The following is a 71089-nucleotide window of genomic DNA, read 5'->3' on the forward strand; positions in this document are numbered from 1 at the left end:
AGGCTTAAATCTGAGAACTAGTGGTCCCGTTTTATGGTGCATGCTTGAGCATAAAATAGGAAGAGGACCTATTAAAATGCTGAGGAACCCCATTCTGCGGAGAATGGAAAGCAGCACATCATTATAATTGTACGCAGCATCAGCCAGCTGAATGTGTCGGCTGAGCCATCAATCTCAGAAGCTTAAAAATGAGATCTAGTGGTCCCATTTGTTGGTGCAGGCTCGAGCATAAAATAAGAAAAGGGCCTATTTAAATGCTGAGGAACCCAATTCTGCGGAGAATGGATAGCAGCACATCATTATAACTGTGCATGGCATCACCCAGCTGAATGTGTCGGGTGAGCCATCAATGACAGAGGCTTAAATCTGAAAGCTAATGGTTCTGCTTGATGGTGCACGCTCGAGCATAAAATAAGAAAAGTGACTATTTAATTGCTGAGGAACCCCATTCTGTGGAGCATGGATAGCAGCACATTATTATAATTGTGAACAGCATCAGCAAGCTGAAGGTGTCGGCTGAGCCATCAATGTCAGAGGCTTAAAGCTGAGAACTAGTGGTCTCGTTTGATGGTGCACGCTCGAGCATGAAGTAAGAAAAAGGACTATTGCATTGCTGAGGAACCCCATTCTGCGGAGAATGGAAAGCAGCACATCATTATAATTGTACGCAGCATCAGCCAGCTGAATGTGTCGGCTGAGCCATCAATCTCAGAAGCTTAAAAATGAGATCTAGTGGTCCCATTTGTTGGTGCAGGCTCGAGCATAAAATAAGAAAAGGGCCTATTTAAATGCTGAGGAACCCAATTCTGCGGAGAATGGATAGCAGCACATCATTATAACTGTGCATGGCATCACCCAGCTGAATGTGTCGGGTGAGCCATCAATGACAGAGGCTTAAATCTGAAAGCTAATGGTTCTGCTTGATGGTGCACGCTCGAGCATAAAATAAGAAAAGTGACTATTTAATTGCTGAGGAACCCCATTCTGTGGAGCATGGATAGCAGCACATTATTATAATTGTGAACAGCATCAGCAAGCTGAAGGTGTCGGCTGAGCCATCAATGTCAGAGGCTTAAAGCTGAGAACTAGTGGTCTCGTTTGATGGTGCACGCTCGAGCATGAAGTAAGAAAAAGGACTATTGCATTGCTGAGGAACCCCATTTTGCAGAGAATGGAAAGCAGCACATCATTATAATTGTGAACAGCATCAGCCAACTGAACCTGTCGGCTGAGCCATCAATGTGAGAGGCTTAAAGTTGAGAACTAGTGGTCCCGTTTGTTGTACGCTCAAACATAAAATAAGGAGAGGGCCTAGTTAAATGCAGAAGAACCCCATTCTGCGGAGAATGGATAGAAGCACATCATTATAATTGTGCACACCTCAGCCAGCTGAATGTGTCGGCTGAGCCATCAATGTCAGAGGCTTAATGCGGAGAAATAGTGGTCCCGTTTGATGGTGCACGCTAGAGGATAAAATACGATGACGGCCTATTTAAATGCTGAGGAACCCCATGCTCTGCAGAGGATGGAAAGCAGCACATAATTATAATTGTGAACTTCATCAACCAGCTGAATGCGTCGGCTGAGCCATCAATGTCAGAGGCTTAAAGTTAAGAACTAGTGGTCCCGTTTGTTGGTGCACGCTCGAGCATGAAATAGGAAGAGGGCCTATTTAAATGCTGAGGAACTCTATTCTGCGGAAAATGGAAAGCAGCACATCATTATAATTGTGCAAAACATCAGGCAGTTGAGTGTTTTGCCTGAGCCATCAATATCAGAGGCTTAAGGCTTAGAACCAGTGGTCCCGTTTGTTGGTGCACGCTCGAGCATAAAATAGGAAGAGGGCCTATTTAATTGCTGAGGAACCCCATTCTGCGGAGAATTGGAAAGCAGCACATCATTATAATTGTACACAGCATCGGCCGAGCCACCAATGTCAGAGGCTTAAAGTGGTTGTAAACCCTTACAAACCACTTTGACCTACAGGTAAGCCTAGATTAAGGCTTACCTGTAGGTCCAAGCAATATCTCCTAAACCTATATGGTTTAAGAGATATTTGCCCGAAAACGGGCACCGCTGTCTACGGCGCATGCGCCGTAGACAGCGGCGCGCAGGCGAGCAGGCGCGCAGGCGCACTAAGCGCACTAGGCGCACTAAGCGCACTAGGCGCGCAGGCGCACTAAGCGAGGCGCAGGCGCACTAAGCGAGGCATTCTCAGCGACGGAGCTGCCGCGTGCTTCGCCGAATGACAGCGGCGGAGCTGCAAGACCCCACCAACAAGATGGATGCGGCGGACTACAGGGGACAGCGGCGACTTTGCTGACTCCTGTGTCAGGTAAGTGACACATAATGGGCTACTATGCGATGCATAGTAGTCCATTATGCTTTGCCTTTGCAGGGAATGAAAGAGGAAGTAAACTCATCAGGGTTTACTTCCTCTTTAAAGCTGAGAACTAGTGGTTCTGTTTGATGGTGCACACTCAAGCATAAAATAAGGAGAGGGCCTATTTAAATGCTGAGGAATCCCATTCTGTGGAGAATGGAAAGCAGCACATCATTATAAATGTGAACAGCATCATGCAGCTGAACGTGTCTGCTGAGCCACCAATGTCAGAAGATTAAAGCGAAGAAATAGTGGTCCCGTTTGTTGGTGCACGCTCGAGCATAAACTATGAAGAGGGCCTATTTAAATGCTGAGGAACCCCAATATGCGAATAAAGGAAAACAGCACATCATTATAATTGTGAACAGCATCATCCAGCTGAACGTGTCGGCTGAGCCATCAATGTCAGAGGCTTAAAGCTGAGAACTAGTGGTCCCGTTTGTTGGTGCACGCTAGAGGATAAAATAAGATGACGGCCTATTTAAATGCTGGAGGAACCCCATTCTGCGGAGGATGGAAAGCAGCGCATCATAATTGTGCATAGCATCAGCCAGTTGAACGTTTCGTCTGAGCCATCAATGACAGAGGCTTAAAACTGAGAACTAGTGGTTCTGTTTGATGGTGCACGCTCGAGCATGAAATAAGAAAAGTGACTATTTAATTGCTGAGGAACCCCATTCTGTGGAGCATGGACAGCAGCACATTATCATAATTGTGAACAGCATCAGCCAGCTGAAGGTGTCGGCTGAGCCATCAATGTCAGAGGCTTAAAGCTGAGAACTAGTGGTCTCGTTTAATGGCGCACGCTCGAGCATGAAGTAAGAAAAAGGACTATTGCATTGCTGAGGAACCCCATTTTGCAGAGAATGGAAAGCAGCACATCATTATAATTGTGAACAGCATCAGCCAACTGAACCTGTCGGCTGAGCCATCAATGTGAGAGGCTTAAAGTTGAGAACTAGTGGTCCCGTTTGTTGTACGCTCAAACATAAAATAAGGAGAGGGCCTATTTAAATGCAGAAGAACCCCATTCTGCGGAGAATGGATAGAAGCACATCATTATAATTGTGCACACCTCAGCCAGCTGAACGTGTCGGCTGAGCCATCAATGTCAGAGGCTTATTTCGGAGAAATAGTGGTCCCGTTTGATGGTGCACGCTAGAGGATAAAATACGATGACGGCCTATTTAAATGCTGAGGAACCCCATGCTCTGCAGAGGATGGAAAGCAGCACATAATTATAATTGTGAACTTCATCAACCAGCTGAACGCGTCGGCTGAGCCATCAATGTCAGAGGCTTAAAGTTAAGAACTAGTGGTCCCGTTTGATGGTGCACGCTCGAGCATGAAATAGGAAGAGGGCCTATTTAAATGCTGAGGAACCCCATTCTGCAGAGAATAGAAAGCAGCACATCATTATAATTGTGAACAGCATCAGGCAGTTGAACGTTTTGCCTGAGCCATCAATATCAGAGGCTTAAGGCTTAGAACCATAATATAAGAAAAGGGACTATTTATTTGCTGAGGAACCCCATTCTGCGGAGAATTGGAAAGCAGCACATCATTAAAATTGTACACAGCATTGGCCGAGCCACCAATGTCAGAGGCTTAAAGTGGTTGTAAACCCTTACAAACCACTTCGACCTACAGGTAAGCCTAGATTAAGGCTTACCTGTAGGTCCAAGCAATATCTCCTAAACCTATATGGTTTAGGAGATATTTGCCCGAAAACGGGCACCGCTGTCTACGGCGCATGCGCCGTAGACAGCGGCGCGCAGGCGCACTGAGCGCGGCATTCTCAGCGACGGAGCTGCCGCGTGTGTCGGCTCCCGTTCACATGCGCGGGAGTGACGTCATCGCGGCTTTGCCGGATAACAGCGGCGGAGCTGCAAGACCCCACCAACAAGATGGATGCGGCGGACTACAGGGGACAGCGGCGACTTCGCTGGCTCCTGTGTCAGGTAAGTGACACATAATGGGCTACTATGCGATGCATAGTAGTCCATTATGCTTTGACTTTGCAGGGAATGAAAGAGGAAGTAAACTCATCAGGGTTTACGTCCTCTTTAAAGCTGAGAACTAGTGGTTCTGTTTGATGGTGCACACTCAAGCATAAAATAAGGAGAGGGCCTATTTAAATGCTGAGGAACCTCATTCTGTGGAGAATGGAAAGCAGCGCATCATTATAAATGTGAACAGCATCATGCAGCTGAACGTGTCTGCTGAGCCACCAATGTCAGAGGATTAAAGCGAAGAAATAGTGGTCCCGTTTGTTGGTGCACGCTCGAGCATAAACTATGAAGAGGGCCTATTTAAATGCTGAGGAACCCCAATATGCGAATAAAGGAAAACAGCACATCATTATAATTGTGAACAGCATCAGCCAGCTGAACGTGTCGGCTGAGCCATCAATGACAGAGGCTTAAATCTGAGAACTAGTGGTTCTGTTTGATGGTGCACGCGCGAGCATGAAGTAAGAAAAGGGACTATTGCATTGCTGAGGAACCCCATTTTTCAGAGAATGGAAAGCAGCACATCATTATAATTGTGAACAGCATCAGCAAACTGAACGCGTCGGCTGAGCACCAATGTGAGAGGCTTAAAGTTGAGAACTAGTGGTCCCGTTTGTTGTTGTACGCTCAAACATAAAATAAGGAGAGGGCCTATTTAAATGCAAAAGAACCCCATTCTGCGTGGAATGGATGGAAGCACATCATTATAATTGTGAACAGCATCAGCCAGCTGAACGTGTCGGCTGAGCCATCAATCTCAGAGGCTTAAAGCAGAGAAATAGTGGTCCCGTTGGATGGTGCATGCTCAAGCATAAAATAAGATGACGGCCTATTTAAATGCTGAGGTACCCCATTCTGCGGAGGATGGAAAGCAGTACATCATTATAATTGTGAACAGCATCAGTCGGTTGAGAACTAGTGGTCAAGTTTGATGGTGCACGCTCGAGCATAATATAAGAAAAGGGACTATTTAATTGCTGAGGAACCCCATTCTGCGAAGGATGGATAGCAGCACATCATTATAATTGTGAACAGCATCAGCCAGCTGAACGTATCGGCTGAGCCACCAATGTCAGAGGCTTAAAGCTCAGATCTTGTGGTCCCATTTGTTGGTGCACGCTCGAGTATAAAATAAGAAAAGTGAGGACTAATCTTTCAGGGATCATTTCTGTAGGATGCAAAGGGAGAAATGTGCTCGAAAGTGTCCATACTCATCTTCCACGATGATGAATTTTAGGGTTCTTGTCTCATTAGGACTCCTGTTGGCAGTGCTGCTCTCTGCAGATGCTGCCACCGTTTGATGACTTGGTCATCTTTCCAGATGGGAAGATGATAGGCAGGAACTCATTCAGAGTGGTTGTTTGAACGCCACCAATGTGAGAGGCTTAAGGTTGAGAACTAATGGTCCCGTTTGATGGTGCACACTCAAGCATAAATAAGAAAATTGACTATTTAAATGCTGAGGAACCCCATTCTGCGGAGAATGGAAAGTAGCACATCATTATAATTGTACGCAGCATCAGCAAGCTGAACATGTCGGCTGAGCCATCAATCTCAGAAGCTTAAAGCTGAGATCTAGTGGTCCCATTTGTTGGCGCAGGCTCAAGCATAAAATAAGAAAGGGGCCTATTTAAATGCTGAGGAACCCAATTCTGCGGAGAATGGATAGCAGCACATTATAACTGTGCATGGCATCAACCAGCTGAATGTGTCGGGTGAGCCATCAATGACAGAGGCTTAAAACTGAGAACTAGTGGTTCTGTTTGATGGTGCAGGCTCGAGTATAAAATAAGAAAAGTGACTATTTAATTGCTGAGGAACCCCATTCTGCGGAGAATGGACAGCAGCACATTATCATAAGTGTGAACAGCATCAGCCAACTGAAGGTGTCGGCTGAGCCATCAATGTCAGAGGCTTAAAGCTGAGAACTAGTGGTCCCGTTTGATGGTGCACGCTCAAGCATGAAGTAAGAAAAGGGACTATTGCATTGCTGAGGAACCCCATTTTGCAGAGAATGGAAAGCAGCACATCATTATAATTGTGAACAGCATCAGCCAACTGAACGTGTCGGCTGAGACACCAATGTGAGAGGCTTAAAGTTGAGAACTTGTGGTCCTGTTTGTTGTACGCTCAAACATAAAATAAGGAGAGGGCCTATTTAAATGCAGATGAACCCCATTCTGCGGAGAATGGATAGAAGCACATCATTATAATTGTGCACACCTCAGCCAGCTGAACGTGTTGGCTGAGCCATCAATGTCAGAGGCTTAATGCGGAGAAATAGTGTCCCGTTTGATGGTGCTCGCTAGATGATAAAATACGATGACGGCCTATTTAAATGCTGAGGAACCCCATGCTCTGCAGAGGATGGAAAGCAGCACATAATTATAATTGTGAACTTCATCAACCAGCTGAACGCGTCGGCTGAGCCATCAATGTCAGAGGCTTAAAGTTAAGAACTAGTGGTCCCGTTTGATGGTGCACGCTCGAGCATGAAATAGGAAGAGGGCCTATTTAAATGCTGAGGAACCCCATTCTGCAGAGAATAGAAAGCAGCACATCATTATAATTGTGAACAGCATCAGGCAGTTGAACGTTTTGCCTGAGCCATCAATATCAGAGGCTTAAGGCTTAGAACCAGTGGTCCCGTTTGATGGTGCACGCTCGAGCATAAAATAGGAAGAGGGCCTATTTAATTGCTGAGGAACCCCATTCTGCAGAGAATGGAAAGCAGCGCATCATTATAATTGTGAACAGCATCAGCCAGCTGAACGTGTCGGCCGAGCCACCAATGTGAGAGGCTAAAGGTTGGGAACTAGTGGTCCCGTTTGTTGGTGCACACTCGAGTATAAAATAAGGAGAGGGCCTATTAAAATGCTGAGGAACCCCATTCTGCAGAGAATGGAAAGCAGCACATCATTATAATTGTACGCAGCATCAGCCAGCTGAACATGTTGGCCGAGCCACCAATGTCAGAGGCTTAAATTTGAGAACTAGGGCTTCTGTTTGATGGTGCACACTCGAGCATAAAAAAAGATTACGGCCTATTTAAATGCTGAGGAACCCCATTCTGCGGAGGATGGATAGCAGCACATCATTATAATTGTTCATAGCATCAGCCAGTTGAACGTGTTGGCCAAGCCACCAATGTCAGAGGCTTATAGCTTAGAACTAGTGGTCCCATTTGATGGTGCACGCTCGAGCATAATGTAAGAAAAGGGACTATTTATTTGCTGAGGAACCCCATTCTGCGGAGAATTGGAAAGCAGCACATCATTATAATTGTACACAGCATCGGCCGAGCCACCAATGTCAGAGGCTTAAAGTGGTTGTAAACCCTTACAAACCACTTTGACCTACAGGTAAGCCTAGATTAAGGCTTACCTGTAGGTCCAAGCAATATCTCCTAAACCTATATGGTTTAGGAGATATTTGCCCGAAAACGGGCACCGCTGTCTACGGCGCATGCGCCGTAGACAGCGGCGCGCAGGCGCACTGAGCGCGGCATTCTCAGCGACGGAGCTGCCGCGCGTGTCGGCTCCCGTTCGCATGCGCAGGAGTGACGTCATCGCGGCTTCGCCGAATGAGAGCGGCGGAGCTGCAAGACCCCACCAACAAGATGGATGCGGCGGACTACAGGGGACAGCGGCGACTTCGCTGGCTCCTGTGTCAGGTAAGTGACACATAATGGGCTACTATGTGATGCATAGTAGTCCATTATGCTTTGCCTTTGCAGGGAATGAAAGAGGAAGTAAACTCATCAGGGTTTACTTCCTCTTTAAAGCTGAGAACTAGTGGTTCTGTTTGATGGTGCACACTCAAGCATAAAATAAGGAGAGGGCCTATTTAAATGCTGAGGAACCCCATTCTGTGGAGAATGGAAAGCAGCACATCATTATAAATGTGAACAACATCATGCAGCTGAACGTGTCTGCTGAGCCACCAATGTCAGAGGATTAAAGCGAAGAAATAGTGGTCCCGTTTGTTGGTGCACGCTCGAGCATAAACTATGAAGAGGGCCTATTTAAATGCTGAGGAACCCCAATATGCGAATAAAGGAAAACAGCACATCATTATAATTGTGAACAGCATCAGCCAGCTGAACGTGTCGGCTGAACCATCAATGACAGAGGCTTAAAGCTGAGAACTAGTGGTCCAGTTTGTTGGTGCACGCTAGAGGATAAAATAAGATGACGGCCTATTTAAATGCTGGAGGAACCCCATTCTGCGGAGGATGGAAAGCAGCGCATTATAATTGTGAATAGCATCAGCCAACTGAACCTGTCGGCTGAGCCACCAATGTGAGAGGCTTAAAGTTGAGAACTAGTGGTCCCCTTTGTTGTTGTACGCTCAAACATAAAATAAGGAGAGGGCCTATTTAAATGCAAAAGAACCCCATTCTGCGGAGAATGGATGGAAGCACATCATTATAATTGTGAACAGCATCAGCTAGCTGAACGTGTTGGCTGAGCCATCAATCTCAGAGGCTTAAAGCGGAGAAATAGTGGTCCCGTTGGATGGTGCATGCTCAAGCATAAAATAAGATGACGGCCTGTTTAAATGCTGAGGTTCCCCATTCTGTGGAGGATGGAAAGCAGTACATCATTATAATTGTAAAAAGTATCAGCCAGTTGAGATCTAGGTCAAGTTTGATGGTGCGCGCTCGAGCATAATATAAGAAAAGGGACTATTTATTTGCTGAGGAACCCCATTCTGCGGAGAATTGGAAAGCAGCACATCATTATAATTGTACACAGCATCGGCCGAGCCACCAATGTCAGAGGCTTAAAGTGGTTGTAAACCCTTACAAACCACTTTGACCTACAGGTAAGCCTAGATTAAGGCTTACCTGTAGGTCCAAGCAATATCTCCTAAACCTATATGGTTTAGGAGATATTTGCCCGAAAACGGGCACCGCTGTCTACGGCGCATGCGCCGTAGACAGCGGCGCGCAGGCGCACTGAGCGCGGCATTCTCAGCGACGGAGCTGCCGCGCGTGTCGGCTCCCGTTCGCATGCGCAGGAGTGACGTCATCGCGGCTTCGCCGAATGAGAGCGGCGGAGCTGCAAGACCCCACCAACAAGATGGATGCGGCGGACTACAGGGGACAGCGGCGACTTCGCTGGCTCCTGTGTCAGGTAAGTGACACATAATGGGCTACTATGCGATGCATAGTAGTCCATTATGCTTTGCCTTTGCAGGGAATGAAAGAGAAAGTAAACTCATCAGGGTTTACTTCCTCTTTAAAGCTGAGAACTAGTGGTTCTGTTTGATGGTGCACACTCAAGCATAAAATAAGGAGAGGGCCTATTTAAATGCTGAGGAACCCCATTCTGTGGAGAATGGAAAGCAGCACATCATTATAAATGTGAACAACATCATGCAGCTGAACGTGTCTGCTGAGCCACCAATGTCAGAGGATTAAAGCGAAGAAATAGTGGTCCCGTTTGTTGGTGCACGCTCGAGCAAAAACTATGAAGAGGGCCTATTTAAATGCTGAGGAACCCCAATATGCGAATAAAGGAAAACAGCACATCATTATAATTGTGAACAGCATCAGCCAGCTGAACGTGTCGGCTGAACCATCAATGTCAGAGGCTTAAAGCTGAGAACTAGTGGTCCCGTTTGTTGGTGCACGCTAGAGGATAAAATAAGATGACTGCCTATTTAAATGCTGGAGGAACCCCATTCTGCGGAGGATGGAAAGCAGCACATTATAATTGTGAATAGCATCAGCCAACTGAACCTGTCGGCTGAGCCACCAATGTGAGAGGCTTAAAGTTGAGAACTAGTGGTCCCGTTTGTTGTTGTACGCTCAAACATAAAATAAGGAGAGGGCCTATTTAAATGCAAAAGAACCCCATTCTGCGGAGAATGGATGGAAGCACATCATTATAATTGTGAACAGCATCAGCTAGCTGAACGTGTTGGCTGAGCCATCAATCTCAGAGGCTTAAAGCGGAGAAATAGTGGTCCCGTTGGATGGTGCATGCTCAAGCATAAAATAAGATGACGGCCTGTTTAAATGCTGAGGTACCCCATTCTGCGGAGGATGGAAAGCAGTACATCATTATAATTGTGAACAGCATCAGCCAGTTGAGATCTAGGTCAAGTTTGATGGTGCGCGCTCGAGCATAATATAAGAAAAGGGACTATTTAATTGCTGAGGAACCCCATTCTGTGAAGGATGGATAGCAGCACATCATTATAATTGTGAACAGCATCAGCCAGCTGAATGTGTCTGCTGAGCTACCAATGTTAGAGGCTTAAAGTTGAGAACTAGTGGTCACATTTGCTGGTGCGCGCTCGAGCATAAAATAAGATAACGGCCTATTTAAATGCTGAGGAACCCCATTCTGCGGAGGATGGAAAGCAGCGCATCATTATAATTGTGCATAGCATCAGCCAGTTGAACGTGTCGGCTGAGCCACCAATGATAGAGGCTTAAAGTTGAGAACTAGTTGTCCCGTTTCATGGTGCACGCTCAAGCATAAAATAAGATGACGGCCTATTTAAATACATAGGAACCCCATTCTGCGGAGAATAGAAAGCAGCACATCATCATAATTGTGAACACCATCAGCCAGCTGAATGTATCAGCTGAGCCATCAATGTCAGAGGCTTAAAGCTCAGATCTTGTGGTCCCATGTGTTGGTGCACGCTCGAGTATAAAATAAGAAAAGGGAGGACTATACTTTCAGGGATCATTTCTGTAGGATGCAAAGGGAGAAATGTGCTCGAAAGTGTCCATACTCATCTTCCACGATGATGAATTTTAGGGTTCTTGTCTCATTAGGACTCCTGTTGGCAGTGCTGCTCTCTGCAGATGCTGCCACCGTTTGATGACTTGGTCATCTTTCCAGATGGGAAGATAGTAGGCAGGAACTCATTCAGAGTGGTTGTTTGAACGCCACCAATGTGAGAGGCTTAAGGTTGAGAACTAGTGGTCCCGTTTGTTGGTGCACACTCGAGTATAAAATAAGGAGAGGGCCTATTTAATTGCTGAGGAACCCCATTCTGCAGAGAATGGAAAGCAGCACATTATCATAATTGTGCACAGCATCAGCCAGTTGAACATTTCGGCTGAGCCATCAGTGACAGAGGCTTAAATCTGAGAACTAGTGGTCCCGTTTTATGGTGCATGCTTGAGCATAAAATAGGAAGAGGACCTATTAAAATGCTGAGGAACCCCATTCTGCGGAGAATGGAAAGCAGCACATCATTATAATTGTACGCAGCATCAGCCAGCTGAATGTGTCGGCTGAGCCATCAATCTCAGAAGCTTAAAAATGAGATCTAGTGGTCCCATTTGTTGGTGCAGGCTCGAGCATAAAATAAGAAAAGGGCCTATTTAAATGCTGAGGAACCCAATTCTGCGGAGAATGGATAGCAGCACATCATTATAACTGTGCATGGCATCACCCAGCTGAATGTGTCGGGTGAGCCATCAATGACAGAGGCTTAAATCTGAAAGCTAATGGTTCTGCTTGATGGTGCACGCTCGAGCATAAAATAAGAAAAGTGACTATTTAATTGCTGAGGAACCCCATTCTGTGGAGCATGGATAGCAGCACATTATTATAATTGTGAACAGCATCAGCAAGCTGAAGGTGTCGGCTGAGCCATCAATGTCAGAGGCTTAAAGCTGAGAACTAGTGGTCTCGTTTGATGGTGCACGCTCGAGCATGAAGTAAGAAAAAGGACTATTGCATTGCTGAGGAACCCCATTCTGCGGAGAATGGAAAGCAGCACATCATTATAATTGTACGCAGCATCAGCCAGCTGAATGTGTCGGCTGAGCCATCAATCTCAGAAGCTTAAAAATGAGATCTAGTGGTCCCATTTGTTGGTGCAGGCTCGAGCATAAAATAAGAAAAGGGCCTATTTAAATGCTGAGGAACCCAATTCTGCGGAGAATGGATAGCAGCACATCATTATAACTGTGCATGGCATCACCCAGCTGAATGTGTCGGGTGAGCCATCAATGACAGAGGCTTAAATCTGAAAGCTAATGGTTCTGCTTGATGGTGCACGCTCGAGCATAAAATAAGAAAAGTGACTATTTAATTGCTGAGGAACCCCATTCTGTGGAGCATGGATAGCAGCACATTATTATAATTGTGAACAGCATCAGCAAGCTGAAGGTGTCGGCTGAGCCATCAATGTCAGAGGCTTAAAGCTGAGAACTAGTGGTCTCGTTTGATGGTGCACGCTCGAGCATGAAGTAAGAAAAAGGACTATTGCATTGCTGAGGAACCCCATTTTGCAGAGAATGGAAAGCAGCACATCATTATAATTGTGAACAGCATCAGCCAACTGAACCTGTCGGCTGAGCCATCAATGTGAGAGGCTTAAAGTTGAGAACTAGTGGTCCCGTTTGTTGTACGCTCAAACATAAAATAAGGAGAGGGCCTAGTTAAATGCAGAAGAACCCCATTCTGCGGAGAATGGATAGAAGCACATCATTATAATTGTGCACACCTCAGCCAGCTGAATGTGTCGGCTGAGCCATCAATGTCAGAGGCTTAATGCGGAGAAATAGTGGTCCCGTTTGATGGTGCACGCTAGAGGATAAAATACGATGACGGCCTATTTAAATGCTGAGGAACCCCATGCTCTGCAGAGGATGGAAAGCAGCACATAATTATAATTGTGAACTTCATCAACCAGCTGAATGCGTCGGCTGAGCCATCAATGTCAGAGGCTTAAAGTTAAGAACTAGTGGTCCCGTTTGTTGGTGCACGCTCGAGCATGAAATAGGAAGAGGGCCTATTTAAATGCTGAGGAACTCTATTCTGCGGAAAATGGAAAGCAGCACATCATTATAATTGTGCAAAACATCAGGCAGTTGAGTGTTTTGCCTGAGCCATCAATATCAGAGGCTTAAGGCTTAGAACCAGTGGTCCCGTTTGTTGGTGCACGCTCGAGCATAAAATAGGAAGAGGGCCTATTTAATTGCTGAGGAACCCCATTCTGCGGAGAATTGGAAAGCAGCACATCATTATAATTGTACACAGCATCGGCCGAGCCACCAATGTCAGAGGCTTAAAGTGGTTGTAAACCCTTACAAACCACTTTGACCTACAGGTAAGCCTAGATTAAGGCTTACCTGTAGGTCCAAGCAATATCTCCTAAACCTATATGGTTTAAGAGATATTTGCCCGAAAACGGGCACCGCTGTCTACGGCGCATGCGCCGTAGACAGCGGCGCGCAGGCGAGCAGGCGCGCAGGCGCACTAAGCGCACTAGGCGCACTAAGCGCACTAGGCGCGCAGGCGCACTAAGCGAGGCGCAGGCGCACTAAGCGAGGCATTCTCAGCGACGGAGCTGCCGCGTGCTTCGCCGAATGACAGCGGCGGAGCTGCAAGACCCCACCAACAAGATGGATGCGGCGGACTACAGGGGACAGCGGCGACTTTGCTGACTCCTGTGTCAGGTAAGTGACACATAATGGGCTACTATGCGATGCATAGTAGTCCATTATGCTTTGCCTTTGCAGGGAATGAAAGAGGAAGTAAACTCATCAGGGTTTACTTCCTCTTTAAAGCTGAGAACTAGTGGTTCTGTTTGATGGTGCACACTCAAGCATAAAATAAGGAGAGGGCCTATTTAAATGCTGAGGAATCCCATTCTGTGGAGAATGGAAAGCAGCACATCATTATAAATGTGAACAGCATCATGCAGCTGAACGTGTCTGCTGAGCCACCAATGTCAGAAGATTAAAGCGAAGAAATAGTGGTCCCGTTTGTTGGTGCACGCTCGAGCATAAACTATGAAGAGGGCCTATTTAAATGCTGAGGAACCCCAATATGCGAATAAAGGAAAACAGCACATCATTATAATTGTGAACAGCATCATCCAGCTGAACGTGTCGGCTGAGCCATCAATGTCAGAGGCTTAAAGCTGAGAACTAGTGGTCCCGTTTGTTGGTGCACGCTAGAGGATAAAATAAGATGACGGCCTATTTAAATGCTGGAGGAACCCCATTCTGCGGAGGATGGAAAGCAGCGCATCATAATTGTGCATAGCATCAGCCAGTTGAACGTTTCGTCTGAGCCATCAATGACAGAGGCTTAAAACTGAGAACTAGTGGTTCTGTTTGATGGTGCACGCTCGAGCATGAAATAAGAAAAGTGACTATTTAATTGCTGAGGAACCCCATTCTGTGGAGCATGGACAGCAGCACATTATCATAATTGTGAACAGCATCAGCCAGCTGAAGGTGTCGGCTGAGCCATCAATGTCAGAGGCTTAAAGCTGAGAACTAGTGGTCTCGTTTAATGGCGCACGCTCGAGCATGAAGTAAGAAAAAGGACTATTGCATTGCTGAGGAACCCCATTTTGCAGAGAATGGAAAGCAGCACATCATTATAATTGTGAACAGCATCAGCCAACTGAACCTGTCGGCTGAGCCATCAATGTGAGAGGCTTAAAGTTGAGAACTAGTGGTCCCGTTTGTTGTACGCTCAAACATAAAATAAGGAGAGGGCCTATTTAAATGCAGAAGAACCCCATTCTGCGGAGAATGGATAGAAGCACATCATTATAATTGTGCACACCTCAGCCAGCTGAACGTGTCGGCTGAGCCATCAATGTCAGAGGCTTATTTCGGAGAAATAGTGGTCCCGTTTGATGGTGCACGCTAGAGGATAAAATACGATGACGGCCTATTTAAATGCTGAGGAACCCCATGCTCTGCAGAGGATGGAAAGCAGCACATAATTATAATTGTGAACTTCATCAACCAGCTGAACGCGTCGGCTGAGCCATCAATGTCAGAGGCTTAAAGTTAAGAACTAGTGGTCCCGTTTGTTGGTGCACGCTCGAGCATGAAATAGGAAGAGGGCCTATTTAAATGCTGAGGAACCCTATTCTGCGGAAAATGTAAAGCAGCGCATCATTATAATTGTGCAAAACATCAGGCAGTTGAACGTTTTGCCTGAGCCATCAATATCAGAGGCTTAAGGCTTAGAACCAGTGGTCCCGTTTGTTGGTGCACGCTCGAGCATAAAATAGGAAGAGGGCCTATTTAATAAATAATTGTATATATAATTGTACACAGCATCGGCCGAGCCACCAATGTCAGAGGCTTAAAGTGGTTGTAAACCCTTACAAACCACTTTGACCTACAGGTAAGCCTAGATTAAGGCTTACCTGTAGGTCCAAGCAATATCTCCTAAACCTATATGGTTTAGGAGATATTTGCACGAAAACGGGCACCACTGTCTACGGCGCGTGCGCCGTAGACAGCGGCGCGCAGGCGCACTAAGCGAGGCATTCTCAGCGACGGAGCTGCCGCGTGTGTCGGCTCCCGTTCGCATGCGCGGGAGTGACGTCATCGCGGCTTCGCTGAATGACAGCGGCGGAGCTGCAAGACCCCACCAACAAGATGGATGCGGCGGACTACAGGGGACAGCGGCGACTTCGCTGGCTCCTGTGTCAGGTAAGTGACACATAATGGGCTACTATGCGATGCATAGTAGTCCATTATGCTTTGCCTTTGCAGGGAATGAAAGAGGAAGTAAACTCATCAGGGTTTACTTCCTCTTTAAAGCTGAGAACTAGTGGTTCTGTTTGATGGTGCACACTCAAGCATAAAATAAGGAGAGGGCCTAATAAATGCTGAGGAACCCCATTCTGTGGAGAATGGAAAGCAGCACATCATTATAAATGTGAACAGCATCATGCAGCTGAACGTGTCTGCTGAGCCACCAATGTCAGAGGATTAAAGCGAAGAAATAGTGGTCCTGTTTGTTGGTGCACGCTCGAGCATAAACTATGAAGAGGGCCTATTTAAATGCTGAGGAACACCAATATGTGAACAAAGGAAAACAGCACATCATTATAATTGTGAACAGCATCAGCCAGCTGAACGTGTCGGCGGAGCCATCAATGTCAGAGGCTTAAAGCTGAGAACTAGTGGTCCCGTTTGTTGGTGCACGCTAGAGGATAAAACAAGATGACGGCCTATTTAAATGCTGGAGGAACCCCATTCTGCGGAGGATGGAAAGCAGCGCATCATAATTGTGCATAGCATCAGCCAGTTGAACATTTCGTCTGAGCCATCAATGACAGAGGCTTAAATCTGAGAACTAGTGGTTCTGTTTGATGGTGCAGGCGCGAGCGCGAAGTAAGAAAAGGGACTATTGCATTGCTGAGGAACCCCATTTTGCAGAGAATGGAAAGCAGCACATCATTATAATTGTGAACAGCATCAGCAAACTGAACGCGTCGGCTGAGCACCAATGTGAGAGGCTTAAAGTTGAGAACTAGTGGTCCCGTTTGTTGTACACTCAAACATAAAATAAGGAGAGGGCCTATTTAAATGCAAAAGAACACCATTCTGCGTGGAATGGATGGAAGCACATAATTACAATTGTGAACAGCATCAGCCAGCTGAACGTGTCGGCTGAGCCATCAATCTCAGAGGCTTAAAGCAGAGAAATAGTGGTCCCGTTGGATGGTGCATGCTCAAGCATAAAATAAGATGACGGCCTATTTAAATGCTGAGGTACCCCATTCTGCGGAGGATGGAAAGCAGTAAATCATTATAACTGTGAACAGCATCAGTCGGTTGAGAACTAGTGGTCAAGTTTCATGGTGCACGCTCGAGCATAATATAAGAAAAGGGACTATTTAATTGCTGAGGAACCCCATTCTGCGAAGGATGGAAAGCAGCACATCATTATAATTGTGAACAGCATCAGCCAGCTGAACGTATCGGCTGAGCCACCAATGTCAGAGGCTTAAAGCTCAGATCTTGTGGTCCCATTTGTTGGTGCACGCTCGAGTATAAAATAAGAAAATGGAGGACTCAACTTTCAGGGATCATTTCTGTAGGATGCAAAGGGAGAAATGTGCTCAAAAGTGTCCATACTCATCTTCCACGATGATGAATTTTAGGGTTCTTGTCTCATTAGGACTCCTGTTGGCAGTGCTGCTCTCTGCAGATGCTGCCACCGTTTGATGACTTGGTCATCTTTCCAGATGGGAAGATGGTAGGCAGGAACTCATTCAGAGTGGTTGTTTGAACGCCACCAATGTGAGAGGCTTAAGGTTGAGAACTAGTGGTCCCGTTTGATGGTGCACACTCAAGCATAAAATAAGAAAATTGACTATTTAAATGCTGAGGAACCCCATTCTGCGGAGAATGGAAAGCAGCACATCATAATAATTGTACGCAGCATCAGCAAGCTGAACGTGTCGGCTGAGCCATCAATCTCAGAAGCTTAAAGCTGAGATCTAGTGGTCCCATTTGTTGGCGCAGGCTCAAGCATAAAATAAGAAAAGGGCCTATTTAAATGCTGAGGAACCCAATTCTGCGGAGAATGGACAGCAGCACATTATCATAAGTGTGAACAGCATCAGCCAACTGAAGGTGTCGGCTGAGCCATCAATGTCAGAGGCTTAAAGCTGAGAACTAGTGGTCCCGTTTGATGGTGCACGCTCGAGCATGAAGTAAAAAAAGGGACTATTGCATTGCTGAGGAACCTCATTTTGCAGAGAATGGAAAGCAGCACATCATTATAATTGTGAACAGCATCAGCCAACTGAACGTGTCGGCTGAGACACCAATGTGAGAGGCTTAAAGTTGAGAACTAGTGGTCCTGTTTGTTGTACGCTCAAACATAAAATAAGGAGAGGGCCTATTTAAATGCAGATGAACCCCATTCTGCGGAGAATGGATAGAAGCACATCATTATAATTGTGCACACCTCAGCCAGCTGAACGTGTCGGCTGAGCCATCAATGTCAGAGGCTTAATGCGGAGAAATAGTGTCCCGTTTGTTGGTGCACACTAGATGATAAAATACGATGACGGCCTATTTAAATGCTGAGGAACCCCATGCTCTGCAGAGGATGGAAAGCAGCACATAATTATAATTGTGAACTTCATCAACCATTTGAACGCGTCGGCTGAGCCATCAATGTCAGAGGCTTAAAGTTAAGAACTAGTGGTCCCGTTTGATGGTGCACGCTCAAGCATGAAATAGGAAGTGGGCCTATTTAAATGCTGAGGAACCCCATTCTGCAGAGAATAGAAAGCAGCACATCATTATAATTGTGAACAGCATCAGCCAGCTGAACGTGTCGGCTGAGCCACCAATGTGAGAGGCTTAAGGTTGAGAACTAGTGGTCCTGTTTGTTGGTGCACACTCGAGTATAAAATAAGGAGAGGGCCTATTTAATTGCTGAAGAACCCCATTCTGCGGAGGATGGAAAGCAGCGCATCATAATTGTGCATAGCATCAGCCAGTTGAACGTTTCGTCTGAGCCATCAATGACAGAGGCTTAAAGCGGTTCTTCACCCTAAAGGGGAAGTTCCGCTAGTATTATCCCTCCCCCCCTCCGGTGCCACAATCGGCACCTTTCGGGGGGGAGGGGGGTGCAGTTACCTGGATAATCCAGGTAACTGCACCCACTTCCGGCCAGACCGCCGCATGGCTCCGCCCACCGCCGCATGGCTCCGCCCCCCCCGTTGTGTTCTGGGAAACCCACAGTTCCCAGAGACACAGCGGGGAACCAGCGCAGCGCGACTCGCGCATGCGCAGTAGGGAACCGGGCAGTGAAGCCCTCTTGCTTCACTTCCCGATTCCCTGACAGAGGATGGCGGCAGTGGCTGCAGCGAGACGAGCGTTTGCTCGTCATCTGCCGCCGACATCGCTGGAACCTGGGACAGGTAAGTGTGATATTATTAAAAGTCAGCAGCTGCAATATTAGTAGCTGCTGGCTTTTAATATTTATTTTTTTGTGCAGCTCCTCTTTAAATCTGAGAACTAGTGGTTCTGTTTGATGGTGCACGCGCGAGCATGAAGTAAGAAAAGGGACTATTGCATTGCTGAGGAACCCCATTTTGCAGAGAATGGAAAGCAGCACATCATTATAATTGTGAACAGCATCAGCAAACTGAACGCGTCGGCTGAGCACCAATGTGAGAGGCTTAAAGTTGAGAACTAGTGGTCCCGTTTGTTGTACACTCAAACATAAAATAAGGAGAGGGCCTATTTAAATGCAAAAGAACCCCATTCTGCGTGGAATGGATGGAAGCACATCATTATAATTGTGAACAGCATCAGCCAGCTGAATGTGTCGGCTGAGCCATCAATCTCAGAGGCTTAAAGCAGAGAAATAGTGGTCCCGTTGGATGGTGCACGCTCAAGCATAAAATAAGATGACGGCCTATTTAAATGCTGAGGTACCCCATTCTGCGGAGGATGGAAAGCAGTACATCATTATAATTGTGAACAGCATCAGTTGGTTGAGAACTAGTGGTCAAGTTTGATGGTGCACGCTCGAGCATAATATAAGAAAAGGGACTATTTAATTGCTGAGGAACCCCATTCTGCGAAGGATGGATAGCAGCACATCATTATAATTGTGAACAGCATCAGCCAGCTGAACGTATCGGCTGAGCCACCAATGTCAGAGGCTTAAAGCTCAGATCTTGTGGTCCCATTTGTTGGTGCACGCTCGAGTATAAAATAAGAAAAGGGAGGACTATACTTTCAGGGATCATTTCTGTAGGATGCAAAGAGAGAAATGTGCTCGAAAGTGTCCATACTCATCTTCCACGATGATGAATTTTAGGGTTCTTGTCTCATTAGGACTCCTGTTGGCAGTGCTGCTCTCTGCAGATGCTGCCACCGTTTGATGACTTGGTCATCTTTCCAGATGGGAAGATGATAGGCAGGAACTCATTCAGAGTGGTTGTTTGAACGCCACCAATGTGAGAGGCTTAAGGTTGAGAACTAATGGTCCCGTTTGATGGTGCACACTCAAGCATAAATAAGAAAATTGACTATTTAAATGCTGAGGAACCCCATTCTGCGGAGAATGGAAAGTAGCACATCATTATAATTGTACGCAGCATCAGCAAGCTGAACATGTCGGCTGAGCAATCAATCTCAGAAGCTTAAAGCTGAGATCTAGTGGTCCCATTTGTTGGCGCAGGCTCAAGCATAAAATAAGAAAGGGGCCTATTTAAATGCTGAGGAACCCAATTCTGCGGAGAATGGATAGCAGCACATTATAACTGTGCATGGCATCAACCAGCTGAATGTGTCGGGTGAGCCATCAATGACAGAGGCTTAAAACTGAGAACTAGTGGTTCTGTTTGATGGTGCAGGCTCAAGTATAAAATAAGAAAAGTGACTATTTAATTGCTGAGGAACCCCATTCTGCGGAGAATGGACAGCAGCACATTATCATAAGTGTGAACAGCATCAGCCAACTGAAGGTGTCGGCTGAGCCATCAATGTCAGAGGCTTAAAGCTGAGAACTAGTGGTCCCGTTTGATGGTGCACGCTTGAGCATGAAGTAAGAAAAGGGACTATTGCATTGCTGAGGAACCCCATTTTGCAGAGAATGGAAAGCAGCACATCATTATAATTGTGAACAGCATCAGCCAACTGAACGTGTCGGCTGAGACACCAATGTGAGAGGCTTAAAGTTGAGAACTAGTGGTCCTGTTTGTTGTACGCTCAAACATAAAATAAGGAGAGGGCCTATTTAAATGCAGATGAACCCCATTCTGCGGAGAATGGATAGAAGCACATCATTATAATTGTGCACACCTCAGCCAGCTGAACATGTCGGCTGAGCCATCAATGTCAGAGGCTTAATGCGGAGAAATAGTGTCCCGTTTGATGGTGCACGCTAGATGATAAAATACGATGACGGCCTATTTAAATGCTGAGGAACCCCATGCTCTGCAGAGGATGGAAAGCAGCACATAATTATAATTGTGAACTTCATCAACCAGCTGAACGCGTCGGCTGAGCCATCAATGTCAGAGGCTTAAAGTTAAGAACTAGTGGTCCCGTTTGATGGTGCACGCTCGAGCATGAAATAGGAAGAGGGCCTATTTAAATGCTGAGGAACCCCATTCTGCAGAGAATAGAAAGCAGCACATCATTATAATTGTGAACAGCATCAGGCAGTTGAACGTTTTGCCTGAGCCATCAATATCAGAGGCTTAAGGCTTAGAACCATAATATAAGAAAAGGGACTATTTATTTGCTGAGGAACCCCATTCTGCAGAGAATTGGAAGGCAGCACATCATTATAATTGTACACAGCATCGGCCGAGCCACCAATGTCAGAGGCTTAAAGTGGTTGTAAACCCTTACAAACCACTTTGACCTACAGGTAAGCCTAGATTAAGGCTTACCTGTAGGTCCAAGCAATATCTCCTAAACCTATATGGTTTAGGAGATATTTGCCCGAAAACCGGCACCGCTGTCTACGGTGCATGCGCCGTAGACAGCGGCGCGCAGGCGCACTGAGCGCGGCATTCTCAGCGACAGAGCTGCCGCGCGTGTCGGCTCCCGTTCGCATGCGTGGGAGTGACGTCATCGCGGTTTCACCAAATGACAGCGGCGGAGCTGCAAGACCCCACCAACAAGATGGATGCGGCGGACTACAGGGGACAGCGGCGACTTCGCTGGCTCCTGTGTCAGGTAAGTGACACATAATGGGCTACTATGCGATGCATAGTAGTCCATTATGCTTTGCCTTTGCAGGGAATGAAAGAGGAAGTAAACTCATCAGGGTTTACTTCCTCTTTAAAGCTGAGAACTAGTGGTTCTGTTTGATGGTGCACACTCAAGCATAAAATAAGGAGAGGGCCTAATAAATGCTGAGGAACCCCATTCTGTGGAGAATGGAAAGCAGCACATCATTATAAATGTGAACAGCATCATGCAGCTGAACGTGTCTGCTGAGCCACCAATGTCAGAGGATTAAAGCGAAGAAATAGTGGTCCTGTTTGTTGGTGCACGCTCGAGCATAAACTATGAAGAGGGCCTATTTAAATGCTGAGGAACACCAATATGCGAATAAAGGAAAACAGCACATCATTATAATTGTGAACAGCATCAGCCAGCTGAACGTGTCGGCTGAACCATCAATGTCAGAGGCTTAAAGCTGAGAACTAGTGGTCCCGTTTGTTGGTGCACGCTAGAGGATAAAATAAGATGACGGCCTATTTAAATGCTGGAGGAACCCCATTCTGCGGAGGATGGAAAGCAGCGCATTATAATTGTGAATAGCATCAGCCAACTGAACCTGAACCTGTGAGTCACCAATGTGAGAGGCTTAAAGTTGAGAACTAGTGGTCCCGTTTGTTGTTGTACGCTCAAACATAAAATAAGGAGAGGGCCTATTTAAATGCAAAAGAACCCCATTCTGCGGAGAATGGATGGAAGCACATCATTATAATTGTGAACAGCATCAGCTAGCTGAACGTGTTGGCTGAGCCATCAATCTCAGAGGCTTAAAGCGGAGAAATAGTGGTCCCGTTGGAAGGTGCATGCTCAAGCATAAAATAAGATGACGGCCTGTTTAAATGCTGAGGTACCCCATTCTGCGGAGGATGGAAAGCAGTACATCATTATAATTGTGAACAGCATCAGCCAGTTGAGAACTAGTGGTCAAGTTTGATGGTGCGCGCTCGAGCATAATATAAGAAAAGGGACTATTTAATTGCTGAGGAACCCCATTCTGTGAAGGATGGATAGCAGCACATCATTATAATTGTGAACAGCATCAGCCAGCTGAATGTGTCTGCTGAGCTACCAATGTTAGAGGCTTAAAGTTGAGAACTAGTGGTCACATTTGATGGTGCGCGCTCGGGCATAAAATAAGATAACGGCCTATTTAAATGCTGAGGAACCCCATTCTGCAGAGGATGGAAAGCAGCGCATCATTATAATTGTGCATAGCATCAGCCAGTTGAACGTGTCGGCTGAGCCACCAATGATAGAGGCTTAAAGATGAGAACTAGTTGTCCCGTTTCATGGTGCACGTTCAAGCATAAAATAAGATGACGGCCTATTTAAATACATAGGAACCCCATTCTGCGAAGAATAGAAAGCAGCACATCATCATAATTGTGAACACCATCAGCCAGCTGAATGTATCAGCTGAGCCATCAATGTCAGAGGCTTAAAGCTCAGATCTTGTGGTCCCATTTGTTGGTGCACGCTCGAGTTTAAAATAAGAAAAGGGAGAACTATACTTTCAGGGATCATTTCTGTAGGATGCAAAGGGAGAAATGTGCTCGAAAGTGTCCATACTCATCTTCCACGATGATGAATTTTAGGGTTCTTGTCTCATTAGGACTCCTGTTGGCAGTGCTGCTCTCTGCAGATGCTGCCACCGTTTGATGACTTGGTCATCTTTCCAGATGGGAAGATAGTAGGCAGGAACTCATTCAGAGTGGTTGTTTGAACGCCACCAATGTGAGAGGCTTAAGGTTGAGAACTAGTGGTCCCGTTTGTTGGTGCACACTCGAGTATAAAATAAGGAGAGGGCCTATTTAATTTCTGAGGAACCCCATTCTGCAGAGAATGGAAAGCAGCACATTATCATAATTGTGCACAGCATCAGCCAGTTGAACATTTCGGCTGAGCCATCAGTGACAGAGGCTTAAATCTGAGAACTAGTGGTCCCGTTTTATGGTGCATGCTTGAGCATAAAATAGGAAGAGGACCTATTAAAATGCTGAGGAACCCCATTCTGCGGAGAATGGAAAGCAGCACATCATTATAATTGTACGCAGCATCAGCCAGCTGAATGTGTCGGCTGAGCCATCAATCTCAGAAGCTTAAAAATGAGATCTAGTGGTCCCATTTGTTGGTGCAGGCTCGAGCATAAAATAAGAAAAGGGCCTATTTAAATGCTGAGGAACCCAATTCTGCGGAGAATGGATAGCAGCACATCATTATAACTGTGCATGGCATCACCCAGCTGAATGTGTCAGGTGAGCCATCAATGACAGAGGCTTAAATCTGAAAGCTAATGGTTCTGCTTGATGGTGCACGCTCAAGCATAAAATAAGAAAAGTGACTATTTAATTGCTGAGGAACCCCATTCTGTGGAGCATGGATAGCAGCACATTATCATAATTGTGAACAGCATCAGCAAGCTGAAGGTGTCGGCTGAGCCATCAATGTCAGAGGCTTAAAGCTGAGAACTAGTGGTCTCGTTTGATGGCGCACGCTCGAGCATGAAGTAAGAAAAAGGACTATTGCATTGCTGAGGAACCCCATTTTGCAGAGAATGGAAAGCAGCACATCATTATAATTGTGAACAGCATCAGCCAACTGAACCTGTCGGCTGAGCCATCAATGTGAGAGGCTTAAAGTTGAGAACTAGTGGTCCCGTTTGTTGTACGCTCAAACATAAAATAAGGAGAGGGCCTAGTTAAATGCAGAAGAACCCCATTCTGCGGAGAATGGATAGAAGCACATCATTATAATTGTGCACACCTCAGCCAGCTGAATGTGTCGGCTGAGCCATCAATGTCAGAGGCTTAATGCGGAGAAATAGTGGTCCCGTTTGATGGTGCACGCTAAAGGATAAAATACGATGACGGCCTATTTAAATGCTGAGGAACCCCATGCTCTGCAGAGGATGGAAAGCAGCACATAATTATAATTGTGAACTTCATCAACCAGCTGAATGCGTCGGCTGAGCCATCAATGTCAGAGGCTTAAAGTTAAGAACTAGTGGTCCCGTTTGTTGGTGCACGCTCGAGCATGAAATAGGAAGAGGGCCTATTTAAATGCTGAGGAACTCTATTCTGCGGAAAATGGAAAGCAGCGCATCATTATAATTGTGCAAAACATCAGGCAGTTGAGTGTTTTGCCTGAGCCATCAATATCAGAGGCATAAGGCTTAGAACCAGTGGTCCCGTTTGTTGGTGCACGCTCGAGCATAAAATAGGAAGAGGGCCTATTTAATTGCTGAGGAACCCCATTCTGCGGAGAATTGGAAAGCAGCACATCATTATAATTGTACACAGCATCGGCCGAGCCACCAATGTCAGAGGCTTAAAGTGGTTGTAAACCCTTACAAACCACTTTGACCTACAGGTAAGCCTAGATTAAGGCTTACCTGTAGGTCCAAGCAATATCTCCTAAACCTATATGGTTTAAGAGATATTTGCCCGAAAACGGGCACCGCTGTCTACGGCGCATGCGCCGTAGACAGCGGCGAGCAGGCGCGCAGGCGCACTAAGCGCACTAGGCGCACTAAGCGCACTAGGCGCGCAGGCGAGCAGGCGCGCAGGCGCACTAAGCGAGGCGCAGGCGCACTAAGCGAGGCATTCTCAGCGACGGAGCTGCCGCGTGCTTCGCCGAATGACAGCGGCGGAGCTGCAAGACCCCACCAACAAGATGGATGCGGCGGACTACAGGGGACAGCGGCGACTTCGCTGACTCCTGTGTCAGGTAAGTGACACATAATGGGCTACTATGCGATGCATAGTAGTCCATTATGCTTTGCCTTTGCAGGGAATGAAAGAGGAAGTAAACTCATCAGGGTTTACTTCCTCTTTAAAGCTGAGAACTAGTGGTTCTGTTTGATGGTGCACACTCAAGCATAAAATAAGGAGAGGGCCTATTTAAATGCTGAGGAACCCCATTCTGTGGAGAATGGAAAGCAGCACATCATTATAAATGTGAACAGCATCATGCAGCTGAACGTGTCTGCTGAGCCACCAATGTCAGAAGATTAAAGCGAAGAAATAGTGGTCCCGTTTGTTGGTGCACGCTCGAGCATAAACTATGAAGAGGGCCTATTTAAATGCTGAGGAACCCCAATATGCGAATAAAGGAAAACAGCACATCATTATAATTGTGAACAGCATCAGCCAGCTGAACGTGTCGGCTGAGCCATCAATGTCAGAGGCTTAAAGCTGAGAACTAGTGGTCCCGTTTGTTGGTGCACGCTAGAGGATAAAATAAGATGACGGCCTATTTAAATGCTGGAGGAACCCCATTCTGCGGAGGATGGAAAGCAGCGCATCATAATTGTGCATAGCATCAGCCAGTTGAACGTTTCGTCTGAGCCATCAATGACAGAGGCTTAAATCTGAGAACTAGTGGTCCCGTTTGATGGTGCACGCGCGAGCATGAAGTAAGAAAAGGGACTATTGCATTGCTGAGGAACCCCATTTTGCAGAGAATGGAAAGCAGCACATCATTATAATTGTGAACAGCATCAGCAAACTGAACGCGCCGGCTGAGCACCAATGTGAGAGGCTTAAAGTTGAGAACTAGTGGTCCCGTTTGTTGTACGCTCAAACATAAAATAAGGAGAGGGCCTATTTAAATGCAAAAGAACCCCATTCTGCGTGGAATGGATGGAAGCACATAATTACAATTGTGAACAGCATCAGCCAGCTGAACGTGTCGGCTGAGCCATCAATCTCAGAGGCTTAAAGCAGAGAAATAGTGGTCCCGTTGGATGGTGCATGCTCAAGCATAAAATAAGATGACGGCCTATTTAATTGCTGAGGAACCCCATTCTGCGAAGGATGGATAGCAGCACATCATCATAATTGTGAACAGCATCAGCCAGCTGAACATATCGGCTGAGCCACCAATGTCAGAGGCTTAAAGCTCAGATCTTGTGGTCCCATTTGTTGGTGCACGCTCGAGTATAAAATAGGAAAAGGGAGGACTATACTTTCAGGGATCATTTCTGTAGGATGCAAAGGGAGAAATGTGCTCAAAAGTGTCCATACTCATCTTCCACGATGATGAATTTTAGAGTTCTTGTCTCATTAGGACTCCTGTTGGCAGTGCTGCTCTCTGCAGATGCTGCCACCGTTTGATGACTTGGTCATCTTTCCAGATGGGAAGATGATAGGCAGGAACTCATTCAGAGTGGTTGTTTGAAGGCCACCAATGTGAGAGGCTTAAGGTTGAGAACTAGTGGTCCCGTTTGATGGTGCACACTCAAGCGTAAAATAAGAAAATTGACTATTTAAATGCTGAGGAACCCCATTCTGCGGAGAATGGAAAGCAGCACATCATTATAATTGTACGCAGCATCAGCAAGCTGAACGTGTCGGCTGAGCCATCAATCTCAGAAGCTTAAAGCTAAATCTAGTGGTCCCATTTGTTGGCGCAGGCTCAAGCATAAAATAAGAAAAGGGCCTATTTAAATGCTGAGGAACCCAATTCTGCGGAGAATGGATAGCAGCACATTATAACTGTGCATGGCATCAACCAGCTGAATGTGTCGGGTGAGCCATCAATGACAGAGGCTTAAAACTGAGAACTAGTGGTTCTGTTTGATGGTGCAGGCTCGAGTATAAAATAAGAAAAGTGACTATTTAATTGCTGAGGAACCCCATTCTGCGGAGAATGGACAGCAGCACATTATCATAAGTGTGAACAGCATCAGCCAACTGAAGGTGTCAGCTGAGCCATCAATGTCAGAGGCTTAAAGCTGAGAACTAGTGGTCCCGTTTGATGGTGCACGCTCGAGCATGAAGTAAGAAAAGGGACTATTGCATTGCTGAGGAACCCCATTTTGCAGAGAATGGAAAGCAGCACATCATTATAATTGTGAACAGCATCAGCCAACTGAACGTGTCGGCTGAGACACCAATGTGAGAGGCTTAAAGTTGAGAACTAGTGGTCCCGTTTGTTGTACGCTCAAACATAAAATAAGGAGAGGGCCTATTTAAATGCAGATGAACCCCATTCTGCGGAGAATGGATAGAAGCACATCATTATAATTGTGCACACCTCAGCCAGCTGAACATGTCGGCTGAGCCATCAATGTCAGAGGCTTAATGCGGAGAAATAGTGTCCCGTTTGATGGTGCACGCTAGATGATAAAATACGATGACGGCCTATTTAAATGCTGAGGAACCCCATGCTCTGCAGAGGATGGAAAGCAGCACATAATTATAATTGTGAACTTCATCAACCAGCTGAACGCGTCGGCTGAGCCATCAATGTCAGAGGCTTAAAGTTAAGAACTAGTGGTCCCGTTTGATGGTGCACGCTCGAGCATGAAATAGGAAGAGGGCCTATTTAAATGCTGAGGAACCCCATTCTGCAGAGAATAGAAAGCAGCACATCATTATAATTGTGAACAGCATCAGGCAGTTGAACGTTTTGCCTGAGCCATCAATATCAGAGGCTTAAGGCTTAGAACCATAATATAAGAAAAGGGACTATTTATTTGCTGAGGAACCCCATTCTGCAGAGAATTGGAAGGCAGCACATCATTATAATTGTACACAGCATCGGCCGAGCCACCAATGTCAGAGGCTTAAAGTGGTTGTAAACCCTTACAAACCACTTTGACCTACAGGTAAGCCTAGATTAAGGCTTACCTGTAGGTCCAAGCAATATCTCCTAAACCTATATGGTTTAGGAGATATTTGCCCGAAAACCGGCACCGCTGTCTACGGTGCATGCGCCGTAGACAGCGGCGCGCAGGCGCACTGAGCGCGGCATTCTCAGCGACAGAGCTGCCGCGCGTGTCGGCTCCCGTTCGCATGCGTGGGAGTGACGTCATCGCGGTTTCGCCAAATGACAGCGGCGGAGCTGCAAGACCCCACCAACAAGATGGATGCGGCGGACTACAGGGGACAGCGGCGACTTCGCTGGCTCCTGTGTCAGGTAAGTGACACATAATGGGCTACTATGCGATGCATAGTAGTCCATTATGCTTTGCCTTTGCAGGGAATGAAAGAGGAAGTAAACTCATCAGGGTTTACTTCCTCTTTAAAGCTGAGAACTAGTGGTTCTGTTTGATGGTGCACACTCAAGCATAAAATAAGGAGAGGGCCTAATAAATGCTGAGGAACCCCATTCTGTGGAGAATGGAAAGCAGCACATCATTATAAATGTGAACAGCATCATGCAGCTGAACGTGTCTGCTGAGCCACCAATGTCAGAGGATTAAAGCGAAGAAATAGTGGTCCTGTTTGTTGGTGCACGCTCGAGCATAAACTATGAAGAGGGCCTATTTAAATGCTGAGGAACACCAATATGCGAATAAAGGAAAACAGCACATCATTATAATTGTGAACAGCATCAGCCAGCTGAACGTGTCGGCTGAACCATCAATGTCAGAGGCTTAAAGCTGAGAACTAGTGGTCCCGTTTGTTGGTGCACGCTAGAGGATAAAATAAGATGGCGGCCTATTTAAATGCTGGAGGAACCCCATTCTGCGGAGGATGGAAAGCAGCGCATTATAATTGTGAATAGCATCAGCCAACTGAACCTGAACCTGTGAGTCACCAATGTGAGAGGCTTAAAGTTGAGAACTAGTGGTCCCGTTTGTTGTTGTACGCTCAAACATAAAATAAGGAGAGGGCCTATTTAAATGCAAAAGAACCCCATTCTGCGGAGAATGGATGGAAGCACATCATTATAATTGTGAACAGCATCAGCTAGCTGAACGTGTTGGCTGAGCCATCAATCTCAGAGGCTTAAAGCGGAGAAATAGTGGTCCCGTTGGATGGTGCATGCTCAAGCATAAAATAAGATGACGGCTTGTGTAAAAGCTGAGGTACCCCATTCTGCGGAGGATGGAAAGCAGTACATCATTATAATTGTGAACAGCATCAGCCAGTTGAGAACTAGTGGTCAAGTTTGATGGTGCGCGCTCGAGCATAATATAAGAAAAGGGACTATTTAATTGCTGAGGAACCCCATTCTGTGAAGGATGGATAGCAGCACATCATTATAATTGTGAACAGCATCAGCCAGCTGAATGTGTCTGCTGAGCTACCAATGTTAGAGGCTTAAAGTTGAGAACTAGTGGTCACATTTGCTGGTGCGCGCTCGGGCATAAAATAAGATAACGGCCTATTTAAATGCTGAGGAACCCCATTCTGCAGAGGATGGAAAGCAGCGCATCATTATAATTGTGCATAGCATCAGCCAGTTGAACGTGTCGGCTGAGCCACCAATGATAGAGGCTTAAAGATGAGAACTAGTTGTCCCGTTTCATGGTGCACGCTCAAGCATAAAATAAGATGACGGCCTATTTAAATACATAGGAACCCCATTCAGCGAAGAATAGAAAGCAGCACATCATCATAATTGTGAACACCATCAGCCAGCTGAATGTATCAGCTGAGCCATCAATGTCAGAGGCTTAAAGCTCAGATCTTGTGGTCCCATGTGTTGGTGCACGCTCGAGTTTAAAATAAGAAAAGGGAGAACTATACTTTCAGGGATCATTTCTGTAGGATGCAAAGGGAGAAATGTGCTCGAAAGTGTCCATACTCATCTTCCACGATGATGAATTTTAGGGTTCTTGTCTCATTAGGACTCCTGTTGGCAGTGCTGCTCTCTGCAGATGCTGCCACCGTTTGATGACTTAGTCATCTTTCCAGATGGGAAGATAGTAGGCAGGAACTCATTCAGAGTGGTTGTTTGAACGCCACCAATGTGAGAGGCTTAAGGTTGAGAACTAGTGGTCCCGTTTGTTGGTGCACACTCGAGTATAAAATAAGGAGAGGGCCTATTTAATTTCTGAGGAACCCCATTCTGCAGAGAATGGAAAGCAGCACATTATCATAATTGTGCACAGCATCAGCCAGTTGAACATTTCGGCTGAGCCATCAGTGACAGAGGCTTAAATCTGAGAACTAGTGGTCCCGTTTTATGGTGCATGCTTGAGCATAAAATAGGAAGAGGACCTATTAAAATGCTGAGGAACCCCATTCTGCGGAGAATGGAAAGCAGCACATCATTATAATTGTACGCAGCATCAGCCAGCTGAATGTGTCGGCTGAGCCATCAATCTCAGAAGCTTAAAAATGAGATCTAGTGGTCCCATTTGTTGGTGCAGGCTCGAGCATAAAATAAGAAAAGGGCCTATTTAAATGCTGAGGAACCCAATTCTGCGGAGAATGGATAGCAGCACATCATTATAACTGTGCATGGCATCACCCAGCTGAATGTGTCGGGTGAGCCATCAATGACAGAGGCTTAAATCTGAAAGCTAATGGTTCTGCTTGATGGTGCACGCTCGAGCATAAAATAAGAAAAGTGACTATTTAATTGCTGAGGAACCCCATTCTGTGGAGCATGGATAGCAGCACATTATCATAATTGTGAACAGCATCAGCAAGCTGAAGGTGTCGGCTGAGCCATCAATGTCAGAGGCTTAAAGCTGAGAACTAGTGGTCTCGTTTGATGGCGCACGCTCGAGCATGAAGTAAGAAAAAGGACTATTGCATTGCTGAGGAACCCCATTTTGCAGAGAATGGAAAGCAGCACATCATTATAATTGTGAACAGCATCAGCCAACTGAACCTGTCGGCTGAGCCATCAATGTGAGAGGCTTAAAGTTGAGAACTAGTGGTCCCGTTTGTTGTACGCTCAAACATAAAATAAGGAGAGGGCCTAGTTAAATGCAGAAGAACCCCATTCTGCGGAGAATGGATAGAAGCACATCATTATAATTGTGCACACCTCAGCCAGCTGAATGTGTCGGCTGAGCCATCAATGTCAGAGGCTTAATGCGGAGAAATAGTGGTCCCGTTTGATGGTGCACGCTAGAGGATAAAATACGATGACGGCCTATTTAAATGCTTAGGAACCCCATGCTCTGCAGAGGATGGAAAGCAGCACATAATTATAATTGTGAACTTCATCAACCAGCTGAATGCGTCGGCTGAGCCATCAATGTCAGAGGCTTAAAGTTAAGAACTAGTGGTCCCGTTTGTTGGTGCACGCTCGAGCATGAAATAGGAAGAGGGCCTATTTAAATGCTGAGGAACTCTATTCTGCGGAAAATGGAAAGCAGCGCATCATTATAATTGTGCAAAACATCAGGCAGTTGAGTGTTTTGCCTGAGCCATCAATATCAGAGGCTTAAGGCTTAGAACCAGTGGTCCCGTTTGTTGGTGCACGCTCGAGCATAAAATAGGAAGAGGGCCTATTTAATTGCTGAGGAACCCCATTCTGCGGAGAATTGGAAAGCAGCACATCATTATAATTGTACACAGCATCGGCCGAGCCACCAATGTCAGAGGCTTAAAGTGGTTGTAAACCCTTACAAACCACTTTGACCTACAGGTAAGCCTAGATTAAGGCTTACCTGTAGGTCCAAGCAATATCTCCTAAACCTATATGGTTTAAGAGATATTTGCCCGAAAACGGGCACCGCTGTCTACGGCGCATGCGCCGTAGACAGCGGCGCGCAGGTGAGCAGGCGCGCAGGCGCACTAAGCGCACTAGGCGCGCAGGCGAGCAGGCGCGCAGGCGCACTAAGCGAGGCGCAGGCGCACTAAGCGAGGCATTCTCAGCGACGGAGCTGCCGCGTGCTTCGCCGAATGACAGCGGCGGAGCTGCAAGACCCCACCAACAAGATGGATGCGGCGGACTACAGGGGACAGCGGCGACTTCGCTGACTCCTGTGTCAGGTAAGTGACACATAATGGGCTACTATGCGATGCATAGTAGTCCATTATGCTTTGCCTTTGCAGGGAATGAAAGAGGAAGTAAACTCATCAGGGTTTACTTCCTCTTTAAAGCTGAGAACTAGTGGTTCTGTTTGATGGTGCACACTCAAGCATAAAATAAGGAGAGGGCCTATTTAAATGCTGAGGAACCCCATTCTGTGGAGAATGGAAAGCAGCACATCATTATAAATGTGAACAGCATCATGCAGCTGAACGTGTCTGCTGAGCCACCAATGTCAGAGGATTAAAGCGAAGAAATAGTGGTCCCGTTTGTTGGTGCACGCTCGAGCATAAACTATGAAGAGGGCCTATTTAAATGCTGAGGAACACCAATATGTGAACAAAGGAAAACAGCACATCATTATAATTGTGAACAGCATCAGCCAGCTGAACGTGTCGGCTGAGCCACCAATGTCAGAGGCTTAAAGCTGAGAACTAGTGGTCCCGTTTGTTGGTGCACGCTAGAGGATAAAATAAGATGACGGCCTATTTAAATGCTGGAGGAACCCCATTCTGCGGAGGATGGAAAGCAGCGCATCATAATTGTGCATAGCATCAGCCAGTTGAACGTTTCGTCTGAGCCATCAATGACAGAGGCTTAAATCTGAGAACTAGTGGTTCTGTTTGATGGTGCAGGCACGAGCGCGAAGTAAGAAAAGGGACTATTGCATTGCTGAGGAACCCCATTTTGCAGAGAATGGAAAGCAGCACATCATTATAATTGTGAACAGCATCAGCAAACTGAACGCGTCGGCTGAGCACCAATGTGAGAGGCTTAAAGTTGAGAACTAGTGGTCCCGTTTGTTGTACACTCAAACATAAAATAAGGAGAGGGCCTATTTAAATGCAAAAGAACACCATTCTGCGTGGAATGGATGGAAGCACATAATTACAATTGTGAACAGCATCAGCCAGCTGAACGTGTCGGCTGAGCCATCAATCTCAGAGGCTTAAAGCAGAGAAATAGTGGTCCCGTTGGATGGTGCATGCTCAAGCATAAAATAAGATGACGGCCTATTTAAATGCTGAGGTACCCCATTCTGCGGAGGATGGAAAGCAGTAAATCATTATAATTGTGAACAGCATCAGTCGGTTGAGAACTAGTGGTCAAGTTTCATGGTGCACGCTCGAGCATAATATAAGAAAAGGGACTATTTAATTGCTGAGGAACCCCATTCTGCGAAGGATGGAAAGCAGCACATCATCATAATTGTGAACAGCATCAGCCAGCTGAACGTATCGGCTGAGCCACCAATGTCAGAGGCTTAAAGCTCAGATCTTGTGGTCCCATTTGTTGGTGCACGCTCGAGTATAAAATAAGAAAAGGGAGGACTCAACTTTCAGGGATCATTTCTGTAGGATGCAAAGGGAGAAATGTGCTCAAAAGTGTCCATACTCATCTTCCACGATGATGAATTTTAGGGTTCTTGTCTCATTAGGACTCCTGTTGGCAGTGCTGCTCTCTGCAGATGCTGCCACCGTTTGATGACTTGGTCATCTTTCCAGATGGGAAGATGGTAGGCAGGAACTCATTCAGAGTGGTTGTTTGAACGCCACCAATGTGAGAGGCTTAAGGTTGAGAACTAGTGGTCCCGTTTGATGGTGCACACTCAAGCATAAAATAAGAAAATTGACTATTTAAATGCTGAGGAATCCCATTCTGCGGAGAATGGAAAGCAGCACATCATAATAATTGTACGCAGCATCAGCAAGCTGAACGTGTCGGCTGAGCCATCAATCTCAGAAGCTTAAAGCTGAGATCTAGTGGTCCCATTTGTTGGCGCAGGCTCAAGCATAAAATAAGAAAAGGGCCTATTTAAATGCTGAGGAACCCAATTCTGCGGAGAATGGATAGCAGCACATTATCATAAGTGTGAACAGCATCAGCCAACTGAAGGTGTCGGCTGAGCCATCAATGTCAGAGGCTTAAAGCTAAGAACTAGTGGTCCCGTTTGATGGTGCACGCTCGAGCATGAAGTAAGAAAAGGGACTATTGCATTGCTGAGGAACCTCATTTTGCAGAGAATGGAAAGCAGCACATCATTATAATTGTGAACAGCATCAGCCAACTGAACGTGTCGGCTGAGACACCAATGTGAGAGGCTTAAAGTTGAGAACTAGTGGTCCTGTTTGTTGTACGCTCAAACATAAAATAAGGAGAGGGCCTATTTAAATGCAGATGAACCCCATTCTGCGGAGAATGGATAGAAGCACATCATTATAATTGTGCACACCTCAGCCAGCTGAACGTGTCGGCTGAGTCATCAATGTCAGAGGCTTAATGCGGAGAAATAGTGTCCCGTTTGATGGTGCACACTAGATGATAAAATACGATGACGGCCTATTTAAATGCTGAGGAACCCCATGCTCTGCAGAGGATGGAAAGCAGCACATAATTATAATTGTGAACTTCATCAACCATTTGAACGCGTCGGCTGAGCCATCAATGTCAGAGGCTTAAAGTTAAGAACTAGTGGTCCCGTTTGATGGTGCACGCTCGAGCATGAAATAGGAAGTGGGCCTATTTAAATGCTGAGGAACCCCATTCTGCAGAGAATAGAAAGCAGCACATCATTATAATTGTGAACAGCATCAGGCAGTTGAACGTTTTGCCTGAGCCATCAATATCAGAGGCTTAAGGCTTAGAACCAGTGGTCCCGTTTGTTGGTGCACGCTCGAGCATAAAATAGGAAGAGGGCCTATTTAATTGCTGAGGAACCCCATTCTGCAGAGAATGGAAAGCAGCACATCATTATAATTGTGAACAGCATCAGCCAGCTGAACGTGTCGGCTGAGCCACCAATGTGAGAGGCTTAAGGTTGAGAACTAGTGGTCCTGTTTGTTGGTGCACACTCGAGTATAAAATAAGGAGAGGGCCTATTTAATTGCTGAAGAACCCCATTCTGTGGAGGATGGAAAGCAGCGCATCATAATTGTGCATAGCATCAGCCAGTTGAACGTTTCGTCTGAGCCATCAATGACAGAGGCTTAAAGCGGTTCTTCACCCTAAAGGGGAAGTTCCGCTAGTATTATCCCTCCCCCCCTCCGGTGCCACAATCGGCACCTTTCGGGGGGGAGGGGGGTGCAGTTACCTGGATAATCCAGGTAACTGCACCCACTTCCGGCCAGACCGCCGCATGGCTCCGCCCACCGCCGCATGGCTCCGCCCCCCCCCCGTTGTGTTCTGGGAAACACACAGTTCCCAGAGACACAGCGGGGAACCAGCGCAGCGCGACTCGCGCATGCGCAGTAGGGAACCGGGCAGTGAAGCCCTCTTGCTTCACTTCCCGATTCCCTGACAGAGGATGGCGGCAGTGGCTGCAGCGAGACGAGCGTTTGCTCGTCATCTGCCGCCGACATCGCTGGAACCTGGGACAGGTAAGTGTGATATTATTAAAAGTCAGCAGCTGCAATATTAGTAGCTGCTGGCTTTTAATATTTTTTTTTTTTGTGCAGCTCCTCTTTAAATCTGAGAACTAGTGGTTCTGTTTGATGGTGCACGCGCGAGCATGAAGTAAGAAAAGGGACTATTGCATTGCTGAGGAACCCCATTTTGCAGAGAATGGAAAGCAAACTGAACGCGTCGGCTGAGCACCAATGTGAGAGGCTTAAAGTTGAGAACTAGTGGTCCCGTTTGTTGTACACTCAAACATAAAATAAGGAGAGGGCCTATTTAAATGCAAAAGAACCCCATTCTGCGTGGAATGGATGGAAGCACATCATTATAATTGTGAACAGCATCAGCCAGCTGAATGTGTCGGCTGAGCCATCAATCTCAGAGGCTTAAAGCAGAGAAATAGTGGTCCCGTTGGATGGTGCACGCTCAAGCATAAATTAAGATGACGGCCTATTTAAATGCTGAGGTACCCCATTCTGCGGAGGATGGAAAGCAGTACATCATTATAATTGTGAACAGCATCAGTCGGTTGAGAACTAGTGGTCAAGTTTGATGGTGCACGCTCGAGCATAATATAAGAAAAGGGACTATTTAATTGCTGAGGAACCCCATTCTGCGAAGGATGGAAAGCAGCACATCATTATAATTGTGAACAGCATCAGCCAGCTGAACGTATCGGCTGAGCCACCAATGTCAGAGGCTTAAAGCTCAGATCTTGTGGTCCCATTTGTTGGTGCACGCTCGAGTATAAAATAAGAAAAGGGAGGACTATACTTTCAGGGATCATTTCTGTAGGATGCAAAGAGAGAAATGTGCTCGAAAGTGTCCATACTCATCTTCCACGATGATGAATTTTAGGGTTCTTGTCTCATTAGGACTCCTGTTGGCAGTGCTGCTCTCTGCAGATGCTGCCACCGTTTGATGACTTGGTCATCTTTCCAGATGGGAAGATGGTAGGCAGGAACTCATTCAGAGTGGTTGTTTGAACGCCACCAATGTGAGAGGCTTAAGGTTGAGAACTGGACCGGATGTGTGTGGGGCGTGGTGTGAGGGGGAGGATGTGGCTAGGTTGAGGTGAGTGAGACACCGCTGCGCTGTCTCCTCCTCGTTCTGTCTCCGAGTGCCACACGCTGGAGGACCCGACAAACAGCCAAGGGAGGAGCGTGGCCTGAAGTTCAGGAGGACGGAAGCGCCGGCATATGTCGAAGCTGGCCGAAAGCGGCCGAAGATTCCTAGATGCAAGTCGAGCCCGGCCGAGGATTTCCCGAGCATCGCAGGAGCGAAGGCGCGGTCACATGCGCCGGCCGCTAACGGCCGAAGATACAGGCTGAACGAGATCAGCCTAGGCAGCACTCAGACGCCGGCACTTCCCAGCCATAACCAATGGTATCCGTGAGTACCCCCAGTGGGGGAAAATAGTTGAGGAATAGCCCCTCCTGAGGCGAGGAGACAAGTCTAGCGCACTGACTGTGATTGTTTAAAAAGACTGTGATAGCTGTTCCTTTCGTTTTCCATCTGGCATATAGGAGTTAAGACAGCAGGATGTAATCTACACTCTTCATGCTTTTTATGTTATGCTATGTACCTCCCGCTGATGGGATATATATGCCCATATTGCCATCTATTGAACTGCTACTAGATATGTTATCATTGAGGATGACAAGAACCTTTTTTTTTTTTTTTTTTAAACCTCCTGAATGATACTCCATTGACATATAACTGTATAATGGCATGTTCACATTCATTTAAATGACTTCCGGACGCAGCAAATGGTGGATACAGCCAGAAACGCTTTAAATAAATACAGGGGGAAAAAGGGGGCGGGGAGGCGGGGGTAGGGAAGGGTACGGTAAGGGAAAGATAGGGGGGCAATAGGGAAGGATAGGGAGAAAGGAAAGGAAGAGAGATTAGGTTATTTCTTGGGGGTGGGCTTCAGCAGGTAGTGGCCTGTGGGATCGATTTTTTTTTGTTTTGTTTGTTTTCTCTCCTGTGCGTAGTACGGATCTGGGGGTCTGTCTGAGAGGTCTTGGCATTGGGTCTCCATTTTCCCTGCTTTATTTTGGGGCAACGGCCTCTATAAGTTAAGGGTTCGGTGGGGTTGGGGTGGGGTTGGGGTGGGTGGGGGGGTAAAATTGTCTGAAAAAAGTAAACACGTGAAGGGAAAATTTGAAGATAGCACGATAAATACACAAGAGAGTAAATATGTGAAGGGAAAACATGAAAATGATAGGATAAATGCACAAGAGAGAAAGAATACTAACACAAAGCACTATCACAAGATAGGGTTAAATTTAATTGTAAGTTACTAATGAACAAAGTTGGGAAATACCAACGGATTATGATATTTGGGTGGGTGCACTTATTGAAGATAGGTATCCCAGTAGACTTTATATTTTATAAGCATTACGTAGTTGTTCATTGTTTAGCTGTGTGGCGTTCTCCGCTCGTTAGTTTGTCTTCTTTTTTAACCGATGGCACAATTGATACAGGGTAAATCCATTAATATCGGGTCTTGGAATGTGAGGGGCTTGGGCACCCCGGTAAAAAAAGCGATAGTTTTTGCTATGTTGGAGAGATTTGATATTGGACTGGCTTGTTTGCAGGAGACCCACCTAACCAATATGTCTAAATCACTGTTAAATAACAGGAAATATCAACAACAATATCACTCAGTATACTCCTCCTATTCAAGGGGGGTAAGTGTGATAATAAAGGAGGGGGTGAACTTCTCCTGCAACCAGGTCAGCATAGATGAGTTTGATCGATATGTTTTCCTGTATGGTAAACTTGAGGGCAGCCATTGTATTCTGGCAAATATATATATACCCCCACCGTTTAAAATGGAAGTTATGTACAAACTGATGGAATTTATTGGGGATAAAGAAGACATCCCGATTATAGCGATGGGAGACTTCAATGAAGTCCTGGATGTAAATTATGATAGGTTCCCCCCTAAGGTGCGGCCTGGGGACTTAGGTGAAACCAGGCTGAGCTGCTTCCTGAATGAAATAGGTTTAAAGGACCTTTGGAGAGAGAGGCATCCGAGAGTTAAACAATACTCTTGCTCGTCAGGATCTCATGGTACCCTTTCTAGGATAGATATGGTTATAGGAAATGTGGAAATGGCACAAAACATAAGGGAGATAGAATATATGCCTAGAGGGATCTCAGACCACTCCTTGGTGAGGGTCGTGCTTAATACGGGGGTCAAAAAAATTCAAGGGTGTTGGAAGATTAGTCCTTTTTGGCTGGAACTCATGAAGGACGAAGCGGAGGTTAAACTAAGATTAAGAGAGTTTATAAGCTTTAATGCGGGCACGGCGCCAATGAGTGTGATCTGGGATACCCTAAAGGCGTTTATTAGGGGTACTTTGATCCAACAGGTAGCAAGAATGAAGAGAAAATCCAGGCTATGGGAGGAGAGTATTAGGAAGGAACTCTTAGAAGCAGAGAGTGCCTATGTCATGGACCCAACCCCAGAAAATCAAAAAATTTGGTTAAATAAACAACAAGGTTATAAAATAGCGATTATAAAAAAAGAAGAGAGTAAACGAATATTTGTGAAACAGCGCTATTTTGGAGAAGGGGAGGGGGTGGGAAGATTGCTCGCACAGTTGGTTAAGACAAACTCTCCCCCCTCAGTCATTTCAAGTATTAGAAACTCAAACGGGGTGACATCATGTAAGAGTGAGGAGATAGTAGAAATTTTTGGAAATTACTACAGGGAGCTGTACCAGTCACAAGGTTCAGGGGAGGAAGGTGTAATGGATAGCTTCCTGGAAAATCTAGAAATGGTGACTCTTACTCGGGAGGAACGGGAAACCTTAGATGCCCCGATAACCATTAATGAGCTACAACAGGCAGTGGCTGGGATGCCAAATCAGAAGGCCCCCGGCCCGGATGGGCTCCCGGTAGAAATATATAAATATTATGGAGAACTCCTACTCCCTGAGTTGCATAAGACATTAATAGACTCAGCGGAAGGGAGACATTTACCTGCATCAATGACAGAGGCAACGATTATAGTGATCCCCAAAGCGGATAAGGACCCGCTGGAAGTAGCCTCGTACAGGCCAATATCGCTATTGAATGCGGATGAAAAAATCTTAGCTAAAGTACTTTCAAATAGGTTGAATCAATTCATGACAAAGTTAGTACACCCAGATCAAACTGGGTTTATTATGGGAAGATCCACTAGTATGAACATCAGAAGAACCTTCCTAAATATGCAGATCCCAGTAGAGAATGTGGGGGCGAGGGCCATAATGTCTTTGGATGTAACAAAAGCTTTTGACAGCCTAGAGTGGAATTTTCTGTGGCGGGTGTTGGAGAAAGTAGGACTGGGCCCCGCCTTTATTGGCTGGATTAAAAAGATGTACCATGCCCCTAGGGTAAGGGCCAATGGTAGGTACTCAGAAAAGATTGAAATGAGCAGAGGGACAAGGCATGGTTGTCCCTTGTCCCCTCTGCTCTTTGCGTTGGCCATAGAGCCATTAGCTATAGCTATTAGGGCCAATTCCGGGATCAGGGGATTTCAAAGAAGCGGAGAGAGACAGGAAAAGATCGCTTTATACGCAGATGACGTGTTACTGTTCCTGGGAGATACCGGACCATCTCTGGCACAGGCAGTTACCTTAGTAGAAAGTTTCGGAAATTTTTCAGGGCTGGCTATTAATTGGGCGAAATCTGAGCTGCTCCGAGTCGACCCCCTGGATGCTGCAGCTCCGCTGCCGGGGATAAGGGTGAGAGAGGTAGATGCGCTGAAGTACCTTGGCATATATTTGACATTGAACCCTGATCAATATATAAATAAAAATTTAATTCCTCTCCTGCATAAATTTAAGCGCAAATGCGACGTCTGGAGTAATCTCCTGCTCTCAGTAATGGGTCGTTGCAGCCTGATCAAGATGATCTGGTTGCCACAGCTGCTGTATGTTTTGCATAATGTGCCGGTATGGATATGTAAAAAATGGTTTAAGAAATTGGAGACCCTTTTTCGGGAGCTTATCTGGAAGAAAGGCACGGCCCGTATACGACTCCAGACGCTGCAGATGCCAATAGATAGAGGAGGCCTGGCGGTTCCACACCCTAGGAATTACTACCTGGCGGCGCAGATGCAGCACCTGGCGGGTTGCGACTCGGAGCAGGGAAGAAAGCTAAAAGGAGGGATTAGAATGATAGGAGCCCCACATGAGCTTATAGCCGAGGTCCTGGAGGCCGACTCCTTTCAGCACAACAACTCGATAACTAAAATGTTAGGTAAGACTTGGAAAGCGGTGAAATTAAAAATGGGCTTTTCAGGGCTGTTAGAATCTACACCTCTTTGGGACAACAAAAACCTACCGGAAATATTTATTATCGGTAAGATTAAGTCATGGGAAAGGAAGGGTATAACTAAACTGATCCATCTTTATGACGGAGGGGTCTTAAGGACATTCTCGGATTAAAAAAAAATATACGATATACCACAACACTCATTTTTCAGTTACCTGCAGGTGAGACACGCCTTAGCAGCACAGTTTGGGGGAAATATGCCACAGTGGGATAAAATACCTCTACTCCGGAAGGTGCTCATGTCAGATAGGGCAAAGGGGTGCACCTCAGGAATTTATAAGCAGCTAGGTATGAATTCTAATCAGGAAATTGATTATCCGAATCTGAAGAGGAAATGGGAAGAGGACATAGGGGAAATATTAGATACGCAGTGGAGGAGAATAATGGAATTAGGGCCAGTGACCTCGATCTCCCCTTCCCAAAAGATCTCACAATTGATGTTAGTGCATAGGGCTTATTATACGCTTAAAAGATTATGCCTGTTTGGTAGGAGAGTACACGACAGATGCCCTACATGCCGGGGACAGGGAGATCTTCTACACATGGTATGGCGCTGCCCGAAGCTTTTTCGGTATTGGAGAGAAGTAGTGGCGAGTATTAATAGGATCTTTAAGCTAGAAATGGCATTGGACCCGATTCTGTGCGTGTTGGGATGTAGGCAGGAGCCGAGAGAAGGGAAATACATCACGGTGGCAGTGGTACGATGCCTATATCAAGCACGCAGATTGATTGCGCAAAGATGGCAAGCTGAGAGGGCCCCTACGGTAGGAGAATGGACCCAAAGTATTAACGAACTAGTTTGGAAAGAGAAGACATTGTATGTAAGGAGAGGAAATTTTAGAGAGTGGAAGGGAATATGGACCCCATGGATAACTGAGATGGGACACCCTATAGATTAAAAGGAATGTGTAGAGAGAGATATAGGAGATATAGTGGTAGCATATTGATGTCTCTGTGCATTTGGGCGTTTGGGAGGGATGTGCTGAAGAAAAAAAAAAAAAAAAAAAAAAAAAAGGTTGAGAACTAGTGGTCCCGTTTGATGGTGCACACTCAAGCATAAAATAAGAAAATTGACTATTTAAATGCTGAGGAACCCCATTCTGCGGAGAATGGAAAGCAGCACATCATTATAATTGTACGCAGCATCAGCAAGCTGAACGTGTCGGCTGAGCCATCAATCTCAGAAGCTTAAAGCTGAGATCTAGTGGTCCCATTTGTTGGCGCAGGCTCAAGCATAAAATAAGAAAAGGGCCTATTTAAATGCTGAGGAACCCAATTCTGCGGAGAATGGATAGCAGCACATTATAACTGTGCATGGCATCAACCAGCTGAATGTGTCGGGTGAGCCATCAATGACAGAGGCTTAAAACTGAGAACTAGTGGTTCTGTTTGATGGTGCAGGCTCGAGTATAAAATAAGAAAAGTGACTATTTAATTGCTGAGGAACCCCATTCTGCGGAGAATGGACAGCAGCACATTATCATAAGTGTGAACAGCATCAGCCAACTGAAGGTGTCGGCTGAGCCATCAATGTCAGAGGCTTAAAGCTGAGAACTAGTGGTCCCGTTTGATGGTGCACGCTCGAGCATGAAGTAAGAAAAGGGACTATTGCATTGCTGATGAACCCCATTTTGCAGAGAATGGAAAGCAGCACATCATTATAATTGTGAACAGCATCAGCCAACTGAACGTGTCGGCTGAGACACCTATGTGAGAGGCTTAAAGTTGAGAACTAGTGGTCCTGTTTGTTGTACGCTCAAACATAAAATAAGGAGAGGGCCTATTTAAATGCAGATGAACCCCATTCTGCGGAGAATGGATAGAAGCACATCATTATAATTGTGCACACCTCAGCCAGCTGAACGTGTCGGCTGAGCCATCAATGTCAGAGGCTTAATGCGGAGAAAAAGTGTCCCGTTTGATGGTGCACGCTAGATGATAAAATACGATGACGGCCTATTTAAATGCTGAGGAACCCCATGCTCTGCAGAGGATGGAAAGCAGCAAATAATTATAATTGTGAACTTCATCAACCAGCTGAACGCGTCGGCTGAGCCATCAATGTCAGAGGCTTAAAGTTAAGAACTAGTGGTCCCGTTTGATGGTGCACGCTCGAGCATGAAATAGGAAGAGGGCCTATTTAAATGCTGAGGAACCCCATTCTGCAGAGAATAGAAAGCAGCACATCATTATAATTGTGAACAGCATCAGGCAGTTGAACGTTTTGCCTGAGCCATCAATATCAGAGGCTTAAGGCTTAGAACCAGTGGTCCCGTTTGTTGGTGCACGCTCGAGCATAAAATAGGAAGAGGGCCTATTTAATTGCTGAGGAACCCCATTCTGCAGAGAATGGAAAGCAGCGCATCATTATAATTGTGAACAGCATCAGCCAGCTGAACGTGTCGGCTGAGCCATCAATATCAGAGGCTTAAAGCTGAGAACTAGTGGTCCCGTTTGTTGGTGTACGCTCGACCATGAAATAAGGAGAGGGCCTATTAAAATGCTGAGGAACCCCAATCTGCGGAGAATGGAAAGCAGCACATCATTATAATTGTACGCAGCATCAGCCAGCTGAACGTGTTGCCGAGCCACCAATGTCAGAGGCTTAAATTTGAGAACTAGGGCTTCTGTTTGATGGTGCACACTCGAGCATAAAAAAAGATTACGGCCTATTTAAATGCTGAGGAATCCCATTCTGCGGAGGATGGATAGCAGCACATCATTATAATTGTTCATAGCATCAGCCAGTTGAACGTGTTGGCCAAGCCACCAATGTCAGAGGCTTATAGCTGAGAACTAGTGGTCCCATTTGATGGTGCACGCTCGAGCATAATATAAGAAAAGGGACTATTTATTTGCTGAGGAACCCCATTCTGCGGAGAATTGGAAAGCAGCACATCATTATAATTGTACACAGCATCGGCCGAGCCACCAATGTCAGAGGCTTAAAGTGGTTGTAAACCCTTACAAACCACTTTGACCTACAGGTAAGCCTAGATTAAGGCTTACCTGTAGGTCCAAGCAATATCTCCTAAACCTATATGGTTTAGGAGATATTTGCCCGAAAACGGGCACCGCTGTCTACGGCGCATGCGCCGTAGACAGCGGCGCGCAGACGCACTGAGCGTGGCATTCTCAGCGACGGAGCTGCCGCGCGTGTCGGCTCCCGTTCGCATGCGCGGGAGTGACGTCATCGCGGCTTCGCCGAATGACAGCGGCAGAGCTGCAAGACCCCACCAACAAGATGGATGCGGCGGACTACAGGGGACAGCGGCGACTTCGCTGGCTCCTGTGTCAGGTAAGTGACACATAATGGGCTACTATGCGATGCATAGTAGTTCATTATGCTTTGCCTTTGCAGGGAATGAAAGAGGAAGTAAACTCATCAGGGTTTACTTCCTCTTTAAAGCTGAGAACTAGTGGTTCTGTTTGATGGTGCACACTCAAGCATAAAATAAGGAGAGGGCCTATTTAAATGCTGAGGAACCCCATTCTGTGGAGAATGGAAAGCAGCACATCATTATAAATGTGAACAGCATCATGCAGCTGAACGTGTCTGCTGAGCCACCAATGTCAGAGGATTAAAGCGAAGAAATAGTGGTCCCGTTTGTTGGTGCACGCTCGAGCATAAACTATGAAGAGGGCCTATTTAAATGCTGAGGAACCCCAATATGCGAATAAAGGAAAACAGCACATCATTATAATTGTGAACAGCATCAGCCAGCTGAACGTGTCGGCTGAGCCATCAATGTCAGAGGCTTAAAGCTGAGAACTAGTGGTCCCGTTTGTTGGTGCACGCTAGAGGATAAAATAAGATGACGGCCTATTTAAATGCTGGAGGAACCCCATTCTGCGGAGGATGGAAAGCAGCGCATCATAATTGTGCATAGCATCAGCCAGTTGAACGTTTCGTCTGAGCCATCAATGACAGAGGCTTAAATCTGAGAACTAGTGGTCCCGTTTGATGGTGCACGCGCGAGCATGAAGTAAGAAAAGGGACTATTGGGGGGCGTGGCCGGATGTGAGAGGCGACAGACGTGTTTGTGAAGAGCTCCTGGAATCCTGCACTCCATCCTTTGCCATCCCGGCTTTTACTGGCCCTAAAACACCGCTCCAACTCTGCAAACTGCTCCTCTCTGTCCCCTCCAGAGCCCTGAGGTGAAATTGGGAGGAATTTTGGTCGAGGGGGACCGCGCACCGCTCGGGCCTGCAACCGCCGCCATCTTGCGGATCTCCTGCATCGAACCGCTCCAGGCCTGGGGTAAGAGACTGCCATCCATCCAGTTACCGGTGCCCCTCTCCCCCTCCTGCCTGCCCCTTCGCCCGTCTGCCGAAATCGCGGACCTCCTGGGCCGCTGGACGCGCTCGTGGCGGCTGCGGCCTACTGCGGCCTACTGCGGCCTAGTGAGACCCGCCGGACACCGCTGTTTCCTGCACGGCTGCCCCGCGGAAGTGTGTCGCGGCCGGTCAAGCCCTAAATTGAGCTCGGGGATCCTCCGGCCTGCATCTACCTTCTCCTCCACTTGCCTTCCTGTAGTGACTGAGTGTGCTGAGCGGAGGGGGCTGCTGTGGGGGCTGCAGGGTGTGCACGGTGGCCTGGTGTCTCCCTCCCCAGCGTCCATTCTACCCCCCCCCCCTGCCTGCGGCCTTCTCTGACCATTCTACCAGCTATATCTCCATCTCCATCTGCCTCTGCTCTGGTGTTTGCTGTGGGGGGGTTGCAAGGGACTGTTATCTGCCTGCCTGGACTGTGACATCCCCCCCCCCCCCTGGCTGGGTACCTCGTGCTCCCCTGGGCTGTGAGCGGTGATCCCCCGTGCTCCTGTGTTGGGGTCTCCCCCCCTTTTTGTGTCCCGTCAGATGTCACCCCCCTCCAAAAAAGGGAAAAAGCACTTCAAGGCTGTGGAGACTGACTCCCCACCCCGCCTGCCTCCACTATCTCCTGATCCTAGCCAGCCGGACCATTTGATTGTGGGGAGACTCCGGGCCTTGTTGTCTGAGATGGAGATGGGCACTACGGAGGCACCGGCAGCCACGGGGTCGGCCCCCCCGCCGCAGGACAGCACGGCCACCATCCTTGCTGCAATCGAGCAGAGCAGAACGTCACTGCTTGTGCGTATTGACCACCTGGCAGAGGAGTGCAACTTTATCAGGAATGATCTTGATAAAATCAGAGGGAGAATGACTGAAACTGAGACCAGAGTCTCCGCCACGGAGGATCTTACTGCTGCACATACCTCCTCCATTGCTGAGCTGCAGCGCACAGTACAGTCCCTTGTCGCGAAGTCAGATGACGCCGAAAACCGGCTCAGACGGAACAATGTTAGAGTCCTGGGGCTGCCCGAGAAAGAGGAAGGGGATCACCCGGCTGTCTTCGCGGAAGGGTTCTTTAAAGATCTCCTGGATCTCACCGAGGTCCCTCCTACCTATGTGGTGGAAAGAGCCCATCGGGTGCCCTCCGGACGTGCCATCCCTGGGAACCACCCCAGGCCTTTCCTGGTCCGCTTCCTCAATTATCGAGACAGAGACAGAATTCTATCGGAGGCCCGCAAGCATCCTACTCTCACATATGGAAACGCATCCATTCATCTTTTCCCTGACTTCTCGGCTGACTTGCAGCGGAAGAGGAAAACATTCAATGATGTTCGTAGACGGCTCCGGGACAAGAACATAAAGTATAGTATGCTTTACCCTAGCCGCCTGCGGGTCCAACATGATGGAACACTCAGATTCTTTGATAACCCAGCGGACGCGGACGCCTGGCTGACCACCTTGCATTGATGGCCTATCCTTGAGAAGATCACTGTGTGACCCTGGACCTGGCCTGTTTTTCTTGGCGCAAGCTCCTCTTAATACCGGAGCCACTTCACAGGTACTTGAATAGGTGACCCCCCACTGAACCCCCTACGATTGGGTTCATCTACACGAAGTTGGAACTAACTGCTCTCCACTCCCTTGGAGGCATTCTCACTGAACCCCTTTGCCGTGGAAGGATATTACTCCCCCCCCCCCCCACCCCACGTTAGGGGGCCTCTGTACACCAAGGGGGGCGGTTCAGGCCCTTCGGCGGACTTCCATGGTTCAAGGGGACATCAGAGTGTTGGTACCGAATACACGCCTCAAAGGTTGAATCCGCGGTTCTGCGGAAGACTGTAGTGTGGCCTAGAGTTTGGGCTCACACTCCACAATGTTACGGTTAGTTTTGGGTATAGACTGGTTCCTGGTCCACCCCCAGTGTTTTTGGGGGGCACCGGGTACCGGTAGGAAAAGCACCCAGTGCTTGGGAAGTTGTAAAGTTTTTTGTAGTTTGTATATGTTATGTGCGGTTGGCTCGTGCTCTTTCACTGCTTGTCGGGTGGGTCTCAGGTGGGACTCAATCATCCGATTGCTAAACTCTCCCCCCTGGAATTATGGCGTCACATGATCTGGGTACTTGGTCGGTGGTGTCCTGGAATGTTAGGGGCCTAAACTCTAAGTTTAAAAGGGCACTGATGTTCCAGTATATCAAGACGCACAACCCACACATATTGGTCCTACAGGAGACCCACCTGATGGGGAGTAAGTTGTTGACTCTGAAAAAACATTGGGTTCAGAAGACTTTTCATGCCACGTATTCCTCATATGCCAGGGGGGTCTCCATTCTGATAAACAAATCCTTTATGTGTACAGTGGAAGCTGTTCACACGGACCCTCATGGCAAATATGTAATTGTGGTACTCACGGCCTGGCAACAAAGGTATATTTTGGTGGGGGTATATATTCCGCCACCTTTTAGACCGGAAGTGTTGTACACTATTTTGGAGAGGATTACCCCGTATTGTCCAGCTAAATTACTAATCCTGGGAGACTTTAATAACACCCTTTCCCCTGATCTTGATAGGCCCACTCCGTCGCAATCCTCTAGGGGAGACCTGATGGGGTGGACAGACGCGGCGGGGGTTACGGAGGTGTGGAGATGGCTGCACCCCCGTACTAAGGCTTACTCGTGCTTCTCTACGTCCTACAAAACCTCCTCTAGAATAGATTATGCGCTCGCAAATCAACATATGTTATCGGACGTGGTAGAGGCGACATACCTGCCTAGTGGGCTATCTGATCATTCCCCCCTCAAAATTACTATGCGGGCGACGGAGCGTCGCAACAGATCCCTATGGCGCCTTGGGGTGCAGTGGATCTCCCATGAAGAGATAGCGGAGCGAATCCCACATGCACTGCGAGAATACTGGGAACTTAATGCGGGGTCATCCTCTCCTCCCACAGTTTGGGATGCCTTTAAGGCATACACTAGAGGGCAATATATGTCAGAAATTAAGACGGTCCAGGTAACTCAGCAGGTCACAAAAACCCAGTTGGAGGGAGAGATTGAGGAGGCAGCTGCTGCCTATGGGTCTGACCCCTCGGTCTCCAATTTCGATCGGCTTCATTCCACAAAACGGTGTCTCCACCTCCACCTCTCTGAGATTACCCGGTTGGAGGTTTTTCACTCTAAACAAAAGTTTTTTGAGCAGGGTGATAGAAATGGTAGGCTACTGGCAATGATGTCTCACCATGATACCCCTATGACCCTGGTTCCCGAATTGGTTTCTCCTACCGGGGACTCTCTTACATCCCGGGAGGACATCCTAAGGGAGTTTCGGGCCTTCTATCAGACATTATACACTTCCACGCTCCCTCCTGTTGTGGATCCGGGCGGGATGGCGCCTCTCCTAGACCCCCTGGCCTTGGGGTGGCTCTCAGATGAGGAGAGGTCCCATCTGGTCCGACCTATTACTGCGGAGGAAGTGCATGCTGTTATTAACTCGCTCGCAGCTGGGAGGGCCCCGGGCCCGGACGGTCTGCCCGTCGAGTTCTACCGATCCCACGCGGATCTCCTGGCCCCTCTACTGGCTGACCTGTATACCCAGTGTCTGGAGGGGGGAGCGCTCCCACCCTCCATGGCGGATGCCCATGTCATTTTAATTCTCAAACCCAATAAAGATCCCAAACAATGCGCCTCCTATAGACCCATTGCTCTTCTTAACACTGACTTTAAAATTTTATCTAAATTAATCACGGTTAGACTTAACCCCCTTCTGCCCTCCGTTATAGACCCTGACCAGACAGGGTTCATGGCCCAGAAATCGACGGACATCAACCTCCGCAGACTTTTCACCAATCTCCATGCCAAACATGATAATGTGGGCACTAGAACGGTTGCCTCCTTTGATATCGAGAAGGCATTCGATTCGATTGAGTGGCCTTATCTCTGGGAGGTTCTGCGGAGGATGGGGTTTCCGTTGGTTTTTATTGGGTGGCTGCAGACTATGTACAGATCCCCAAAGGCAGCCATTAGGCTGGCGGGGGATGTTTCTGCTCCCTTCCCGTTGTCCAGGGGTACCAGGCAGGGCTGCCCTCTCTCTCCAGCACTTTTCGCCATTGCTATGGAACCGGTGGCGGAGGCATTGCGGGTCTCGCCCCATATAAAGGGACTGAAAATGGCCTGGCTGGAGGAGAGGGTGGCACTGTATGCTGACGACCTCCTGCTTTTTCTGAATGACGCAGGCCCTTCTCTTAGGGGAGCACTGAGAGTACTGACTGACTTTTCTAGGATAACTGGACTGCGGGTGAACTGGACGAAGTCCCAGTTACTTGCTATTGACCCTGAGGCAAAACGACTAGCCCCGCCAAATATCCAACTGCAATGGGTAGATGACATGGTGTATCTGGGAGTGAGGGTTTCGAGAGACGTATCCAGCTTTTTCCCCCTCAATCTAGATCCGGTGGTTCAAAATGTCAAGGCTAGGTTGAAAGCCTGGGAAAACCTTCCCCTATCCCTCTTAGGCCGCGTTAACCTCATCAAAATGAAGATAATCCCTAAATTTACCTATCTATTCCGTAACTCCCCACAATGGATTCCTTCCTCATTTTTTACGAAATTGAATCGTTTGTTCTCTTCCTTCCTCTGGGGCTCCGGCCCCCATAGGTTTAAACTATCCACGCTGATGCGTCCGGTGCTGCGGGGGGGGGGGGTTGGCGTTTCCTGACTGCCAGAAATATTTTCTGGCAGCACAGTTGGTCATGGTAGTCTGGTGGATGACACCAGACCTGTCCAACACTGCGGTGGTTCTGGAGGCTGCGGTGGTCCGATCCGTGGAGGCCCTGACACACTTACCCCTGCGGGGTCCCAGGGCCCCCTATGACCTGACACCCTCTATGCGCACAACTCTAAGGGCCTGGCGGGCGGGACTGGGACTGGAGGGGTTTCCGGGGACTGCAATCTCCCCGCACACCCCCCTATGGAATAATCCTACCTTACCCCACCTCTATTCACTACCAGACCCCAAAATTTGGGCCAGATGTGGCATAAAACTCTTATCTGACCTCACGTCCGGTACGACTATACACCCCTTTAATCACCTGGTATCTCGCAATATTGTACCCCCCTCGCATCTATTCCGCTATATGCAGCTATCCCATGCTTTCAAGGCTCAAGTGGTACCCAATACCACGCAAATTGTGCAATCCGCCCTGGAAAAGATTACAAGATCTGAATGTACTAGGAAACCGACTTCGGTCCTGTATGCGCACCTTATTAGGGTCTCTTTTCCAGATCTGTCAAAGCTCCGGCAGAGATGGACTCAAGACATATCGGATCTGGATTCCGAGGACTGGGAGGACATGTGGGACTTTCCCTTCACCATCCTGGTATCCCTTCGTGACCGCCTCATACAATACAAAATTCTACACCGGGCATATATTACCCCGTATAGATTACATAAAATGAGAACCTCCCTGTCCTCGGAATGCTGGAGATGTACTGGGGATCCGGGTGACTTTATACACATCTTCTGGTCCTGCCCGGTAATTCAGCGTTACTGGTCACAGGTACTATCCATAATTCATGAAGTGGTGGGAATAGATGTAGCCCAGACCCCGCGGATATGCCTTCTGGGATTGGTGGAAGGGGTGCCCCCCAGGATAGCAGACAGAACCCTGATAGGACTTCTACTCTTTTATGCCAGGAAAATGATCACCTTATGCTGGAAAAAGCAGGCCCCGCCGTCATTACAACTGTGGAAATCCCATGTCAATAAAGTCTTACCACATTACAAGGAAACGTATCATAACAGGGGTTGCCCCAAAAAATACATGAAAGTGTGGTCTAAGTGGCTGGCTGATGCCTCCACAGTGACTACAGATTAACATGTCCGGGATGTCATCCTGAGGGAAGATGGGAGTGTGGATGGGGAGGGCCCCCTGGCATTGCTCCACTTCAATGTCTTGTTTTTTTTTTTTGTGTTACCAATCCTATATGCCTAGTTCAATTATTCTGGTGCCCCTTGCGGCCCGACTACAGAAATTGGTCCTAAGTTGTTATATGGAGCGGGAGCCAACCTAGCACTAAGTTAGTGATTGTTGTTGTGGATGTGCTACAGGTGTCGATTATTCTGTTAGAATCACTTGACGACCCCTGCGTGGGTCTGACCATAACAATGTGGCATGTCACTGTTTTTGTTTTTTGTTGAATGTTCGTTTGTCTGTCTAAAACTCAATAAAAAACATTTTCAAAAAAAAAGAAAAGGGACTATTGCATTGCTGAGGAACCCCATTTTGCAGAGAATGGAAAGCAGCACATCATTATAATTGTGAACAGCATCAGCAAACTGAACGCGTCGGCTGAGCACCAATGTGAGAGGCTTAAAGTTGAGAACTAGTGGTTCTGTTTGTTGTACGCTCAAACATAAAATAAGGAGAGGGCCTATTTAAATGCAAAAGAACCCCATTCTGCGTGGAATGGATGGAAGCACATCATTATAATTGTGAAAAGCATCAGCCAGCTGAACGTGTCGGCTGAGCCATCAATCTCAGAGGCTTAAAGCTGAGAAAAAGTGGTCCCGTTGGATGGTGCATGCTCAAGCATAAAATAAGATGACGGCCTATTTAAATGCTGAGGTACCCCATTCTGCGGAGGATGGAAAGCAGTACATCATTATAATTGTGAACAGCATCAGTCGGTTGAGAACTAGTGGTCAAGTTTGATGGTGCACGCTCGAGCATAATATAAGAAAAGGGACTATTTAATTGCTGAGGAACCCCATTCTGCGAAGGATGGATAGCAGCACATCATTATAATTGTGAACAGCATCAGCCAGCTGAACGTATCGGCTGAGCCACCAATGTCAGAGGCTTAAAGCTCAGATCTTGTGGTCCCATGTGTTGGTGCACACTCGAGTATAAAATAAGAAAAGGGATGACTATACTTTCAGGGATCATTTCTGTAGGATGCAAAGGGAGAAATGTGCTCGAAAGTGTCCATACTCATCTTCCACGATGATGAATTTTAGGGTTCTTGTCTCATTAGGACTCCTGTTGGCAGTGCTGCTCTCTGCAGATGCTGCCACCGTTTGATGACTTGGTCATCTTTCCAGATGGGAAGATGATAGGCAGGAACTCATTCAGAGTGGTTGTTTGAACGCTGTAGTGTCACAGTTTGCTGCCTATCACAGGATGGTGCGGAAGTGACGTTGTTGCGTACTGCGCATGCGCGATGCGTTCCAAACGCTCGCGCCGTGCGTTCCAACATAGTTTCGGCAATACAGTTCAGCGAAACCATCACATAATGTTACGGAAGTGATGTTACACACAACACAAACACGGACCACGTTGTTGCGTACTGCGCATGCGCGATGCGTTCCAAACACTTGCGCCGTGCGTTCCAACATAGTTTCGGCAATACAGTTCAGCGAAACCATCACATAATGTTACGGAAGTGAAGTTACACACAACACAAACACTGGGCCGTTCGTTACAACACTAATACTTCCCTTGTTACCTAGTAGGTTTTGCATTGCTGGGACTTGTAGTGCCTATCCTGAGCTACATGCTTCAATGTTCAGTGTCCTCATCCCTATCCCCATGCTTCAATGTTCAGTGTCCTCATCCCTATCCCCGAGCTTCAATGTTCAGTGTCCTCATCCCTATCCCCGAGCTTCAATGTTCAGTGTCCTCATCCTTATCCCCGAGCTTCAATGTTCAGTGTCCTCATCCCTATCCCCCTGCTTCAATGTTCAGTGTCCTCATCCTTATCCCCGAGCTTCAATGTTCAGTGTCCATCCTTATCCCCGTGCTTCAATGTTCAGTGTCCTCATCCCTATCCGCGAGCTTCAATGTTCAGTGTCCTCATCCTTATCCCTGTGCTTCAATGTTCAGTGTCCTCATCCCTATCCCCATGCTTCAATGTTCAGTGTCCTCATCCCTATCCGCGAGCTTCAATGTTCAGTGTCCTCATCCTTATCCCTGTGCTTCAATGTTCAGTGTCCTCATCCCTATCCCCATGCTTCAATGTTCAGTGTCCTCATCCCTATCCGCAAGCTTCAATGTTCAGTGTCCTCATCCTTATCCCCATGCTTCGATGTTCAGTGTCCTCATCGAAGCAGGGGGATAAGGATGAGGACACTGAACATTGAAGCTCGCGGATAGGGATGAGGACACTGAACATTGAAGCACAGGGATAAGGATGAGGACACTGAACATTTAAAGCTTGCGGATAGGGATGAGGACACTGAACATTGAAGCACAGGGATAAGGATGAGGACACTGAACATTGAAGCTTGCGGATAGGGATGAGGACACTGAACATTGAAGCATGGGGATAGGGATGAGGACACTGAACATTGAAGCACAGGGATAAGGATGAGGACACTGAACATTGAAGCTCGCGGATAGGGATGAGGACACTGAACATTGAAGCATGGGGATAGGGATGAGGACACTGAACATTGAAGCACAGGGATAAGGATGAGGACACTGAACATTGAAGCTCGCGGATAGGGATGAGGACACTGAACATTGAAGCACGGGGATAAGGATGGACACTGAACATTGAAGCTCGGGGATAAGGATGAGGACACTGAACATTGAAGCACGGGGATAAGGATGGACACTGAACATTGAAGCATGGGGATAGGGATGAGGACACTGAACATTGAAGCATGTAGCTCAGGATAGGCACTACAAGTCCCAGCAATGCAAAACCTACTAGGTAACAAGGGAAGTATTAGTGTTGTAACGAACGGCCCAGTGTTTGTGTTGTGTGTAACTTCACTTCCGTAACATTATGTGATGGTTTCGCTGAACTGTATTGCCGAAACTATGTTGGAACGCACGGCGCAAGTGTTTGGAACGCATCGCGCATGCGCAGTACGCAACAACGTGGCCCGTGTTTGTGTTGTGTGTAACATCACTTCCGTAACATTATGTGATGGTTTCGCTGAACTGTATTGCCGAAACTATGTTGGAACGCACGGCGCGAGTGTTTGGAACGCATCGCGCATGCGCAGTACGCAACAACGTCACTTCCGCACCATCCTGTGATAGGCAGCAAACTGTGACACTACACCGCCACCAATGTGAGAGGCTTAAGGTTGAGAACTAGTGGTCCCGTTTGATGGTGCACACTCAAGCATAAAATAAGAAAATTGACTATTTAAATGCTGAGGAACCCCCTTCTGCGGAGAATGGAAAGCAGCACATCATTATAATTGTACGCAGCATCAGCAAGCTGAACGTGTCGGCTGAGCCATCAATCTCAGAAGCTTAAAGCTGAGATCTAGTGGTCCCATTTGTTGGTGCAGGCTCAAGCATAAAATAAGAAAAGGGCCTATTTAAATGCTGAGGAACCCAATTCTGCGGAGAATGGATAGCAGCACATTATAACTGTGCATGGCATCAACCAGCTGAATGTGTCGGGTGAGCCATCAATGACAGAGGCTTAAAACTGAGAACTAGTGGTTCTGTTTGATGGTGCACGCTCGAGTATAAAATAAGAAAAGTGACTATTTAATTGCTGAGGAACCCCATTCTGCGGAGAATGGACAGCAGCACATTATCATAAGTGTGAACAGCATCAGCCAACTGAAGGTGTCGGCTGAGCCATCAATGTCAGAGGCTTAAAGCTGAGAACTAGTGGTCCCGTTTGATGGCGCACGCTCAAGCATGAAGTAAGAAAAGGGACTATTGCATTGCTGAGGAACCCCATTTTGCAGAGAATGGAAAGCAGCACATCATTATAATTGTGAACAGCATCAGCCAACAGAACGTGTCAGCTGAGACACCAATGTGAGAGGCTTAAAGTTGAGAACTAGTGGTCCTGTTTGTTGTACGCTCAAACATAAAATAAGGAGAGGGCCTATTTAAATGCAGATGAACCCCATTCTGCGGAGAATGGATAGAAGCACATCATTATAATTGTGCACACCTCAGCCAGCTGAACGTGTCGGCTGAGCCATCAATGTCAGAGGCTTAATGCGGAGAAATAGTGTCCCGTTTGATGGTGCACACTAGATGATAAAATATGATGACGGCCTATTTAAATGCTGAGGAACCCCATGCTCTGCAGAGGATGGAAAGCAGCACATAATTATAATTGTGAACTTCATCAACCAGCTGAACGCGTCGGCTGAGCCATCAATGTCAGAGGCTTAAAGTTAAGAACTAGTGGTCCCGTTTGATGGTGCACGCTCGAGCATGAAATAGGAAGAGGGCCTATTTAAATGCTGAGGAACCCCATTCTGCAGAGAATAGAAAGCAGCACATCATTATAATTGTGAACAGCATCAGGCAGTTGAACGTTTTGCCTGAGCCATCAATATCAGAGGCTTAAGGCTTAGAACCAGTGGTCCCGTTTGTTGGTGCACGCTCGAGCATAAAATAGGAAGAGGGCCTATTTAATTGCTGAGGAACCCCATTCTGCAGAGAATGGAAAGCAGCACATCATTATAATTGTGAACAGCATCAGCCAGCTGAACGTGTCGGCCGAGCCACCAATGTGAGAGGCTTAATGTTGAGAACTAGTGGTCCTGTTTGTTGGTGCACACTCGAGTATAAAATAAGGAGAGGGCCTATTTAATTGCTGAAGAACCCCATTCTGCGAAGAATGGAAAGCGGTACGTCTTTATAATTGTGAACAGCATCGGCCTAGCCACCAATGTCAGAGGCTTAAAGTGGTTGTAAACCCTTACAAACCACTTTGACCTACAGGTAAGCCTAGATTAAGGCTTACCTGTAGGTCCAAGCAATATCTCCTAAACCTGTGTGGTTTAGGAGATATTTGCCCGAAAACGGGCACCGCTGTCTACGGCGCATGCGCCGTAGACAGCGACGCGCAGGCGTACTGAGCGTGGCATTCTCAGCGACGGAGCTGCCGCGCGTGTCGGCTCCCGTTCGCATGCGCGGGAGTGATGTCATCGCGGCTTCGCCGAATAACAGCGGCGGAGCTGCAAGACCCCACCAACAAGATGGATGCGGCGGACTACAGGGGACAGCGGTGACTTCGCTGGCTCCTGTGTCAGGTAAGTGACACATAATGGGCTACTATGCGATGCATAGTAGTCCATTATGCTTTGCCTTTGCAGGGAATGAAAGAGGAAGTAAACTCATCAGGGTTTACTTCCTCTTTAAAGCTGAGAACTAGTGGTTCTGTTTGATGGTGCACACTCAAGCATAAAATAAGGAGAGGGCCTATTTAAATGCTGAGGAACCCCATTCTGTGGAGAATGGAAAGCAGCACATCATTATAAATGTGAACAGCATCATGCAGCTGAACATGTCTGCTGAGCCACCAATGTCAGAGGATTAAAGCGAAGAAATAGTGGTCCCGTTTGTTGGTGCACGCTCAAGCATAAACTATGAAGAGGGCCTATTTAAATGCTGAGGAACCCCAATATGCGAACAAAGGAAAACAGCACATCATTATAATTGTGAACAGCATCAGCCAGCTGAACGTGTCGGCTGAGCCATCAATGTCAGAGGCTTAAAGCTGAGAACTAGTGGTCCCGTTTGTTGGTGCACGCTAGAGGATAAAATAAGATGACGGCCTATTTAAATGCTGGAGGAACTCCATTCTGCGGAGGATGGAAAGCAGCGCATCATAATTGTGCATAGCATCAGCCAGTTGAACGTTTTGTCTGAGCCATCAATGACAGAGGCTTAAATCTGAGAACTAGTGGTCCCGTTTGATGGTGCACGCGCGAGCATGAAGTAAGAAAAGGGACTATTGCATTGCTGAGGAACCCCATTTTGCAGAGAATGGAAAGCAGCACATCATTATAATTGTGAACAGCATCAGAAAACTGAACGCGTCAGCTGAGCACCAATGTGAGAGGCTTAAAGTTGAGAACTAGTGGTCCCGTTTGTTGTACGCTCAAACATAAAATAAGGAGAGGGCCTATTTAAATGCAAAAGAACCCCATTCTGCGTGGAATGGATGGAAGCACATCATTATAATTGTGAACAGCATCAGCCAGCTGAACGTGTCGGCTGAGCCATCAATCTCAGAGGCTTAAAGCAGAGAAATAGTGGTCCCGTTGGATGGTGCATGCTCAAGCATAAAATAAGATGACGGCCTATTTAAATGCTGAGGTACCCCATTCTGCGGAGGATGGAAAGCAGTACATCATTATAATTGTGAACAGCATCAGTCGGTTGAGAACTAGTGGTCAAGTTTGATGGTGCACGCTCGAGCATAATATAAGAAAAGGGACTATTTAATTGCTGAGGAACCCCATTCTGCGAAGGATGGATAGCAGCACATCATTATAATTGTGAACAGCATCAGCCAGCTGAACGTATCGGCTGAGCCACCAATGTCAGAGGCTTAAAGCTCAGATCTTGTGGTCCCATGTGTTGGTGCACGCTCGAGTATAAAATAAGAAAAGGGAGGACTATACTTTCAGGGATCATTTCTGTAGGATGCAAAGGGAGAAATGTGCTCGAAAGTGTCCATACTCATCTTCCACGATGATGAATTTTAGGGTTCATGACTCATTAGGACTCCTGTTGGCAGTGCTGCTTTCTGCAGATGCTGCCACCGTTTGATGACTTGGTCATCTTTCCAGATGGGAAGATGATAGGCAGGAACTCATTCAGAGTGGTTGTTTGAACGCCACCAATGTGAGAGGCTTAAGGTTGAGAACTAGTGGTCCCATTTGTTGGTGCACACTCGAGTATAAAATAAGGAGAGGGCCTATTTAATTGCTGAGGATCCCCATTCTGCAGAGAATGGAAAGCAGCGCATCATCATAATTGTGCACAGCATCAGCCAGTTGAACATTTCGGCTGAGCCATCAGTGACAGAGGCTTAAATCTGAGAACTAGTGGTCCCGTTTTATGGTGCATGCTTGAGCATAAAATAGGAAGAGGACCTATTAAAATGCTGAGGAACCCCATTCTGCGGAGAATGGAAAGCAGCACATCATTATAATTGTACGCAGCATCAGCAAGCTGAACGTGTCGGCTGAGCCATCAATCTCAGAAGCTTAAAACTGAGATCTAGTGGTCCCATTTGTTGGTGCAGGCTCGAGCATAAAATAAGAAAAGGGCCCATTTAAATGCTGAGGAACCCAATTCTGCGGAGAATGGGTAGCAGCACATCATTATAACTGTGCATGGCATCACCCAGCTGAATGTGTCGGGTGAGCCATCAATGACAGAGGCTTAAATCTGAGAACTAGTGGTTCTGTTTGATGGTGCAGGCTTGAGCATAAAATAAGAAAAGTGACTATTTAATTGCTGAGGAACCCCATTCTGTGGAGAATGGACAGCAGCACATTATCATAATTGTGAACAGCATCAGCCAGCTGAAGGTGTCGGCTGAGCCATCAATGTCAGAGGCTTAAAGCTGAGAACTAGTGGTCCCGTTTGATGGTGCACGCTCGAGCATGAAGTAAGAAAAGGGACTATTGCATTGCTGAGGAACCCCATTTTGCAGAGAATGGAAAGCAGCACATCATTATAATTGTGAACAGCATCAGCCAACTGAACGTGTCGGCTGAGCCATCAATGTCAGAGGCTTAATGCGGAGAAATAGTGGTCCCGTTGGATGGTGCACGCTAGAGGATAAAATACGATGACGGCCTATTTAAATGCTGAGGAACCCCATGCTCTACAGAGGATGGAAAGCAGCACATAATTATAATTGTGAACTTCATCAACCAGCTGAACGCGTCGGCTGAGCCATCAATGTCAGAGGCTTAAAGTTAAGAACTAGTGGTCCCGTTTGTTGGTGCGCGCTCGAGCATAAAATAGGAAGAGGGCCTATTTAAATGCTGAGGAACCACATTCTGCGGAAAATGGAAAGCAGCGCATTATTATGATTGTGCAAAACATCAGGCAGTTGAACGTTTTGCCTGAGCCATCAATATCAGAGGCTTAAGGCTTAGAACCAGTGGTCCCGTTTGTTGGTGCACGCTCGAGCATAAAATAGGAAGAGGGCCTATTTAATTGCTGAGGAACCCCATTCTGCAGAGAATTGGAAAGCAGCACATCATTATAATTGTACACAGCATCGGCCGAGCCACCAATGTCAGAGGCTTAAAGTGGTTGTAAACCCTTACAAACCACTTTGACCTACAGGTAAGCCTAGATTAAGGCTTACCTGTAGGTCCAAGCATTATCTCCTAAACCTATATGGTTTAGGAGATATTTGCCCGAAAACGGGCACCGCTGTCTACGGCGCATGCGCCGTAGACAGCGGCGCGCAGGCGCACTGAGCGCGGCATTCTCAGCGACGGAGCTGCCGCGAGTGTCGGCTCCCGTTCGCATGCGCGGGAGTGACGTCATCGCGGCTTCGCCGGATGACAGTGGCGGAGCTGCAAGACCCCACCAACAAGATGGATGCGGCGGACTACAGGGGACAGTGGCGACTTCGCTGGCTCCTGTGTCAGGTAAGTGACACATAATGGGCTACTATGCGATGCATAGTAGTCCATTTTGCTTTGCCTTTGCAGGGAATGAAAGAGGAAATAAACTCATCAGGGTTTACTTCCTCTTTAAAGCTGAGAACTAGTGGTTCTGTTTGATGGTGCACACTCAAGCATAAAATAAGGAGAGGGCCTATTTAAATGCTGAGGAACCCCATTCTGTGGAGAATGGAAAGCAGCACATCATTATAAATGTGAACAGCATCATGCAGCTGAACATGTCTGCTGAGCCACCAATGTCAGAGGATTAAAGCGAAGAAATAGTGGTCCCGTTTGTTGGTGCACGCTCGAGCATAAACTATGAAGAGGGCCTATTTAAATGCTGAGGAACCCCAATATGTGAACAAAGGAAAACAGCACATCATTATAATTGTGAACAGCATCAGCCAGCTGAACGTGTCGGCTGAGCCATCAATGTCAGAGGCTTAAAGCTGAGAACTAGTGGTCCCGTTTGTTGGTGCACACTAGAGGATAAAATAAGATGACGGCCTATTTAAATGCTGGAGGAACCCCATTCTGCGGAGGATGGAAAGCAGCACATCATTATAATTGTGAACAGCATCAGCAAACTGAACGCGTCGGCTGAGCACCAATGTGAGAGGCTTAAAGTTGAGAACTAGTGGTCCCGTTTGTTGTACGCTCAAACATAAAATAAGGAGAGGGCCTATTTAAATGCAAAAGAACCCCATTCTGCGTGGAATGGATGGAAGCACATCATTATAATTGTGAACAGCATCAGCCAGCTGAACGTGTCGGCTGAGCCATCAATCTCAGAGGCTTAAAGCAGAGAAATAGCGGTCCCGTTGGATGGTGCATGCTCAAGCATAAAATAAGATGACGGCCTATTTAAATGCTGAGGTACCCCATTCTGCGGAGGATGGAAAGCAGTACATCATTATAATTGTGAACAGCATCAGTCGGTTGAGAACTAGTGGTCAAGTTTGATGGTGCACGCTCGAGCATAATATAAGAAAAGGGACTATTTAATTGCTGAGGAACCCCATTCTGCGAAGGATGGATAGCAACACATCATCATAATTGTGAACAGCATCAGCCAGCTGAACGTATCGGCTGAGCCACCAATGTTAGAGGCTTAAAGCTCAGATCTTGTGGTCCCATTTGTTGGTGCACGCTCGAGTATAAAATAAGAAAAGGGAGGACTATACTTTCAGGGATCATTTCTGTAGGATGCAAAGGGAGAAATGTGCTCAAAAGTGTCCATACTCATCTTCCACGATGATGAATTTTAGGGTTCTTGTCTCATTAGGACTCCTGTTGGCAGTGCTGCTCTCTGCAGATGCTGCCACCGTTTGATGACTTGGTCATCTTTCCAGATGGGAAGATGATAGGCAGGAACTCATTCAGAGTGGTTGTTTGAACGCCACCAATGTGAGAGGCTTAAGGTTGAGAACTAGTGGTCCCGTTTGATGGTGCACACTCAAGCATAAAATAAGAAAATTGACTATTTAAATGCTGAGGAACCCCATTCTGCGGAGAATGGAAAGCAGCACATCATTATAATTGTACGCAGCATCAGCAAGCTGAACGTGTCGGCTGAGCCATCAATCTCAGAAGCTTAAAGCTGAGATCTAGTGGTCCCATTTGTTGGCGCAGGCTCAAGCATAAAATAAGAAAAGGGCCTATTTAAATGCTGAGGAACCCAATTCTGCGGAGAATGGATAGCAGCACATTATAAATGTGCATGGCATCAACCAGCTGAATGTGTCGGGTAAGCCATCAATGACAGAGGCTTAAAACTGAGAACTAGTGGTTCTGTTTGATGGTGCAGGCTCGAGTATAAAATAAGAAAAGTGACTATTTAATTGCTGAGGAACCCCATTCTGCGGAGAATGGACAGCAGCACATTATCATAAGTGTGAACAGCATCAGCCAACTGAAGGTGTCGGCTGAGCCATCAATGTCAGAGGCTTAAAGCTGAGAACTAGTGGTCCCGTTTGATGGCGCACGCTCGAGCATGAAGTAAGAAAAGGGACTATTGCATTGCTGAGGAACCCCATTTTGCAGAGAATGGAAAGCAGCACATCATTATAATTGTGAACAGCATCAGCCAACTGAACGTGTCGGCTGAGACACCAATGTGAGAGGCTTAAAGTTGACATATAGTGGTCCTGTTTGTTGTACGCTCAAACATAAAATAAGGAGAGGGCCTATTTAAATGCAGAAAAACCCCACTCTGCGGAGAATGGAAAGCAGCACATCATTATAATTGTGAACAGCATCAGCCAGCTGAACGTGTCTGCTGAGCCATCAATGTCAGAGGCTTAATGCGGAGAAATAGTGGTCCCGTTGGATGGTGCACGCTAGAGGATAAAATACGATGACGGCCTATTTAAATGCTGAGGAACCCCATTCTGCAGAGAATGGATAGAAGCACATCATTATAATTGTGCACACCTCAGCCAGCTGAACGTGTTGGCTGAGCCATCAATGTCAGAGGCTTAATGCGGAGAAATAGTGTCCCGTTTGATGGTGCACGCTAGATGATAAAATACGATGACGGCCTATTTAAATACTGAGGAACCCCATGCTCTGCAGAGGATGGAAAGCAGCACATAATTATAATTGTGAACTTCATCAACCAGCTGAACACGTCGGCTGAGCCATCAATGTCAGAGGCTTAAAGTTAAGAACTAGTGGTCCCGTTTGATGGTGCACGCTCGAGCATGAAATAGGAAGAGGGCCTATTTAAATGCTGAGGAACCCCATTCTGCAGAGAATAGAAAGCAGCACATCATTATAATTGTGAACAGCATCAGGCAGTTGAACGTTTTGCCTGAGCCATCAATATCAGAGGCTTAAGGCTTAGAACCAGTGGTCCCGTTTGTTGGTGCACGCTCGAGCAGAAAATAGGAAGAGGGCCTATTTAATTGCTGAGGAACCCCATTCTGCAGAGAATGGAAAGCAGCGCATCATTATAATTGTGAACAGCATCAGCCAGCTGAACGTGTCGGCCGAGCCACCAATGTGAGAGGCTTAAGGTTGAGAACTAGTGGTCCTGTTTGTTGGTGCACACTCGAGTATAAAATAAGGAGAGGGCCTATTTAATTGCTGAAGAACCCCATTCTGCGGAGAATGGAAAGCGGTACATCTTTATAATTGTGAACAGCCTCAGCCAGCTGAACGTGTCGGCTGAGCCATCAATGTCAGAGGCTTAAAGCTGAGAACTAGTGGTCCCGTTTGTTGGTGTACGCTCGACCATGAAATAAGGAGAGGGCCTATTAAAATGCTGAGGAACCCCATTCTGCGGAGAATGGAAAGCAGCACATCATTATAATTGTACGCAGCATCAGCCAGCTGAACGTGTTGGCCGAGCCACCAATGTCAGAGGCTTAAATTTGAGAACTAGGGCTTCTGTTTGATGGTGCACACTCGAGCATAAAAAAAGATTACGGCCTATTTAAATGCTGAGGAACCCCATTCTGCGGAGGATGGATAGCAGCACATCATTATAATTGTTCATAGCATCAGCCAGTTGAACGTGTTGGCCAAGCCACCAATGTCAGAGGCTTATAGCTGAGAACTAGTGGTCCCATTTGATGATGCACGCTCGAGCATAATATAAGAAAAGGGACTATTTATTTGCTGAGGAACCCCATTCTGCGGAGAATTGGAAAGCAGCACATCATTATAATTGTACACAGCATCGGCCGAGCCACCAATGTCAGAGGCTTAAATTGGTTGTAAACCCTTACAAACCACTTTGACCTACAGGTAAGCCTAGATTAAGGCTTACCTGTAGGTCCAAGCAATATCTACTAAACCTATATGGTTTAGGAGATATTTGCCCGAAAACGGGCACCGCTGTCTACGGCGCATGCGCCGTAGACAGCGGCGCGCAGGCGCACTGAGCGCGGCATTCTCAGCGACGGAGCTGCCGCGCGTGTCGGCTCCCGTTCGCATGCGCGGGAGTGACGTCATCGCGGCTTCGCCGAATGACAGCGGCGGAGTTTCAAGACCCCACCAACAAGATGGATGCGGCGGACTACAGGGGACAGAGGCGACTTCGCTGGCTCCTGTTTCAGGTAAGTGACACATAATGGGCTACTATGCGATGCATAGTAGTCCATTATGCTTTGCCTTTGCAGGGAATGAAAGAGGAAGTAAACTCATCAGGGTTTACTTCCTCTTTAAAGCTGAGAACTAGTGGTTCTGTTTGATGGTGCACACTCAAGCATAAAATAAGGAGAGGGCCTATTTAAATGCTGAGGAACCCCATTCTGTGGAGAATGGAAAGCAGCACATCATTATAAATGTGAACAGCATCATGCAGCTGAACGTGTCTGCTGAGCCACCAATGTCAGAGGATTAAAGCGAAGAAATAGTGGTCCCGTTTGTTGGTGCACGCTCGAGCATAAACTATGAAGAGGGCCTATTTAAATGCTGAGGAAACCCAATATGCGAATAAAGGAAAACAGCACATCATTATAATTGTGAACAGCATCAGCCAGCTGAACGTGTCGGCTGAGCCATCAATGTCAGAGGCTTAAAGCTGAGAACTAGTGGTCCCGTTTGTTGGTGCACGCTAGAGGATAAAATAAGATGACGGCCTATTTAAATGCTGGAGGAACCCCATTCTGCGGAGGATGGAAAGCAGCGCATTATAATTGTGAATAGCATCAGCCAACTGAACCTGTCGGCTGAGCCACCAATGTGAGAGGCTTAAAGTTGAGAACTAGTGGTCCCGTTTGTTGTTGTACGCTCAAACATAAAATAAGGAGAGGGCCTATTTAAATGCAAAAGAACCCCATTCTGCGGAGAATGGATGGAAGCACATCATTATAATTGTGAACAGCATCAGCTAGCTGAACGTGTTGGCTGAGCCATCAATCTCAGAGGCTTAAAGCGGAGAAATAGTGGTCCCGTTGGATGGTGCATGCTCAAGCATAAAATAAGATGACGGCCTGTTTAAATGCTGAGGTACCCCATTCTGCGGAGGATGGAAAGCAGTACGTCATTATAATTGTGAACAGCATCAGCCAGTTGAGAACTAGTGGTCAAGTTTGATGGTGCGCGCTCGAGCATAATATAAGAAAAGGGACTATTTAATTGCTGAGGAACCCCATTCTGTGAAGGATGGATAGCAGCACATCATTATAATTGTGAACAGCATCAGCCAGCTGAATGTGTCTGCTGAGCTACCAATGTTAGAGGCTTAAAGTTGAGAACTAGTGGTCAAGTTTGATGGTGCGCGCTCGAGCATAAAATAAGATAACGGCCTATTTAAATGCTGAGGAACCCCATTCTGCGGAGGATGGAAAGCAGCGCATCATTATAATTGTGCATAGCATCAGCCAGTTGAACGTGTCGGCTGAGCCACCAATGATAGAGGCTTAAAGTTGAGAACTAGTTGTCCCGTTTCATGGTGCACGCTCAAGCATAAAATAAGATGACGGCCTATTTAAATACATAGGAACCCCATTCTGCAGAGAATAGAAAGCAGCACATCATCATAATTGTGAACACCATCAGCCAGCTGAATGTATCAGCTGAGCCATCAATGTCAGAGGCTTAAAGCTCAGATCTTGTGGTCCCATGTGTTGGTGCACGCTCGAGTATAAAATAAGAAAAGGGAGGACTATACTTTCAGGGATCATTTCTGTAGGATGCAAAGGGAGAAATGTGCTCGAAAGTGTCCATACTCATCTTCCACGATGATGAATTTTAGGGTTCTTGTCTCATTAGGACTCCTGTTGGCAGTGCTGCTCTCTGCAGATGCTGCCACCGTTTGATGACTTGGTCATCTTTCCAGATGGGAAGATAGTAGGCAGGAACTCATTCAGAGTGGTTGTTTGAACGCCACCAATGTGAGAGGCTTAAGGTTGAGAACTAGTGGTCCCGTTTGATGGTGCACACTCAAGCATAAAATAAGAAAATTGACTATTTAAATGCTGAGGAACCCCATTCTGCGGAGAATGGAAAGCAGCACATCATTATAATTGTACGCAGCATCAGCAAGCTGAACGTGTCGGCTAAGCCATCAATCTCAGAAGCTTAAAGCTGAGATCTAGTGGTCCCATTTGTTGGCGCAGGCTCAAGCATAAAATAAGAAAAGGGCCTATTTAAATGCTGAGGAACCCAATTCTGCGGAGAATGGATAGCAGCACATTATAACTGTGCATGACATCAACAGTGGCGGAACTACCGCCATAGCAACACATGCGGGCGCTATGGGGCCCGCAGTCAAGTGGGGCCCGGTGAGGATAGGCGCCGTGGCTCCGCGGGAGATAGCGGGCGGCTCCGCGGGTAGTCAGCGGGCGGCTCCGCGGGTGGTCCGCGGGCGGTCCGCGGGTGATCCGCGGGCGGCCCGCGGGTGATCCGCGGGCGGCCCGCGGGTGGCTCCGCAGGTGAGAGCGGGTGGCTCCACGGGCGGCTCCGCGGGTGATAGTTGGAGGCAGAAGATAATGGCCGTTCCGCTTGTGAGAGAGTGGGCATGAGCGGGCTGGCCAATCAGGGAGCTGACGGGCGAGGGAGCATAGAGATGACATCATCTCTCGCCGACCTCTCATCCCTGCAGTGCAGTTCCCCCTCACTGTGCAGGTAGCCAGGAAGCAGAGAGATGACATTATCTCTCTGCTGCCTGACTCTGTGACACAGCAGGAAAGTGGCAGAGCAAGTGACAATCCATAATGTGTGGCAGGCGACGTGGCAAGTGACAACCCGGGACGTGGCAAGTGACAATCCATAACGTGTGGCAGGTGACGTGGCAAGTGAAAATCCATGACGTGGCAAATGACAATCCATAATGTGTGGCAGGCAACGTGGCAAGTGACAACCAGGGACGTGGCAAGTGACAATCCGTAACGTGTGGCAGGTGACATGGCAAGTGAAAATCCGTGACGTGACAAGTGACAATCTGTAATGTGTGGCAGGTGACGTGGCAAGTGACAACCCGGGACGTGCAAGTGACAATCTATAATGTGTGGCAAGTGACAATCTAGGATGTGGTAAGTGACAATCTGTAATGTGTGGCAATCTAGGACGTGGCAAGTGACAATCCGTAATGTGTGGCAGGTGACGTGTCAAGTGACAACCTGAATGTGGCAAGTGACAATCCATAACATGTGGCAGGTGACGTGGCAAGTGAAAATCCGTGACGTGACAAGTGACAATCCGTAATGTGTGGCAGGTGACGTGGCAAGTGACAATCCATAATGTGTGGCAGGTGACGGGGCAAGTGACAACCCGAGACGTGGCAAGTGACAATCTAGGACATGGCAAGTGACAATCCGTAATGTGTGGCAGGTAACGTGGCAAGTGACAATCCAGGACGTGGCAAGTGGACAATCCGCAACATGTGGCAGGTGACATTCTGCAACGTGTGACAAGTGACAATCTGCATCTGGTGGCAGGCGACGTGGCAAGTGGACAATCCGCAATGTGTAGCAGGTGATGTGACAAGTGACAATCCTTAATGTGTGGTAAGTGACAATCCAGGACGTGGCAAGTGACAATCCATAATGTGTGGCAAGTGACAATCCAGGACGTGGCAAGTGACAATCCATAATGTCTGGCAAGTGACAATCCATAATGTGTGGCAAGTGACAATCCAGGACGTGGCAAGTGACAATCCATAATGTGTGGCAGGTGACTTGGCAAGTGACAATCTGGGATGTGGCAAGTGGACAATCCGCAACATGTGGTAGGTGACATTCCGCAATGTGTGACAAGTTACAATCTGCATCTGGTGGCAGGCGATGATGGCAAGTGACACGCTCAGGGATCTCACTGATTTAGCATTATGGTGAGTTGAACTATTTCATTTTATATAACAGAACAGAAATTGGTTAGAAGGCATGGAGGTCAGCAATGTGTTCCCTTCAGGGGCTGCATACAGTATACTGCATACTTTGTTGTTCAAAATTAATATAAGCGGTTGCCTGGGTACTGTGCCACATGGGTGTGGTAGTCTGTTGTTTAATGGCATTAGTTCATTTTTTTTTTTGGTGGGGGGGGGGGCCCATGCAACATTTTGCTATGGGGCCCTGTGATTTCTAGTTACGCCCCTGGACATCAACCAGCTGAATGTGTCGGGTGAGCCATCAATGACAGAGGCTTAAAACTGAGAACTAGTGGTTCTGTTTGATGGTGCACGCTCGAGTATAAAATAAGAAAAGTGACTATTTAATTGCTGAGGAACCCCATTCTGCGGAGAATGGACAGCAGCACATTATCATAAGTGTGAACAGCATCAGCCAACTGAAGGTGTCGGCTGAGCCATCAATGTCAGAGGCTTAAAGCTGAGAACTAGTGGTCCCGTTTGATGGTGCACGCTCGAGCATGAAGTAAGAAAAGGGACTATTGCATTGCTGAGGAACCCCATTTTGCAGAGAATGCAGAGAATGAAAAGCAGCACATCATTATAATTGTGAACAGCATCAGCCAACTGAACGTGTCGGCTGAGACACCAATGTGAGAGGCTTAAAGTTGAGAACTAGTGGTCCTGTTTGTTGTACGCTCAAACATAAAATAAGGAGAGGGCCCTATTTAAATGCAGATGAACCCCATTCTGCGGAGAATGGATAGAAGCACATCATTATAATTGTGCACACCTCAGCCAGCTGAACGTGTCGGCTGAGCCATCAATGTCAGAGGCTTAATGCGGAGAAATAGTGTCCAGTTTGATGGTGCACGCTAGATGATAAAATACGATGACGGCCTATTTAAATGCTGAGGAACCCCATGCTCTGCAGAGGATGGAAAGCAGCACATAATTATAATTGTGAACTTCATCAACCAGCTGAACGTGTCGGCTGAGCCATCAATGTCAGAGGCTTAAAGTTAAGAACTAGTGGTCCCGTTTGATGGTGCACGCTCGAGCATGAAATAGGAAGAGGGCCTATTTAAATGCTGAGGAACCCCATTCTGCAGAGAATAGAAAGCAGCACATCATTATAATTGTGAACAGCATCAGGCAGTTGAACGTTTTGCCTGAGCCATCAATATCAGAGGCTTAAGGCTTAGAACCAGTGGTCCCGTTTGTTGGTGCACGCTCGAGCATAAAATAGGAAGAGGGCCTATTTATTTGCTGAGGAACCCCATTCTGCAGAGAATGGAAAGCAGCGCATCATTATAATTGTGAACAGCATCAGCCAGCTGAGCTTGTCGGCCGAGCCACCAATGTCAGAGGATTAAAGCGAAGAAATAGTGGTCCCGTTTGTTGGTGCACGCTCGAGCATAAACTATGAAGAGGGCCTATTTAAATGCTGAGGAACCCCAATATGCGAATAAAGGAAAACAGCACATCATTATAATTGTGAACAGCATCAGCCAGCTGAACGTGTCGGCTGAACCATCAATGTCAGAGGCTTAAAGCTGAGAACTAGTGGTCCCGTTTGTTGGTGCACGCTAGAGGATAAAATAAGATGACGGCCTATTTAAATGCTGGAGGAACCCCATTCTGCGGAGGATGGAAAGCAGTGCATTATAATTGTGAATAGCATCAGCCAACTGAACCTGTCTGCTGAGTCACCAATGTGAGAGGCTTAAAGTTGAGAACTAGTGGTCCCGTTTGTTGTACGCTCAAACATAAAATAAGGAGAGGGCCTATTTAAATGCAAAAGAACCCCATTCTGCGGAGAATGGATGGAAGCACATCATTATAATTGTGAACAGCATCAGCTAGCTGAACGTGTTGGCGGAGCCATCAATCTCAGAGGCTTAAAGCGGAGAAATAGTGGTCCCGTTGGATGGTGCATGCTCAAGCATAAAATAAGATGACAGCCTGTTTAAATGCTCAGTACCCCATTCTGCGGAGGATGGAAAGCAGTACATCATTATAATTGTGAACAGCATCAGCCAGTTGAGAACTAGTGGTCAAGTTTGATGGTGCGCGCTCGAGCATAATATAAGAAAAGGGACTATTTAATTGCTGAGGAACCCCATTCGGTGAAGGATGGATAGCAGCACATCATTATAATTGTGAACAGCATCAGCCAGCTGAATGTGTCTGCTGAGCTACCAATGTTAGAGGCTTAAAGTTGAGAACTAGTGGTCACATTTGCTGGTGCACGCTCGAGCATAAAATAAGATAACGGCCTATTTAAATGCTGAGGAACCCCATTCTGCGGAGGATGGAAAGCAGCACATCATTATAATTGTGAACAGCATCAGCCAGCTGAACGTATCGGCTGAGCCACCAATGTCAGAGGCTTAAAGCTCAGATCTTGTGGTCCCATTTGTTGATGCACGCTCGAGTATAAAATAAGAAAAGGGAGGACTATACTTTCAGGGATCATTTCTGTAGGATGCAAAGGGAGAAATGTGCTCGAAAGTGTCCATACTCATCTTCCACGATGATGAATTTTAGGGTTCTTGTCTCATTAGGACTCCTGTTGGCAGTGCTGCTCTCTGCAGATGCTGCCACCGTTTGATGACTTGGTCATCTTTCCAGATGGGAAGATGGTAGGCAGGAACTCATTCAGAGTGGTTGTTTGAACGCCACCAATGTGAGAGGCTTAAGGTTGAGAACTGGACCGGATGTGTGTGGGGCGTGGTGTGAGGGGGAGGATGTGGCTAGGTTGAGGTGAGTGAGACACCGCTGCGCTGTCTCCTCCTCGTCCTGTCTCCGAGTGCCACACGCTGGAGGACCCGACGAACAGCCAAGGGAGGAGCGTGGCCTGAAGTTCAGGAGGACAGAAGCACCGGCATATGTCGAAGCTGGCCGAAAGCGGCCGAAGATTCCTAGATGCAAGTCGAGCCCGGCTGAGGATTTCCCGGGCATCGCAGGAGCGAAGGCGCGGTCACATGCGCCGGCCGCTAACGGCCGAAGATACAGGCTGAACGAGATCAGCCTAGGCAGCACTCAGATGCCGGCACTTCCCAGCCATAACCAATGGTATCCGTGAGTACCCCCAGTGGGGGAAAATATTTGAGGAATAGCCCCTCCTGAGGCGAGGAGACAAGTCTAGCGCACTGACTGTGATTGTTTAAAAAGACTGTGATAGCTGTTCCTTTCGTTTTCCATCTGGCATATAGG

General features: G+C 47.1%; 14 non-coding genes across 14 annotated transcripts; all 14 read left to right on the plus strand.

Annotated features, from left to right (window-relative positions):
* The first annotated feature begins 5538 nt into the window (after window positions 1–5538).
* LOC143932501 (small nucleolar RNA U3) lies at window positions 5539–5753 on the plus strand. The gene has a single exon (XR_013262932.1). It is a non-coding gene; the product is annotated as a small nucleolar RNA U3 (small nucleolar RNA).
* A 5327-nt stretch (window positions 5754–11080) lies between these two features.
* On the plus strand, window positions 11081–11295 carry LOC143932493 (small nucleolar RNA U3). The gene has a single exon (XR_013262924.1). It is a non-coding gene; the product is annotated as a small nucleolar RNA U3 (small nucleolar RNA).
* A 5909-nt stretch (window positions 11296–17204) lies between these two features.
* On the plus strand, window positions 17205–17419 carry LOC143932515 (small nucleolar RNA U3). Its single transcript, XR_013262943.1, has one exon. It is a non-coding gene; the product is annotated as a small nucleolar RNA U3 (small nucleolar RNA).
* A 2469-nt stretch (window positions 17420–19888) lies between these two features.
* On the plus strand, window positions 19889–20103 carry LOC143932474 (small nucleolar RNA U3). Its single transcript, XR_013262908.1, has one exon. It is a non-coding gene; the product is annotated as a small nucleolar RNA U3 (small nucleolar RNA).
* Window positions 20104–23405: 3302 nt separating this feature from the next.
* Window positions 23406–23617, plus strand: LOC143932504 (small nucleolar RNA U3). Its single transcript, XR_013262934.1, has one exon. It is a non-coding gene; the product is annotated as a small nucleolar RNA U3 (small nucleolar RNA).
* Window positions 23618–26857: 3240 nt separating this feature from the next.
* On the plus strand, window positions 26858–27072 carry LOC143932472 (small nucleolar RNA U3). Its single transcript, XR_013262906.1, has one exon. It is a non-coding gene; the product is annotated as a small nucleolar RNA U3 (small nucleolar RNA).
* A 3302-nt stretch (window positions 27073–30374) lies between these two features.
* On the plus strand, window positions 30375–30586 carry LOC143932497 (small nucleolar RNA U3). The gene has a single exon (XR_013262928.1). It is a non-coding gene; the product is annotated as a small nucleolar RNA U3 (small nucleolar RNA).
* A 3367-nt stretch (window positions 30587–33953) lies between these two features.
* LOC143932517 (small nucleolar RNA U3) lies at window positions 33954–34168 on the plus strand. Its single transcript, XR_013262944.1, has one exon. It is a non-coding gene; the product is annotated as a small nucleolar RNA U3 (small nucleolar RNA).
* A 2618-nt stretch (window positions 34169–36786) lies between these two features.
* LOC143932477 (small nucleolar RNA U3) lies at window positions 36787–37001 on the plus strand. The gene has a single exon (XR_013262911.1). It is a non-coding gene; the product is annotated as a small nucleolar RNA U3 (small nucleolar RNA).
* Window positions 37002–52586: 15585 nt separating this feature from the next.
* On the plus strand, window positions 52587–52801 carry LOC143932468 (small nucleolar RNA U3). The gene has a single exon (XR_013262903.1). It is a non-coding gene; the product is annotated as a small nucleolar RNA U3 (small nucleolar RNA).
* Window positions 52802–58052: 5251 nt separating this feature from the next.
* On the plus strand, window positions 58053–58267 carry LOC143932512 (small nucleolar RNA U3). Its single transcript, XR_013262942.1, has one exon. It is a non-coding gene; the product is annotated as a small nucleolar RNA U3 (small nucleolar RNA).
* A 2982-nt stretch (window positions 58268–61249) lies between these two features.
* LOC143932481 (small nucleolar RNA U3) lies at window positions 61250–61464 on the plus strand. Its single transcript, XR_013262914.1, has one exon. It is a non-coding gene; the product is annotated as a small nucleolar RNA U3 (small nucleolar RNA).
* Window positions 61465–65685: 4221 nt separating this feature from the next.
* Window positions 65686–65900, plus strand: LOC143932494 (small nucleolar RNA U3). Its single transcript, XR_013262925.1, has one exon. It is a non-coding gene; the product is annotated as a small nucleolar RNA U3 (small nucleolar RNA).
* A 4426-nt stretch (window positions 65901–70326) lies between these two features.
* LOC143932487 (small nucleolar RNA U3) lies at window positions 70327–70541 on the plus strand. The gene has a single exon (XR_013262920.1). It is a non-coding gene; the product is annotated as a small nucleolar RNA U3 (small nucleolar RNA).
* Window positions 70542–71089: the final 548 nt, after the last annotated feature.

This window comes from Lithobates pipiens, unplaced genomic scaffold, assembly GCF_037356315.1.
Source record: "Lithobates pipiens isolate NorthernLeopardFrog02 unplaced genomic scaffold, aLitPip1_a1.2 Scaffold_25, whole genome shotgun sequence".
NCBI classification, from domain to species: Eukaryota; Metazoa; Chordata; class Amphibia; order Anura; family Ranidae; genus Lithobates; species Lithobates pipiens.